Genomic DNA, 60,948 nt, shown 5'->3' with positions numbered 1-60,948 from the left:
ACTTTTCTAAAAATTTTATTTTTTAATAAATATATTTTTATTTTCTTCTCTTTCTTATTAAAGCCACTTAAATAAATACATTTTTATTTTTTTCTCTTTCTTATTAAAATTTCTCTCCACCATCTTAATAATAATTTAATTTAATTTAAAATTTAAATATTATTTAATATAATTTTATATTTTAATAATTATTAAAATATGATTTATATCATAATAATAGTTATATTAAATATATAAAAATCAAATAACTAAAATAAAAGTAATAATGATAAAAATAAAATAATAATAACAATAATATAAAATTTACTTTAATATATTCAAATATACTAAATTATATAATAAATTAAAGAGTTATTAAATTTTAAATAAAAACAAAATTTTTAAAAACTTATTTATTGGATACCGTAAAATATGTTAATAGTTTTTTATTTAAAATTTAATAAATATTTAATTTAATTGAAAATTACAATATATTTATTATATTTTTATATTTTAATAATTATTAAAATATAATATATATTTTTATAATAATTTTATTAAAATTACTAATAATAATAATAATAATAAAAATAATATTTAAAATCACATTTAATATATTTAAATATGTTAAATTATATTAAATTAAATTAAATAATTATTAAAATTAAATAAAAAATAAAATTTTGAAAAATTCTTAATCGGATACCCATATCCGATTCATACATTATCGAATTTCTATATCCGATTAACAAATTTTAAATTTATTTTTCATTTAAACTTTAATAATTATTTAATTAAATTAACATTTTAATATAATATAATATATTTAAATATCTTTTATGTGATTTTCAATACTATTTTTATTTTCATTATTATTAATTTATTTTAGTTATTTTATTTTACTTTTTTAATAAAATTATTATAAAATATAAATAATATTTTAATAATTATTAAATTAAAAAAATATAATAAATAATATTATTATTTTTAATTAAATTAAATATTTATTAAATTAAAAAAAACTATTAACATATTTTACGGTATCCAATAAATAAGTTTTTAAAAATTTTGTTTTTATTTAAAATTTAATAATTGTTTAATTTATTGTAATATTTTAATATAATTTAATATATTTGAATATATTAAAGCAAATTTTATATTATTGTTATTATTATTTTATTTTTTATTTTTATCATTATTACTTTTATTTTAGTTATTTGATTTCTATATATTTAATATAAATATTATTATGATATAAATCATATTTTAATAATTATTAAAATATAAAATTATATTAAATAACATTTAAATTTTAAATTAAATTAGATTATTATTAAAATGGTGCAGAGAAACTTTAATAAGAAAGAGAAAAAAATAAAAATGTATTCATTAAAGTGTCTTTAATAAGAGAGAGAAGAAAATAAAAATATATTTATTAAAAAATAAAATTTTTAGAAAAGTTGGAGGTACATATGTCAGAAGGTTAAAAATGGAATTTTTGGAGGTGCAGGATGAGATGTTGGAGGTGTAGGATGAAACACTCTTCCAACAAAAACAAATTAATTTCGAGTTTTTAAGAATCAAATACTTTTTCATTTTAATTTTTTACTTTATTTCTTATGAAAATAAATTTCTAAAAATTTAAAAAGATATTAATTATTGCTTAATATTTGCTTTTATCTGACTTTCACACTTCGGTAAAGTTTGTTTTGATAAAAGTATATTGCTTGGATACTAGTACTAGTAAATAGTTTAAAGTTCTCATGATCACGCATAACATTATTAAATGAATATTTGTCAGAGTATACATTAAGATTGACTTGACTATTTTAATGGTTAAAATGTTTTATTTGAAGTGAAATGGTATATAGTTTATTGAGTTGAAATACATGTGTAAAACATCAATATCTTTGCATAAACATGCCATTTCCTACTACAAATACAATTTTCGAAGGAAGGAGATTTTGAACTTAGAAGACCAATATCAAAGAAAGCCAGCAAGTTGTAACTCACAGCAAAAATAAATAGATAGAGAAACAAGGTCATCATAACAATGAATCATAGCAAAAAGATATCAAAGAGATCTTTAAGAAGAAAAATATCTAACACATAAAAGATATAAAAACACAAAAAGATAAACAACTGAAAAGACAGACTTTAAATAAAACAACATTAAAATAACATAAATCAGATTCAATGTTTTTCCACCAATAACATTTACATGTATATAAACAAAATATATTATATAATTTAACAATCAGGAAAATTTACAAAGGTAAAAAATGTCCTATTAATTAAATAATTAATGAAAATAATCAATAACAAAAAACAATTATATTATATCAAAATAAAACAAAAAAAATATTATTAAGTTACACACTCATCATTATTTCTTTCTTTTATTTAATTTTATTATTATCAGTATAATTTTTATTATCAATGATTTCATATTATTAATTATATTTTTTATAATTCAAAATATTTATACATAATTTAACGCTTGAACATAATTACATCAAAACATTATCTATTTAAACATAATTACTAATATTTTCATTTTATTATTAAAAAAACACGACCGTGCCACACAATTTTTTTTTCCTCGTCATATTTGGCAAAGAAAAATAATTTGGGTGTTGCTCCCTCCACCACCACACCTTTCTCCCTCCATCTCCCCAATTTTTTTTAATTCCAATTATATCCTCAAATTAAAATTTTTTATTTTTATTATTTTAATTTATTCCAAACCTAGTTCTCCTACTTTACTCCCTGCACTCAATCTTTCCATCTCTCAATTTCGTTTAACAATTTGTCTTCTGTTTTACTTTACAACTCTATTTGTCTTCTCCGTTTCACTTCTCCTCATACGATTCTTTCTTCTTCATTTTCCTTACATTATTAAAATACATTAAAAATATATTAAAAAATAATAAATCAAAACATTTAAATTAAATTATTAAAATATTTCCAAAATAAAGAATAAACTAATAAAATAAATCCTAAAATTAAAAACGTAACTCGGAGTCCGTTTAAGGAAAGAACTGATGTCAACATCCGTTTATGGAAAGAACGGATGTCAACATCCGTTTAAGGAAAGAACGGATGTCAACATCCGTTTAAGGAAAAAAACGGATGTCAACATCCGTTTAAGGAAAAAGCGGATGTCGACATCCGTTTTTTCCTTAAACGGATGTTGACATTCGTTTTTTTCCTTAAACGGATGTTGACATCCGTTCTTTCCTTAAACGGATGTTGACATCCGTTGAAGGATGTCACCGTTTAAAAGTTACGTTTTTTATTTTAGGGTTTTATTCGAAGATTTATTCGAAAACACACCTTAAGGAAGCAACACACGCACTGCACCACTCCACACACTGCACCACTCCACACACTGCACCACTCCACACACTGCACCACGAGAGCGACACTGCATCACGAGAGCGACACTGCACCACGAGAGGAAGACTACTTGATAATTCTTTCCACTACCACCAACCTTTACAACTTGTAGTATCTCACCGCGACAAAAGAAAGAGATGAAGAAAAATAATGTTAAAATAAAAGAAAAATATTTTACTCATGTAGGAGGAACTAAAATAGGTTATTAGTGGAATAGGTTGTGAATGGGTAAAATTAAAAAAATTAACCCTAAAAGTAAAATTTTATTTAAGGGCAAAATAGTAAAGGGGAGGTGGAGGAAGAAAGGTGTGGTGGTGGAGGGAGCAACACCCAAATAATTTTTATTTGGTTTGGGCTTTCACAGAAATGAAATGAGCATGGAATGCGTTTGCCCCACGTTGGGCTTGGGCTTAGCAAGCAGTACCAATGACGGGCTTCCAGTGACGTTATTAGATTTAATTTGTTTTTGTTTTTCGGCGTGTACACGAATTAGGCTTCAGAACAAGAAAAAAAAATTACCTCACTATGAAAAAATCAAATCCAATTACTGGGCAAGAGTGGTGTTTATTTTTTTAATTAAAAACTTTATGTTAAACTTAAAGTATTACCATGTTGAAGTTAAGTTAACTAGTTATTAAAATTTAAAATTGAAGTGAACCAATTAATTAATAATATTTCTGTGCTTATTAACAAATTCAATCATCCAAATATGGAAATATGATAAAAGAAGGATGTCTCATGTGACAGTGGAGGAGGGTCCATTTTGGTGTAAAATTCAGATATGTCTCAAGTCAGGCACCTAACAAATATATGAACAGGATATGTCTGAGCAAATTTGAAACACTAATTGATCACGTCACATGTTGTTTCATTGATTTCAAAAGACACTCACATGCAGCACTACCACAGTCCGACACGCGTTCCTTCAAGATTCGGTTCTCTGACCCAACCTTTTTCATCCACTTCACACCTCATCCAAAATTGTAAGAACTACCCACTTATTAACAATTTGTTTTATTCAATAAAGTTGTCCTAGTGTCGAAATTTTGTTACAACTTATAAATAAATATTTATGATTTTTTTTCCTTACAGACGGTTGCTAACACAACAAAAAATTTTATCCATGTTGTTTTAAATTTTTTTATATATGTTATGTGTCATACCTAATTAAATTATGTATGTTGTATTTATAATATATTTAAATTTATGTTCATTATAAAAGTAATAGAGTAAATATATTTTTTTCATACTAATTTCTTTTTATATTTTCTTCTTCTCTCTCTTTGTATTCTTTTATTTTTCTCGTTCTTCTTTTGTTTTTCTTCTTCTTTATTCTAAAACTACACGAACATAACATTAATATAAATTAGAACTTTTAAAATATATATTTAAGACGAATAAGAAAGACATTCGTACAAAATAATTATGGAATTCTCTTAAAAACAGTCACATTCTTACATGGGATAGAGAATGTAAAATTAGTCTCAATGGAGAGAAAATACTTTGAAAAAGAAATCAAACTTTTGGTAGTAAAATGGAGAAAACTTTTGATAACTAAATGCACAAAAACTAATTTGCTTCACCTCCGTTGTTGTTGGGTGGAAATAGTGGTTTACATCGTCTCTACTACTATTTGGTGGGAACAATATTGTGGTTCTCGTTGTTATTATTGGAAGTCCCGACTAGAGATAAGGTCAATTTATAATATATAGCTGGTGGAATAGAAGAATATAATGACCACATAGAACTCACTAGGATAAGCTCTAGCCATGATTCTGATACCATATTAAAAAGTGAGTTTTAAGCATAATTCAACCCTACAAAACCGGCTTATAAAGTGAATTTTATGGACACTAACGTGAGGAGTGGAACATTGTTTTTAAGATTTAGGAAACTCAATATTTATATTTATTATCCTAATAATAAACATAACTATTGAATAATTAATTATAAGGATGTCGTCGATTATTTTTTATGTTTGTTTTATGTGGATCAACCCTAAATAGATAAATATAATAGATCAGTGTGTTTGTGTTTGTGAAACTTAATATTGGTTAAAAAATACTATAGTTTATTTTAATATTTCTATTTCAAACATATATAAAATTATATATATATATATATATATTTATTTATTTTTCTATATTGCTATATATATATATAATGTTTTTTTATTCTATTGAAATTTAATCCGTTTAAACGGTTTTAGATAATATTTTTATAGTGCTAAGAGATTATATTTCAGAGAAGCTTTCTGATAACAGGTGAATCATAATTTAAGTTACAATAGGATCAATTTTATATCATTTTTTTAAGTTAATTTTTAAGAGGAGATGTTATTGGTGTATTAAAATTAGAAGAACAGAATTTTGATGGTTGTTAAATGTGTGAGAATTGTACCATAACATATAAATAATGTTAATAAAGTTAAAAATATATACTTTTTTGACTTATGATAATTGTATAATTACAATGAAGGTTGTATTTGAAGCATGATAATGGTATTTCGATGTAATGAAAGTTTTGGAAGCTGATGAAAAATATGAAAATTTTATAAATATAGTATAATTGGATTAAATTTCGTTATATCTCAATAATTATATGATATTTGGTTGAGAATAATGTAACAGGAAAAGTAATCTCTTCGTCTACAAAATAATCAACAAATTTTTTTTATTACACAACAAATCATTCTGATGTAATTTTTCTGAAAAAATTACAAAGTTTTTATTGACATAACTACTAAGTTTCCTATATATTTAAAAGACTTATTGAGTTATAATGACAATTTAAAATTTATTTATTTATTTTTGCGATGTTTTTGTTATTATTTCCTTGTTTATATTATTTTATATGATTTTTTTGTAAATATTTATTTTAGAACCAATCCATTTAAATAATATTTAACTGTTTTATTTATGTTTATTAACACTGTGACGGTAAATAATAAAATATGTCATATAAATATTAAAATAAGTTAAACGAGAAAGAAAATAAAATAATTTTCTTTATTATAGAAAAATGTTGTTCAAATGTCATGTTAAAAAAAGGTTGAGATGGTAGTTTAGGACACTATATAACTTAAATGAAAGCTTATCACTCACTCAAACATAAATTATTATCTATGTTTCTAGAACTTGTTAGAAAAGTTTAACATGTGTACCTTTGCTCAAATACATCATGACATTCAAGTGGTATGTGACAGTATCAATTTTTGATAGGAAATAGTGTGTATGTGTTTTAGATGCTTAAAACACTTATTAAAGATTTATTTATAATTTTTCTAAGACACAAAATCTGAAAAAGAAGCTAAAAATCATTATAATACCTTATTATTCTTATCTTTTATATATTTCTAAAATTATATATTGTTACCTTTCTGTTAAATAGATATTTATATTATCAAGTACCAGTGGAATAAAGTAAGTATATTTCATTATTTTCATTATTCAAAATGAAAATGAAACTCAATGCCATTTTCATTTTTAAATTATAAACATTAATAAAAGCAATCTTATGTATTTAAATCATTTAGATAATCAAAATAATATATCGTTGCTTTATTCTTATCTCTTTCTTTTTCTTATTCAGCAAATCATAGTCTACAAGAATACGCCTTTTTGTGCTGCGACTGAACTGGCTACAGATTCGAATTCGATTTCCAATTTACTTTATTCTTCTGTTCCGAACACTCACCTGTTGAGGGAGACTGATTCACCTGTTGAGGGAGACTGATTCAGTAAATTTTTTTGATAAATTTTTGTTATTGTTTATTTGAGGAAATTTAGAAGTAAGTAACAGTGGATTTGGAAGTAATATTTGTAAAAATTAATGTAAGATTTGATTGATCTGACAAATTAAAAAAATTTATTTTCAAATTCATTCTTATTTACTTCAAATTCACTTAAATAAACAACAATAAAATTTATTTTCAAATCCTCTAAAATTTATTCAATCACTCTCTTCCAAATTTATTCAAGTGAACAAAACTTCAAACATGTGATATCTGAAGCCACACTGAATATTAGGTTTTAGTGAAAAAATAATAATAAAACATAATCGTAACTGTATTTAACATAATTGAAATGACATGTGTCTTTTTTTTGTCATTAACAAAATTTAATTACGTGGAAATGAAGCAGAAATAAGAAAAAAAGGACACTTATGTTCTTTTAATTAGTTTGTCGCCACACTGCACATGGTTACTCACAGTGTTCCTAGCTATGATCAATATAGAAATAATTTGGACGTTAATTCTTTCACCAATTTACTCCAACAAACGGTAAATTGATATGATTTCACGAATCACCAAACATTTATATGGAACTTTTAAATTTAATTAATTTTATTTACATATATTTAATTTTTACCCTCCTCCTCTGAAATTTTTAAAATAAAAAATTATGATATATATGTATGTTATTTCTTAGTCTTTAATTTTTTTTTCATTAGATATTTCATCTCTTTTTCTTTAAATTATTTTATTTGTTTTATATAAAAAAATTCACTCAATGTTTTAAAATATTTTTTCTCCTCTTATAATTTTGATTACACATTTATTAGTAATAATTTCAATGAATCAAATAATTTTTAAATTTTATATTTAAATACTTTTTGTCATACCCCATTAAAACACACTCAAAAATCCCAAGTAGTGGGATCCATGTGCCAAGAAGTGAGTGAGCGTCTCACTTAGTGGAGAACAGGTGGCTGCAAAGGAGTGACCGTTCGTTTTGGGCGACGACAGTATTTAAGGCAAAATTTCAAATGTCGTGTCACTTCTCTGCATGCCTTTCTTTTTTCCCACCCTGCTGAAAACCATTTTCTCCTTCTTCTCTCTAAGAAAATCTCACCATTTCTTCTTCCGATCACCTCTCAGGCACCGTCTGAACACTCCCGGCATCAAGGGCGTTCATTTGAACCGATCAGTTTTGGATTCTGGACTGGTAAGTTCATCTCTCTCAGCCAAGTGGTTTTTCTGTACATGCAAACTCAGTTTTCGGTTACCTGAGTTCCTTAACCCAATTCTGATCGCCTTCCTGGTCTTTCATTTTGTTAGTTTCGTAAATCGTGATCGTAGTCTTCTAAGAGATTGGTGGTGAGCTATTCTGTTCAAATTGTGAACTTTCGGTCACGCTTAGAGGTAAGGGAAACTTATATAATTTAATTTAGCTTGTTTTGTTGAATGTTTGTATGCTTGCATGATACGTGTGATTATTTGATGAGTATGAAATATGATTGTACTGCTGGTTTGGATGTGTGGACGGACGTATGATATACGCTGTGAACTGAGTTGGGATAGAGTTTAATCTTCGAACCGTAGTATTATGAGCAAAGGTGTTTAGCATGGTCGAGCGTCATTAGCGAGCGTTCGGTTCTTCTTGGGAGTGTATGGTCTTACTTGAATTATCATGAGTTAGGGATAGTGTTTAAGAGTCTTTCGGTAATATTATATAGGAATAGATAATCTGTGGTCGAGAGTTTGTATTCATCGTTCAGTTTTTGTTGAGTGTCCGTTCATGTTAAGTTCTTCTTTAGTCTTCCTAAACAGTTTAGTTAATGTGTTATATACTACCTAAAGTCGTAGACGTTATCGTTCTTTTCATTCAGAATAAGTGGTGGCCCAATGGTATATATATATATATATATATATATATATATATATATATATATATATATATATATATATATATATATATATATATATTCATTCTTTTTCTGTGAGTTTATAACCAATTGGTCTTGGACCAGCGCTCGTCCAATAGTGTTCGGTTTCTACAGGGTTCGGTCCTAAACCAAGTGTTGGGTCTTGTTTTCTGTAATATAGTATTAACGTGCTTAGAATCAGAGTCTTTATTCAAACTAGCTAGCGTTCGTTAATTCATAGTTTCTCATCAGTATTAGTATTTAGTGTAAATCAGTGTTGGTCTTTAAAAGGTGTTCGGCCTAGAGTCTTAGTACTCGGCCTAGGCTTCGTGGCGTCCGGTTGAACTCTTAGGAGTCTGTTTATTGTAGTAGATGAGTAGCGCTCAATCTCGTTAATTTCTAAGAAGCGTCATTCCAATCGTACTTAGGTTATGATAAGAGCGTATGATCTTATTTCCTTCGAATGTATGGATGATTAAGTATGAGGAAAATTGAGATGTGATGTGTATGAAATAGTTGATTATGAACGAGTATTCCAGGGAGGAATATCTTAGAAAGTGGTTATTGATTGGTAAAGTATGAATGTGGGCAAAGCTTAGCGGGCGTTCATCCTGATATTTCATGATTACTCGTTCTCATGTAGAGAGGAGTAAGTCACGTGTGGGAATGGCAGGAGGTCCTAGTCCATAAGGTTAACTTGGACGGAACGGATCAACCTCGGGTGGCAGCTGTTGAGGGTATCCCAGTTACTACATCACCCGGGTGCACGAATGTCGTAGCTACACATGATTCATACAGTCCGGACAGTCAGAGTCATGTGGTCGTTATTTGCATGCATGGATGTATGAATTATGATGTGGTCGTTGTTGGTTCTGTTATGAATGTTGTATGTTGTGATTGAATAAATTAAATTACATAAGCTTACCTTGTTTATCATTTTTGTCTGTGTTGTGCGTCTGGTCGTTGTCCTGTTGCAATGATCATCTGTGTGGATGTGAGCAGAAGGAGAAGAGCTGCTTGAATAAGTATTGGAAGATGCAACAGAAGTGAAGGCCGAACCTTGAGAGCGTTTGGTCTGGTGTTAGCTTTACCTTTTGTAAGACTGTTCGGTATAATTTATTTTGTACATCGTTTGGTCTAGTAGTAGCTAGAGCATTGGTTTTAAATTCCCTGTTATTGTATAAGGCCGTTCAGTCATAATCGTATCTCGTTCAGCGCATAATTGATCTATAGTATTGTTAACATGTGATTATTCTCTATATGGTTTTACACTGTATTTTTGGAATGTTACACTTTTACTCTTTCTTAATTTTGTATTTATTATATACTTTTACATAAAAATATTTAATTTTCAATTCCAAGAACTCAATCACTAAATCAATTTTTACTATTTTTTAATTGTTTGATATCTAATTTATTTATCAAATCTTTAAAATACTTCTATGTTACTTCCATATCATACTATAATATATATATATATATATATATATATATATATATATATATATATATATATATATATATATAATTTGTCGAATTTCATTAATAGTTTGTCAACTGTTTTTAGAATATACATTTGAGAATCTTGACCTTTTTAATACTTTTATTTGTTGTTTTATGTAGAAAAATATTTTGATGACTTTTTTATATAATTTTTTAATTTTAGTCCATTCTTATAAATATTTGTCGCCGCAGTTGTATAAAAATGTTACATTTATTATAAATGTCATGAATTTTATTTTTCATTATCTAATGTACACTAAAATTCAAAAGATTAAATTATTATTAATTCAATCTCTTTACCTGTACAATTTTGTTTAAGTAATATATTATAATTAGTATTAGTATAAAGAGATTTTAGAAAAAATAAACTAAAGATTCGTTTGAAACATTTTCAAATTTGAGTATTTGTTTTCTTGTTGTAATTTTGTTTCAAATATTGTTTATGTTTATAGACTTTATTTTATTAACATTTAAAGGATTGAGAGATGGTTTGATTGTGATAAAACTTTATTTTATTTATATGTAATTGTATAATAATTTATATAATGTTCTTATTTTTCTAATTGTTATTTGGAAGTTTGATTTAAAATTTATACAATTATAATTTCTTTATATAAGTATTTTATATTAAAAAAATAAAATTCATAATTTTAATGTATAAATATTTGATAATATTATGTATTATTTATTATAATTTTTTTTATAAAATAAATTAATTAATGTTAAAACATGTAAAAAACGAGTATGAACATGAACATGTGAATGAAGATGAGACAACAATTTTATACATGTTTAATATGAAAAAATGAATTTTTTTTTTCAAATACAAGATAAGATAATTAAATTGTTTCACCTTACTTAATTGTCATTTTTAATATGTTTAATAACTAAATTTCAAAACATGATTACAATGTGTTATTGTATGTGAGAAGATAAAAAAAATTAAACAAATGAGTAAAAAAAATATATACATCTTTTAAATTTGTCTTAAAAAATAAAAATAAAAGTGATTTATATGAGATAACGTGTTAATGTTTTATTAATTTAAGTTCAAACATTTAAAAAATAAAAAATTGAGCATCCAAACTTCATTTCATAAAAAATATTATCTTTTTATTAATTATCTTTTTATTAATTTTTTAAATAGTTGTATGTTGTTACAAGGATGGTTTAATGGACAAATATAAACCTTTATTAATAGAGTCAATGTTAATACATTTGATTTGATGAATATGATATTTTGTCAGCATATTTTAGCTTTTTATCTTAAACTTTTTTAGAGTAACTAAATTTTTAGATAATAGAAACTTATCAAATAATAAATATTATTTATTTTGCTTCATGAGTAAATAATATCTGTTGTCTATGGTTTTGAGTGTCAAAAAAGATAATAGCAGTGTAAAACTTTTAGTGTTCAAATTCAATGCATATGTAATAATGAAATATGAGTGTTAAATTAACTCAATAAGTTAGGGATTGGTTAATGTGTATGTCAAGAGAATGCTTCAAAGATTTGAAAGATTTAAAATAAATTTTAAAATGAAACCTTTTTATTATAATTTTATATTTTTTTAGAGTCTAAAATAATTAGTATTAAAAAGAGTAATTTAAGACATTTCTTTAAAAATCTAAAACAATTAATATTATATTTTTTTGTTCAGATTTTTTTATAGATTAACTTGCTTGGATCTTGAACATGCATGTGGATATTACAAGTTAATGTAAAATATATAATTTGTTTGATTGGAAGGATATTAAAAGAAAACTAATTTATTATTATACCCGATGATAATTACTTGAACATTTGCAGAGTATATAAAAAAGCACAATTTTAATTTTTAAAACAATTAAACGTGATCCCAGTTTTCCTTCTTTATGTTTTTTTATTAATCTCATCAGCAGGTAAATTTGTGATTGTGTTTGGTCTAATGAGTTTCCTGAAAAAATAAATTACCTCTAAAATAGGGTTTTAACCCATTTAATCAATTCATAAATACCATTTAGTTTTAATGTGATAAGTTGATTAATATATGAAGTGATACTTATTAGTATTGTATGAATTGAAAGAAGTGATTTGTTTTACAAATTACTCCTTTTCTGAATTATATTTGTTATACAAAAAACTCTTTCAATTTTTCTTTCAGATTATCCTTCAAACATCTAGAAGAAAGAATCCATTAACCTAACATACAGAAGAAAAAAAAGAATATTTGGTAATATTGTATCAAATGTAGCATATTGATTAGATAAGTTGATCAATTATTGTTTAATTTAATGAAGTTGTATTCTAATAATTGAGATCATAAACCAAAATCCGTGAAGTGTACGTCCAAACCATTTATACCGTTCAATGCAAGGATGTTTTAGTATTTTCGCAAATAACGATTTAGTTTCAATTTAGGATATCATTACAGACTTTGTGGCGAAAACGACAAGAAACTTTTGCACTAATATTGTTGTGGTCATAGCTTTTCATATATTTAATTAATAAAAACTCAACATTATAATGGTATTAGAAGAAAATATTAATTATTAACTCTAAGATATTAGGTAAACAGTATTTAATATTTAATTTAAATATTTTAATTACTTTTATAAAAAATACCGTTAACAGTCGAAGATTAACTTCTTATAGTTTTTTTTGCGCAACATATTTTATTTAATTTAAAAACTTAAAAACTCAACCTTTTAAACACTGTACCTTCTATTTAGAATTAATTTTTATAATTATAATAAACGTAAATATTAATTGGCTGACTTTTTAATAATAAATATTAACAGTTTGAGTGTGTCGCGTTTCAAAAATTATTTGCACCTAAAGTATTCAAGGTGTCTTCTGTTCTTGTTTGGAATTTTAATTATTGAATAAGTAACTTAATAATAATCACATTACCAGGAGCATTCACAGGGTGACACGTGTCACTATTATTTTTTATATATTATTAAATTATATAAAATGATATTCTAGTCGTATTAATAATTATAATATAATCACCGAAACATTCAACTTTTGGTAGAGCCGGGTATCATATTGAAAACGACAATCTGAATGAAAAAAAATAAAAAATCAATTGAACTGTATTATTTTCAAACCTTTAATTCTCACATAGAAATTCTCGAGAGGCTCTGCTCCCTTCTCCTTCTCGAGAGACTACTGTGCCAAATTACTATTGAGAGTGGTGTGGGCCTGATAGGTTAATATTGGGCGGTGCTTTTGTTTTTAATTGATTAAGTGGCTCATTGGTGTGACATTTATATCTATTGACTTTTAGTTAAGAATAAAATTACCGAGGCAGAGATGGTTTTAAGTGGTATATGCTAGATAACATGTTTGGTTCATTTTATTTCAACTTATCATTTTTTAAAATTAAAATAAAGACTATAATTTAAAGTATTATATTTTTATAATATTGTTTTTATTTGCAAAAAATTAAGAATATTAAAAATACTATAATTATAAAAAGTTGTTTTTATTTGAGAAAGATTATAAATATATAAATATTAAATGAATGAATAATATTTCCTGGTTGATTATTAAGTATGTGTGATAAGATATAACCGGTTAATTAATTATATATATATATATATTTATTTATTTATTTTGACTTAAAAAAATATTTTAAAAATAATAATTATTTAAAAAGTATGAGACTCAATTGTTTTAATATTAAAAAAATTTAATATAATAAAATTGTTATTAATGACATTAAAAGATGAAAAAAGTTTTTTTAACAATTTTTTTTGACAACTTTTTCACAATTGTCTATGTGGTAATTTGTGATTGGTCTGTTTCAAATATACAGACCAGTAAAATAGCGACACGCAGTCTATTATAAAAAAAATTGTTAAAAAAAATTGTTAACATATCATAGTCATTGAAAGATACAATATCAATGAGACTTTAGTTTAATTACATAAATGATTGACATATTCTTTATTCAAAACCTTAAGACAATGAATTATGTTTGGTGAGAAGGTTCACTAGAAAACATAACATGAGTGAAACTTGAGTCAAACCCCGTAAGAAATTAAAACTACTCTCTATCCAAAACATCAAGACAATGGATCAATATATCTTCAACCTTATGGTGCTTTAATGTGATACTTAGACTCGCATGTTCTAACATTTGTCTGACTAAAGAATTGAAACAGTAAAATTAATCCTTGTGACAAACTTTTCAATTCGGACCAATCAATTTATCTGTTTTTATATTCAATTTGGACCAATCAATTTGAACCTTGTAAATATCATCATTATTTATTCTTTAATTATATATATATATATATATATATAATTAAAACATAAAATAATCATTTGTATATTATTATATTAATTAATATCGATACTAATATAATAATTCTATAACTAAGCAAACATCAAAGTATATTTATAATAATGTAATATGTATAACATCCCAAAATTTCACACTTGATAATTCATAATTTATATATTGTAGCATTACATTTAAACTAACATCCCATAATCTCACACTTGACAATTTATAGTTGATATATATCTATATGTTTTAAACTCAGATTTCAACTACAAATTCATAAATATAACTCGAATTCTTCTACTTTATTCTTCTATCTCTCCCTTCCTTGGCACTGAATCAGTGGTCACGGGAGGTTATGCACTTGTGATGCCTTCTACTTCCTCTTACAAATACACTTCCAAAATACTCCATATCATCCACAAGGTTAGTCCTCAACACTATGTCCAAAATCGGCACATAGACTAGGACCTCCTGCCCCTCTCACCACATAATTCATCCTTCTCTACTTGAGACTGAATGATTATTAGAGCATAAGGATAACCTCCAACTTCAGGACCCTCAACATCAACATATACACACATACCATGGCATTACAGAATCTCTCTGCGAGACTCATACCATGCTCACATTCCTCAAGTCATATTATACCCTTACGAAATCTCTGCATACTACTTATATCATGTTCAGATGCATAAATTCAAATCCAATATAATAAATTACAATCATCACATAAATCATACAAAATGAATATATAACAAAATAAATTAATAATACCAAAATATCACCATAAATGGTCATCGGAGAAGAATCAAACTCACCATAAACGCCAGTACATATGACTGGTCACAACTTACTGGATTTGACCAGGGCTGCTCTATGATGAGGGATGTACCAACTCCGGTTTTAACAATACATAATCTGTTCAACAAGGTTTAAGTTAAAAACTTGTCGAGTTGACTTCTAGGAAAGAGAGGTGCGTCACAATGGACAACTTAAGTACCAAGTCTTTCCTTAGCCAAAGTGTTTCTCAACTAGTTTTAACAAATTTCTTATTTATAGATTCAAAACAACAACATATAATATTAACACAAAGATTCAATATAGATAAATATATAATAAGCATTAATAGTATTCACACAAAATTTCAAAACATGAATAGTAATAAAACAATACTAAATCATAATATAAAAGCTTAGAAAAGTTAGCTCCCCTACCTCTATTCCAGACTTAATCTCTTGCTTATAATTTGTTTTCCCGAAAACCCTCCAGAGCCTCTACTCTTCTTGCAACTAAAAATTTCATCCTAACTCTTTCTTATCTATTTCTCAAGGTTTCTCACTTGATTCTTCCTCTTTTTGTGCAAAATAGCCTCCCCTCTCATGGCTATTTATAGTTCAAAAATTTTAATATTCAACAATTTTTTAATATTATTTATTATTTTAATATTATTTTATTATATTAATATCTTAATCATCACTTACCTAATGAATTCCTCAATAATGCCTTAAAACATGAAGTGCTTTATCCACTATCAATATTTTTTTTAACAAAAAGGTAGAGAAGAGTTTGAATCATGTTCTTGAAATCACTATAATTTTCTATCAATTAAGCTATCAAAATTTCTTATCTAACTTTTCACATTTTCTTTTTACATAAACTTATCATATTTTCCATTAACAAAAAAATTTATTATTAATAATAATAAAATTATTACTATTAAAGTAAATATTTTTCATGAGTCTTATGCAAATGTATAAAACTATTCATATGTAAATGGTAAAAGATAAAATACATACATATTTTATAAATATAGGTGCACGAGAGTAAAAACATCAGAAAATATAACATGCAAAACTTTTGTACGAATATTACAATTTATTTTACAATAATTACTTTGTATATAATTTTCTAAATATATCTAAAATCTCATTTCTTTTTCATCTCACTTGTAAAAATAACAACTAATTATCATTTTATCAGAGATTTTTCAAAACTCTATAATCATAAAGACATAAAAAAACACATTTAATAGATTTAACAATTATCATAAGACATATATTGACTACGTAACACTTGACTCGTGATTAGAAACGATTAAGCGGGTGAGGACTGGTCGTCAATTCGTCAAAAATATTCTTATATTTATAAAAACTAAAAATGATTAAGAAAGATAGAGTTAAAAAAAGTAAAAAAGTAAAATAAAAATACGTATACCGAAAGGAACAGTTTAAAAAACCAATATAATTATTAATAATTACTCAAAGAAATTGTTCTATTAATGAAAAATGTTGGTTAGACATAGACGAGTAAAAGAAAATGATTTTAAATATAAGCTGTGTAGGCATTATAAAAAAAGTATTTATTATAAGTAAAATGAGCGTGAATGAATAGGTTTGGAATAAATTGTTTGATTGACGTATTGAAATTGTGTAAGGGGGTGGTACGTGAGAAATAGAGAGAGGGATGGTGCGAGAAAGTAAGAAAGTACTGCTCTGACAATTGCCGAGGATTGCTCTCAGCAGGTCCCATCCGATCCCATCCATCCATACATCCAGGGGCGGATGGCAGGACTCGTTAGGACCGAATGAAAAAAAAGAAAGAAAAAGAAAAAGAAAAGAAAAAGATTTAACCGCTTAAAGGACGTTCCCGCAACACACTTCCCCGTCTCTCTCGGTCTATTTCCAGACTCCTCCCTCCCGGGAATATTCTTTCTTTTTATTTTTCTTGGATTGCTGCTCACCTCACACATCTTCTCCTTCTTTTTGATTCGTGAGTGCTCACTTTAAAAGCAGCAGGAGCAACAAGAAGTGGAAGCAGGGAGTGTGGGGATAAATCACAAATGGCAGGGAACGATTGGCTCAACAGCTACCTGGAAGCGATTCTGGACGTAGGGCCTGGCCTCGACGATTCCAAGTCCTCTCTGCTTCTCAGAGAGAGAGGCAGGTTCAGTCCTACTCGCTACTTCGTCGAAGAGGTCATCGGCTTTGATGAGACCGATCTCTACCGCTCATGGGTTCGGGTATGCTCTCTCGCTCTCCCTCTCTTTCTGATTCCGCTCATTCACTTCTTTCCGATGATCTTCTCCTTTTCGTTTTATAGGCTTCATCCACCAGGAGTCCTCAGGAGAGGAACACCAGGTTGGAGAACATGTGCTGGCGGATTTGGAACCTCGCTCGCCAGAAGAAGCAGGTTCGATCATCGACTCTCAATTCTCGATTCTTGATTCTCGATTCTCGATTCTCAATCCCGTCGATTATAATTATTATCAATTATGTGTTGTGATTTTTCTGCTTGATGATGTCTATTGATCGTGCTGTGTGTGTTGTGATGGATTTGAGTAGCTGGAGAGTGAGGCGGCGCAGAGAGTGAACAAGCGCCGCCTCGAGCGCGAGCGAGGGCGGAGGGAAGCCACCGCGGATATGTCGGAGGACTTGTCGGAAGGAGAGAAGGGAGATCCGGTCAGTGACGCGTCAGCTCACGGCGATGCCAACAGAGCCAGGCTTCCCAGAATCAGTTCTGCAGATGCCATGGAGACTTGGGCCAACAGTCAGAAAGGGAAGAAGCTCTACATTGTACTCGTCAGGTTGGTGTCCTTCTCCTCTGTTTTTTTCTTTTTGTTTTTATTGTAATGAATGTGTAATTGAATCGAGCTCTGATGATAAGTAGATTGATATTGAAGTTAGACTGTTTGTTTCTTTATTCTGCTGTGCAGAGTGTAATTTGTGTATTCGCTGATTAGATTAAGCTATGATTGGTTTGATTTCGTTATTTGATTTTAACAAGAAGGGACATATGTGTGCAGCATTCATGGCCTAATACGAGGTGAGAATATGGAGCTAGGACGTGATTCTGATACCGGTGGTCAGGTAGCGCTTTCATTTTTATTTGTTTTTTAATTTCTTCGAAATGCTGATTTTAATTTATATATAAAATAGAATTATTTAAAACAACTCGTTTCAGCTTTTGACAGAAAGTTTATTCCAACTTTTTTTAGTTTTCTTTTTCTGCCAGTGTTCAGGGAAAAACTTATCCAAAAAGGATCTTTGTCTTCCTTTTGTTTTTTCACACTGCCAGTATGTGCAAACTAAAATCTTTCCATCTGTCTTTGTTTCTGCTGAATAGGTTAAGTATGTGGTGGAACTAGCGAGGGCATTGGGGTCTATGCCAGGAGTTTATCGGGTTGATTTGCTAACTAGACAAGTGGCGGCTCCGGATGTAGACTGGAGTTATGCGGAGCCAACAGAAATGTTGACACCAAGAGACGCGGATGATTATGGAGATGACATGGGAGAGAGTAGTGGTTCTTATATTGTTCGTATTCCATTTGGTCCGAGAGATAAATATATTCCGAAAGAACTTCTCTGGCCATACATTCCTGAATTTGTTGACGGAGCACTTAACCACATTATACAGATGTCCAAATCTCTTGGGGAACAGATTGGCAGCGGGCATGCTATCTGGCCAGTCGCCATCCATGGACATTATGCAGATGCAGGTGACTCTGCTGCTCTTTTAGCTGGCGCCTTAAATGTTCCTATGCTTTTTACTGGGCACTCGCTTGGCCGTGATAAGTTGGAACAACTTCTGAAGCAAGGTCGACTATCGAGAGATGAAATAAATGCAACTTACAAGATCATGCGTAGGATAGAAGCTGAGGAATTAGCCCTTGATGGGTCTGAAATAGTCATTACAAGCACTAGACAGGAAATAGAAGAACAATGGCGCTTGTATGATGGTTTTGATCCAGTATTAGAGCGTAAAATACGAGCAAGGATAAGGCGAAATGTGAGCTGTTATGGGAGATTCATGCCTCGCATGGCTGTAAGTACCAGATCAAAATAAAAATTTCTAGCTACATGTTAATGATCTTTCTTGTGGACCATGATTTAGAGTTATAGCTTTCTGGTGGCTAGAGTTAAAATTTCAAGTTTATAAACCTTTTCATTGAAATATTGTAAGTTCGTTTTTCTATTTTGGTTGATTTGAGCCTTTTCTTTTAACCTGACTCCTAAAGCAAAATGTCTCACTGTTTGGTTATATTGTATTAGACAAGTCCATTTATGAACATAATCTGTCTTTTTTTTTTTCATTTGGTTTCTTATTTTAAATTGGGTTGAGACATAAAGTTTTGTTTTCCATCTTTATACTCATAAAGAAGTACCTTGCTTTGTATATGGCAACAAACTCCAGCATGGAGTATCATGCTTTCTTGTGAATGCATCATTTTAAACAGACTATAGGCTTACCTTTTAGTTTGCGTAGTACCCTCTTGATAACAGCAGTTATTGTGGAGTCTTGTTCCAGAAGCAAGATTACATTTTCTTACGTGTTGCAAGGGGTATGCCATGCAAGATTAAATGTTAGAATCTCATTGTACCTTGCAGACAATTCCACCCGGTATGGAGTTCCATCATATTGTTCCACAAGATGGTGATATAGAAGGCGAACCAGAAGGGAATTTGGATCATCCTGCCCCTCAAGATCCACCTATTTGGTCTGAGGTTATAAATATGCTCACCATTACTTTTAGTGTTTCCTAAATAATTATACAATTTATTGCTTTTGTTTTACAGTAATGGATTATGTTAGATACATATTTGCAAGCAAGTTCTGCCTTTAATTCTATACAAAAAGTGGAATTTAATGGCAATTTAAACTTTGTGATTGCTAGATAATGCGCTTCTTTACCAACCCTCGTAAGCCTATGATACTTGCCCTTGCCAGACCGGACCCTAAAAAGAACATCACAACTTTGGTAAAAGCATTTGGGGAATGTCGTCCTCTTCGAGAGCTTGCCAACCTTGTATGAAACTATGAATGACCAGTGTGAACTTTTTTAGTATCATTTGTTCCTGATTTTCGGGACGTCTGAATTGTTTTGCTTGACTGATCAATTATTTGTCCTTCACCTCCTTTGGCTTTTCAGACATTAATTATGGGTAACCGAGATGGAATTGATGAGATGTCTAGCACAAATGCTTCTGTTCTTCTCTCTGTACTTAAGCTGATTGATAAGTATGATCTGTATGGGCAAGTGGCGTATCCTAAACATCATAGACAATCTGAGGTTCCTGACATATATCGTCTAGCAGCAAAGACAAAGGTAACTTCGCCTATTTAATTGGAATAGAGTATAATAGATGAAGTGCATATGCGAGTGGGTGAATGTGAGAAGCCTGTGTTTGAAATAGAATAAGTGCATGATTTGAGGTCCATGTGTTAGAATAGTGAAAATGAAGCAATGAACCTAGCAGACAGGACGCTATCAGCAATGCTCCCAGTTCCTTTTCATTCAAGACTGTAAGCATCTTAGACTTCACAATTTCTCTGATGAGATCTGGTAAAAGAAAAGAAAAAACAGAAGAAAAGAAATTGATGCATCATTTGATTGTATGATTTGTATCAATGATTTGGAATTGCACTATTTCATGTACATTGCATAACTCAAAAATCATCTGTGATGTATAGTAACATAACATGCAATCGGTTGGCTTGCCAATCATATTAGACCTACCATTTGAATTGATATGTATATCTATGGAGGTATAATGTTGTTTGGTGTAAATACACTTATATAGTTGTGAAATTAGGTGATCCAATTGTGTATTAACATCCTTTCTTGGCCAATTCTTTCCTCTGCAAACTATGCTGTCATCTTACATTTAATTCAGATTCAATATCTATGCAGGGTGTTTTCATTAATCCAGCTTTCATTGAGCCATTTGGTCTTACCTTAATTGAGGTGATATTCTCAATCCTGAATTATTTATTATTGCTTACTTTCTTTTGGGAGCTGTAAACATTAACTTGTGTGTTGGTTGAACAGGCAGCTGCTCATGGTTTACCAACTGTTGCTACTAAAAATGGAGGTCCTGTTGATATTCATAGGGTATGGTTTCTGTTTGGTGGTTATGTATGGATTTGAAAAGGTTCCCTTCGAAATTTCCGTGCCTGATTGATTGCTAATACAGGTACTTGATAATGGTCTGCTCATAGATCCCCATGATCAGCAGTCTATTGCAGATGCTCTTTTGAAGCTTGTTAGCAACAAGCAACTTTGGGCAAAATGTAGACAGAACGGTTTGAAGAATATTCATTTATTTTCATGGCCTGAGCACTGTAAAACTTACCTATCTAAAATAGCCACTTGCAAACCAAGGCATCCACAATGGCAGCGAAGTGAGGATGGAGGTGAAAGTTCGGAATCAGAATCACCAGGTGATTCCTTGAGAGATATACAAGACTTATCTCTAAACATGAAGTTTTCGTTGGATGGTGAGAAGAGTGGGGGTAGTGGAAATGACAATTCATTGGATTCTGATGGAAATGTTGTTGATAGAAAGACAAAACTAGAGAATGCTCTTTTGTCATGGTCAAAGGGAATATCTAAGGACATGCGCAGGGGTGGGGCTACAGAAAAATCAGATCAAAATCCAAATGCTGGTAAATTTCCTCCATTAAGGAGAAGAAAGCATCTATTTGTCATTGCTGTGGATTGTGATACCACTTCAGGTCTCCTTGAAACCATTAAAGTCATCTTTGAGTCTGCTGGAAAGGATAGGGCTGAAGGTTCTATAGGGTTTATATTGTCAACATCATTAACAATATCCGAGATACAGTCATTCCTAATCTCAGGTGGCTTGAGTCCCAGCGATTTTGATGCTTATATTTGCAACAGTGGCAGTGATCTCTATTATCCATCCCTCAATCCTGAAGATCGCCCATTTGTGGTTGACTTGTATTACCACTCACACATTGAATACCGTTGGGGCGGAGAAGGGTTGAGGAAAACTTTATTGCGTTGGGCTGATTCAATCACTGATAAGAAGGGAGGGAATGATGAACAAATTGTGAGTCCTGCTGAACAGCTTTCTACTGACTACTGTTATGCTTTCAAAGTGCGAAAGCCAGGAATGGTAATTTTTCATTCTATTTCTGTTCTATGATTATGTATTTAGAACCATTTTGTAGTTATTAAGATTCTACGTGGAATTTTCTGTGCAGTTTTTTTTTCTCCAGATTCACTTATTTTGCTCTTTTACTTTTGCAGGCTCCCCCCGTGAAAGAACTTCGTAAGTTATTAAGGATCCAAGCTCTGCGTTGCCATCCGATATATTGCCAAAATGGGACAAGACTGAACGTAATTCCAGTGCTGGCATCTCGTTCCCAAGCTCTGAGGTATTGTTGAATCATCATTCCAAAAATTCCTCTCATGCCTAAAGTTAGTGTTCCTGTATAGTCCGTATATATTGTCGTCTACTTTTCTTCCCTCTCTGAGAGGGGTAAGCAGTTACTGCTTTTCTTTCTGACATTATGGCATGAAATTATGCAATGTCTCTGCAAATGTGCTATAGGACAAAAGCAAGTTATGAGCTATACTCTTGTACATCTACAGGAACTGTTTTTGTTTTCTCTGCGTTATTTCCTCTAATGCGCTGCTGGGAGTCTTGCATCTAATAAGTTTGTGGTTTTCCTTCAGATACCTGTATGTTCGATGGGGTTTTGAACTGTCAAAGATGGTAGTGTTCGCTGGAGAATGCGGTGAAACGGATTACGAAGGACTTCTGGGCGGCCTACACAAAAGTGTCATACTGAAGGGAGTGGGAAGCAGTGCGATCAGTCAACTCCATAATAACAGAAACTACCCTCTTTCAGATGTGATGCCATTAGACAGCCCCAACATCGTGGAGGCAACTGAGGGTAGCAGCGGTGCTGATATCCAAGCTTTGATTGAAAAAGTGGGATATCTCTCTGGATGAAAAAAATAAATGATAATCGCTTTAGTTTTACGCCTCCTCGTGTGTGTGTGTGTCTGCTGTGAAACCTACTTCTGAGCGAACAGATAATCTGATGATATACAAATGTTCATAAAGCATTTTCCCTCCTCTCTCCTCTGTAACTTGTATATCATTCTCTCCGTCACAATTTCCCCGTGAAACGTATTTCCTCTTACCTCCGTGTTAGTTCTGTATCTCCATATCACATCTTTAATAAAGGACACTTGTCATTTCTCGTGCCCTGTTTCTTTTGTCCATTTTATACCGGCCTCTTGTGTCTCGTGATCACAACCTCCCTCTAAGACAAATATCCTCATTCTTCCCGTACTCAACAGAATCTTCATTTCCCTTTCCCTTTTGGCGTACACAAATCTATAAAAAACAATTCCTCATTCTATAAAAATCAATACGATTCAAGAACCAGGAATATATCTCAGTAAAGATCTTGGTGCAGACTTCTTTGTGGTTTCCACAGCTGTAGTGCCTAGGGTGTCAAGGACACTTTGCTTTTTTCATGGGGCATAAGCAATTTGGTTCCCAAGGTAATGGCCCATTCATTTGTATTCAGTTGTATTTTCTTTATTTGTTTTAAAGTTTTATGACGTTTGATGAAGCTCCAATAACGCCCAATTTCGTCTGAAAACAAAAACCTCACTTCTTGATTTGTAGAACTAACTAAATAATATTTCCAAATCATAAATATGATATGCTTCACCCATTTAGTCCCCTGTTTTCGTACATGTTTACTTTTTAAAAGAGCAAGATTTTACGAATTTACTTTTGGACAAAATAGTTAATTTAATCTGGCCTTTGTAAATGTTAATTGAAATATATATGTAATTTGTAATTTCAAAGGTATTGTTTTGTGCCCTTGTTTAAGAATAAAAAAATTATATATATATTTAAGAATAAAAAATTAATTATATATATATATATATTTCAGAGGTATTAATTATATATAACATTTGTGCCCTGTTTAATTAATTATATATAATATTTTTTTAAAAGATCAAATAACAATACAAAAATTTAATTTCATAAATTTTAACATTAAGTATGTTAATGTTCAAAAATATTTATTTATCATTCAAATTATCTATATCATCTGTTGGAACTCCCATATCAATTAGAGATAAGACCAAATTATAATGTATAAGTGGGGTGTAAACCTCATTTTATAAGCCGGTTTTATGGGGTTGAGTTATGCTTAAAATAACTTTCTAATATGGTATCAGAATAATGGTTGAACATTTCCTAACAAGATCTATGTGAGCATTCTATTACACCCGTTGCCGGGAGTACAAATCTTACTTTACAAATTGGTTTTGTAAAGTTGAGTTAAGCTTAAAATTACTTTTTAATATCATTTATATATAAATTTTAAAATGAATTGTAATTTGTGAATCAGTTTGATTACTTACAAGTTTAAAAAGTTAAATTAAAAAGCTACATAATACTTTTTTTTATTATAAATCGAAATCAACTCGATTAGTGACTCAAAAGAAATAGGCTCAAATGATTATAAAATTGATACATTTTCTTATAAGAGAAAATACAAATGGAATATATAACCTTCATTATCTATTTATCTATCAAAATATTCAGCGTTTATATTAATCTCGTTGCTTGAAAATGAAACATGTATTTTTTGCAATAATAAAATTAAATTGATTGCAATGCAATATTTTTGGATGAACTTTAATTCACTTTTATTGTCATCCACATCTACTTCACTTAGTAATATTAGAAAAATACTTTAGTTGCACAACCATGAAGAATTTTATGTTATTTTGTATTTGTTTCATTTAACAAGTTTAAGCTTGTGAAATTAGTAATAAGCAGAAATAGGGAGGACAATGAAATAAGATATATGTATATTTTATTTAGGCTTAATTAAATAAAATACCACAGTGAATTTTATTTTAATTACTTTATTTTTTTAAAAATACATAAATAAAATTTACTGAAAAATATTATTTGAATATTATTTATTGTGATTTTATATAAAAATATTGATATATTTAAATTTGATGTTTAATAATGAAAGATGTGGATGTAAATTTGTAATGAAGGAATGATAGACTTAGATTACATAAATAAGGTTTGGGCCTGAAAGGGACATGGAATTTGATATCAAACATTGCTGCTAATTAATTTAAAAACAAGGACACTATAACATATTTTTACATTCATTTTGAGAAAGATTATAAAAGTAAAATAGTTATAAAAGTATAAATTTTTATTTATTATTTTAAAGAAAAAAATAATAAAAAATAAGTAAATATAATGTCAAATAAAAGTAAATTATCAAGTGTGTCAAATAATCTTTACTGTTAATTTATTTAATGTAATGCAATTTAGGGTGGCGTGCGCATTTTGTAACAGGTAAGAGTGAGCCAACTGTCGCCTAATCATAATAATTCTATTAAGCCTTTCATTATTCAGTCAGTTAATGCCACCAACTAACCTCGATCTACTTCTCTTCAATTACACCCTCATTTCCCCATCCATATTCTATCTAACTTATATTCTCCAATACCTTTTTTTTTATTAATACAAACTCATTTTCTAATTTCTATATATATTTTTCTTATAACTCATATCCAATATTTTCTTATAATACATATTTATATCGTAAGTATTTTATTTATCTATATATTTAATAAGTCAATTACGGTTCAAATATTTAAATACGGTTTTAAATATATCGAGATAAGTTAGGGTTAATTTCAAATCTCAAACTTTTTTCATAGTTTTCTTCTTAAAAACGTTTCAGATGATTTAAAAAAGTATATGTAAATTATTTTTTACCTCAATTTTTAAAGGTATGAGATTAGAAATAAATACTGAAACAATATTAAAAGAGTAATTATACTAATAACTAATCTAAATCTAGAAATAAATAAAAAATATTTTTATATAAGAATAATGTCTAAATATTAAATTAAATAAAGACGATAATAAAAAAAAGTTAAGTATGATTTTAATTATTAAATCTTTATATGAAATTAGAATTAGTTTTTTTTTTTCTTTTAATATACTTTGATCCCAAAAACTTAAAAAGAGAATGAATATAATCATCTTCACTCAACATCATAAAATTTTTACAAGTTAAACGATGTTCTATATATACATTTGAGAGTTATAATGTGTCAAATTATTTAAACTATTTAAATATCATCTAAAATGATACTTGACACAATTTTGTTTTTTATGAAATTGGATTGAAAAAAAACTGTATCTCTTTATTTTTAAAATTTGAAAACTAAATTATATTAAAATTTAGAATATGGACAAATTCAAATTTTACATTAAAATTTAGAACTAAAAATATATTTAATATAAAAAAATCACTCAATGAATACTCTAAGTTAAAATTTCATACTTCTTAGCTAAAATATTTATATTTATTAAAGAGGATTAGTTTTAGCAGAAATTGGGGCAATAGAAGGGTATTTTTGAATTCCATGTAAGTTGAGAATTGTGTGGCTTCTCCTTTAATTTGTAGGTCAATTACGGTTGAGCTAAGAATCTAAGAAAACCGACAAATTCAATAATAATATGAATTTCATAAAGTGTCCTTATCAGAACATGTGTTTCTATAATGTCGTCTCCCTTACCTCACTGCTGCAACTACCGACTTTGCTTCCCTTTTAGAGGAGAACCAGTTTAGTTTAAATTCTCCTTCTTCTTATATTCTGAATACTAAACATTCAAAATCTATTTTTATTTTCATATTTGCTCCATATAAAACTTTTATATTAACTTCGATAATTCATACATATCTTAATTGGATTCTTCCATGCTTACAAATATTGATTAAACATTTTTTTACAAAAGGGTCACATAAAATAAAATGTCTTATAAAATAATCATTACATATAATTAAAATTTTATAAAAATTATAATATTTATTATTTGCAAAAATGTTAAGATGGAAAATATATTAAATATTTGAGTAAATTTAATAGATACAGAATGATTTTACCATTAAAAGAGAAAATTATGTATATTGCGTGATGAAATAAGAGTTTTTTAATTAAAAAATATAAGAATAAAAAATGAATATAATATTAGGATAGAGACTAAAATACATATAATTAGATACTGTTCATACTCATACCTAATTCAGTTCTTTGAACTAAATCTAAACAGGTTTGACCAACTTATGCAAAATGAATTTATTAGTCATATCTAATTACAATTAGATACTTAGCATTTAGTGATCAACTAATTAGGATGTGTAGTTTTAAATTATTTTCAATAAATTTCTTTTATTTTACTTATTGTTTTAAGTTTTTAAAAAATATTTCCTAACCTAGTATATTTGATAAGTTTCACATCATTAATTTGTCAAGTTGACAATGGACCTCAGGGTCATATGAACGTCTAATACAAGTCCTTGGTCTCAAAAATACCAAAGTCGACATTTGTATGATACCTATTACTTCCTCATGATATAACTTCTTTCACCCAAATAATAGTTCATCCTAAAAAAATGTAACTTATAATACGACCCTATATATACAAATCTAATTTAGGTAGTGCTTCCAAAATAGGTTGGAATACGTGAATCAATTCGGCTCATTACAGTTTCAGGTTGGATTGAAAAAAAAATTAAAATTTTGATACGGATTAATTTGGAGTCTGACCTACTAAGAACTCGACTCACTCGAATTGAAACCATGGTGAGCTAGGTTGACTCACCAACCTACTTAATTTTATTTTTTGTGTTTATTTTTTATTATATTTAGAATTTAAGATGGCTTTGGATTGTATTTTTTATTTATTTTGAATTATCTTCAAAATTTAACATCATTTTGGATTGAAATTTATTTAAATTTGAATTACAAAAAAGATTGTTAATTTTTTTTTTGAAATTGAAAGAAAAAACTTGTCATTAAGTGAGTCAATGAATCAATCCATTTAACTTACTAACCCATGATGAGTGAGGTCAGATTTGAATTTTTTTGACTCACTAATAAGTGAGCTGGGTTAGATTAATTTACTAAGTAACCAACCCGTAGTAGACCGGATCGAATTGAGCCAAACGATCCATTTTGACTATAGTAAATTTAATATGCAAACTTAGATACACAATACAAAGTAATACCATTAAAATAAAAAAAAAATAATGTTAAATGATTTTAGTAAGGATGAATTATGATGATAACTGAATATTTATTAATGATTGTAAAAAAAAATTAGTTACAAAATATTTTCTAACACTTAAGTCAATAAAAATTTATAAAAATATAATATATGATAATATAATATGAATTAAATGTATAATTCTTGTAAGAATATATTGTATTTTTTAGTCCATTGATATATATGTGTAACTTATCTTAAATAAATTATGTTACTCAAAATGTTTTTGAAGATAATAAAATATCATATAGAGAATTTATAAAAATTTAATCAGTTCCAAATATTTTGGATCCATTTTCAGTAAATTGAAATCCAAATATCTTAAACCTAGTAGATATATGAAGATAAACTACTTCCTTGTCTTATACATAGCCAAAAAATGAGCATTTGAAGGAAACTAAAAAAGATAGGCATTAGTAAGTGGAGAGAGCATAAGGCAACATGTATTAAAAGGTTTATGTTTCATGGTAGATGAAAAGGTACTCTCAGTACAATTCACACTAACACCCACTTAAACACCGTAATTAGTAGCTGGAATAATCATCTTTCTTCTCCCAACTCTCAACAATCAAGGAATTCCAAACATCAAACAACCTACCCAAATTAGTAACTTATATTTGCATATATTATCATGACTATAAAATTTGTCTAAAGGGTTTTTAATTTCAAATTACTATTTCTTGCGAGTAAAAAAATATATTTTACTTTTATATTCATCGTGGAAATATACACATCGTCGTATGCGTGTATGTATTTTTATTATATTATTTCGTTTTACTGAATCCAATTTTATTTTTCATATTAATTTAATTTTTATACATAGATAAAACAATTTTGTGTTTGAAAAAATTGAATTAAAAAAAAAACATCACATGATGAACATGAGAGTGAAAATAATTTATATAGACGGAAATTTGTACATTGTCACAGGTAACTATAGTAGAATACCCCCTCTTAAATTAAATATTTTTATTATGGACGTAATCCACTGATGTTTGAAGACTTCCCCTTAAACTAATACGATTAATTATTGAGATAAGGAAACTTTAACCATATATCATATTCTCTATATATTAAACTTGTTTCGGTGAAAAGTTTTGGGGACCGAGAGACTAACCTGCTGACGCGTCTGGGCCGCTCGCTCGCCTCCAAACTCCAGCTGTTGGCCGATCGGTGTTGACGCAAGCCGATCGGTCTCCTTTGGACGGGGGTGGATGTACCTGCAAAAGGTACTCCGACGCTCAAGTTAGGCGTGTGATTTTGAGGAGCCTCGGCTCTTAGTTGAATGTTTTGTGAATGATTTTCACTATTGAGTATTTGAGAGTAGCGTAGAGTGAATAATGCGTAAGTGGAACGTACCTGGCCTTTGGCCCTAGCTTTGTATTTATAATTTACCTCATGGATCCTAAGCTGATATAAGCCCAATAAAATATAAACAGAATAAGATATAAACAGATTACCTGAATATCTGGTTGGTTGTTTGTAACCGCTCGGTTAATATTTTATACCTATACATGCCCCCCAAGTCCGAGTTAAGCGGTCGGCTTTAGCCGTGGTTAACTATAGGACTGATGAGTTTGAGGGAGGCTGCGTTGGCGGAACTGAAAGCGTTTTACCGCTCGACCTTCAATAGTAACCGAGCGAAATTTACCGCTCGGTCTTCGACATTTGTCGAGAGGGTTTTACCTCTCGACCTTCGACAGTAACCGAGCGGGATTTACCGCTCGTCCTTCAACAGGAACCGAGAGGGATTTACCTCTCGGCCTTTGACATTAACCGAGCGGGATTTACCGCTCGTCCTTCAACATGAACCGAGAGGGATTTACCGCTCGGTCTTCGACCTAGGAGTGCTTCCCAGGGAATGGGCTTTACCGTTCGGCTTTGAGAGGGTTTTACCTCTGTTTTGAGCTAGGATTGTTTCCTAGTGAACGGGATTTACCGTTCGTCTTTGAGAGGGCTTTACCTCTCTCCCGAGGGGGATTTACCGCTCGGTCTTCGACCTAGGAGTGCTTCCTAGGGAACGGGCTTTACCGTTCGGCTTTGAGAGGGTTTTACCTCTGTTTTGAGCTAGGATTGTTTCCTAGTGAACGGGATTTACCGTTCGTATTTGAGAGGGCTTTACCTCTCTCCCGAGAGGGATTTACCGCTCGGTCTTCAACATGAACCGAGAGGGATTTACCTCTCGGCCTTCGACATTAACCGAGCGGGATTTACCGCTCGTCCTTCAACATGAACCGAGAGGGATTTACCTCTCGGCCTTTGACATTAACCGAGCGGGATTTACCGCTCGTCCTTCAACATGAACCGAGAGGGATTTACCGCTCGGTCTTCGACCTAGGAGTGCTTCCCAGGGAACGGGCTTTACCGTTCGGCTTTGAGAGGGTTTTACCTCTGTTTTGAGCTAGGATTGTTTCCTAGTGAACGGGATTTACCGTTCGTCTTTGAGAGGGCTTTACCTCTCTCCCGAGGGGGATTTACCGCTCGGTCTTCGACGTAGGAGTGCTTCCTAGGGAACGGGCTTTACCGTTCGGCTTTGAGAGGGTTTTACCTCTATCCCGAGGGGGATTTACCGCTCGGTCTTCGACCTAGGAGTGCTTCCTAGGGAACGGGCTTTACCGTTCGGCTTTGAGAGGGTTTTACCTCTGTTTTGAGCTAGGATTGTTTCCTAGTGAACGGGATTTACCGTTCGTCTTTGAGAGGGCTTTACCTCTCTCCCGAGAGGGATTTACCGCTCGGTCTTGGACTTGATCGTTAATTATGAACTTTGCTGACAAAATTGGCAATCAGTGTTTGCAATAGGAGACTTCCCCTTCGTTAATAGAATTCCATGATACTTTAAGCATGAAGTTCGTTTATGACTAGATCTTAGTCTGCACTTGCATAGTTGATGGCGTGGATTTCGATATATATTTGTTCAAGATGTTCATTGCTGAAATCCTCATGATGATATATATTATGGTATATAACCGTATAATAAATGATTCGGTTACCAGATATTATGAATTGCACCGAATAAATAACATAGATAATAAACAAGGTATCAAAACCGTTTCGAGATTTTATAATATTGTTGTTGATAGTTATCTCTAACACAATAATTTATTTGACTATTTGAATCATGCCAGAAAATGTTTCGGTTATAATAATTAGATAACTATATTTATAGTTATGTACTATATTATATATCATATATCATATAATATATTATGGATTATACTATATATTTAACATAAAAATAGTTGTTATAATATCTATTATCAATTAGATATTTTATGAAATATTCATATTTCAAAAAATACTTATCTTGTGGATGACGTCTCACGTAGAGATGATGATTCACGTAGAGTGCTTCTTAGGGAACGGGCTTTACCGTTCAGCTTTGTTGTTCCTCCATGCTCCTCGTGGTCACCGTTGGGTTTGCCGCTCGGCCCCACGGTGGGCGCCAAAATGTTTCGGTGGAAAGTTTTGGGGACCGAGAGACTAACCTGCTGACGCGTCTGGGCCGCTCGCTCGCCTCCAAACTCCAGCTGTTGGCCGATCGGTGTTGACGCAAGCCGATCGGTCTCCTTTGGACGGGGGTGGATGTACCTGCAAAAGGTACTCCGACGCTCAAGTTAGGCGTGTGATTTTGAGGAGCCTCGGCTCTTAGTTGAATGTTTTGTGAATGATTTTCACTATTGAGTATTTGAGAGTAGCGTAGAGTGAATAATGCGTAAGTGGAACGTACCTGGCCTTTGGCCCTGGCTTTGTATTTATAATTTACCTCATGGATCCTAAGCTGATATAAGCCCAATAAAATATAAACAGAATAAGATATAAACAGATTACCTGAATATCTGGTTGGTTGTTTGTAACCGCTCGGTTAATATTTTATACCTATACAAAACTCAATACAGTTTCTAAACTGTTTTAACTTATATTCCTTATATTAACTATTTGTGTTCAATTTCTTTATTTTCTATTTTCTTTTTATTAGATTTAGACATTAGAGCGTGACGGCAGTAACTACTCAACTATTTCAAATTACATATTTTATATAAAATTAACTAATTAATTAATTAAATTGTATCTCTAGTAATCCACCTTTATTTATAACATCTAAATGAATTATTACCGAAATTTTGAAATAATAATAATATTAATAATTTAACATAACCTTAAATTGTTCATTAAAATTCTACACTACAGTTTATGATTAAAAAAATATATCTTTATTGTAAATGTTAGCTATATATAAAATAAATATTTATCACATGCAATACACTTACTAAAACACTAAGGATAAAAGCTTACGTTTTTCAATTGCTTGTGAAATTCACATTTGAAACCTGTTCTCTATTCTAACATATGATGACTTCCATGATTTTGACAGAGAATAATTTAATGACCGAGTAAGGTTTAAAATTATGTTTCAAAATAAAAATACAACACTTTAGAATAATATTAACTCAAATTCGAAAATAAATAACGGAAAAACTTATTTTTAAAATATGAAAAATTAAAATTAATTTTATTAAGAAGATATAGAGTAAAAAGTATACTGCTATTTCATTTTATTTTTTCATACTTTTTTAAAATTTTTAATATCGTTAAAACTTTTTTTTAACCATTTTTAGGATTGAATTCTTAGAAATAATCTTCTAGAAAACTTGTAACATATATTTAATCATCATTTAATTTCAGTCAAAACAACACATTTGCAGCCAAGTATGTAATACAAAGTTCAATTAAGTATAATAAATCAAGTATTACAAAATAAATTAAAGCTATATGAAATTAACATTATTGTTATAACAAAATAAATCCATATACATTCATTATAAAAATATATTCATAAGATTTTGTTCAGATAGAATTAGGTTCATGAACTCATTAATTTTGAAAAGGATGAAAGTTATAGTAAATATTTAAGAAAAATGAGAAAGAAAGAAACTTAAATAGAAATGTTTTAACTTGCAAAAAAAGGATATGAGTTTTACAACTATTAATATTAAGTATAAAAAGTAAGTAACTACATATATATATATATATATATATATATATATATATATATATATATATATATATATATATATATATATATATATATATATATATATATATATAAAGTATAGACCCTCGAAGTAAACCTAATTTAATTTCTTACAGTTTACCATATCTTATTCCTAATTTCTAACTCAACTATTCATTTTCTCAATAGATACTAAATCACTAAAAGATATAATTATTATAGAAAAAAATTTCAGTCGTATTACATGAAATGTGTTACTAAGACAAAATTTTAACATTGGTAAAATGTTTGTAATGAAAAAGCGATTTCGACCAAATTACATTCATAACAATACAATATTACGAATCATCAGCCTATACTAACGTAGGTAGAATGTCTGTCACACGCACACGTATTTGAATATTAAGAATATTACGGATGTATTTGACATGTAGGAAAAAAAACTAAATAATTGATTTTTTATAACATACTTATTAATATAAGACGAAAAAGCAGAAAGAACGTATCAACATTTCTTAATCAGTTCTTAAATAAAATAACATTAAACACCTTTATTCTCCATGTACGAATAATTTGGACATTTAAGCTATAAACCGTACTTAATTAGAGTTTATTGATTGCTTATTTTCTTTCTTTCTGTGGTTCTTTCGTGTGAACTAGCCGAAGTTTCATTTCAAAGTTAAGAGAATTCCTTAGAAATAAAATTAAGTAAACATTTAAGAATCAAATAATTTTTATTTTTTAATTCATATTCACTGCATATTTAGATTAAGTTAAAAGTACTAACATTTTCACCTTTTTATTTTAAAATTTATTCCTTTTATTTTAAACCACACTGATGCATTTCACATTAAATAAAAAATTAAACTGGATATAAAAATAGAAATACATAAAGATAATTGCACGCAATTGTTGTCATTGCTTAGTATCAACTATAAACTACTAAATCTAGAACTTATTACAACATTTTAGACATAAAGCAAAATACCATAAACAATAAAATCGGACTATCCAATTAAGGATAATTCAAAAGCATAAAATTTAAGAATTACAACAGTAGAAGTAAAAGAACTCTTGTAAGAAAGGTGGTCTCTCTTAGTTTTCTAACAAGCATAATGAAATTTGTTTCTATTTTGTGACATCACCTTTAACAACAAATCATGTGAAACGAATATCGGTAGTACAGTTTGGGAAAATTTGATTTACGATTTATTGGTATGGTTAAATTAAAAGAAACGATAGGTGTAGCCCATACTCCACCACAAGATGAAAGTTGGTAGATGATTTATCAGTGACCTAAGTTTCCGGATTTAGATATTGACTTGAGAAATGAAATTCATAAACAATAATAATGCAGGGTATTGTTCCAGCTATATATGAGAATGAAATCGATTATATATATATATATATATAATAAGTGTGTGTGCATGGCTTTTAAGTTTTAAAACCCCACATAATAGTGCCAAAGCTTACGGAGAGGCTCCTTAAATGCTGCAGTTGGTGCAGTTGTGCAGCCTCCATTACTGCATCAACGTTTGGCCACGCAACCACCATTTACATTCTCATCCATCGTTACCTTTCATCTCATCTCATCTCATCAGACTAGTCTTCAACAACCATTCCACACCGCACATCACCGTATCATATCATACCTCAACCTTCCTTCCAGAGGCAGATGAACAGTACTCAGACCAAATGCGTCGTCAAGCGCAAACCCAAAGAAACTGATGAAACCTTCTCTTTTACACAGTCCAAACAGACCATGAAGAAGAACCTCTGCGACCGTCACAGACCAAAACGCTACCCTCTCCTGTCGTTTTGGGAGCTGCCGGACTACATGAAGGACAACGAATACATTCTGCGTTATTACAGGGCCAATTGGCCCTTCAAACAAGCTCTCTTCAGCCTCTTTCGCTGGCACAACGAGACCATAAATGTTTGGACGTAATCGACAAAATCCCTTCTTTTTCTCTTTTTTCTTTCTTTTTTTATTTTATGATGTCTAACTAACGTTCTTGTTTGTGGGGTTCTTCTGTTTCAGCCATTTTTTTGGGTTTTTACTGTTTCTTGGGTTGACTCTCGCCAATTTGATGAAGCCTCGTGTGGTGGATCTCTTGCAACTCCTAACCAGGTTATTCTACAACCGTTTTTTGTTTTTTTCTTCCTTGGGCTGTGGTTTGTGTTTTGACGGCAACAGCCTAAGTTTCTGTCATGTAACATAAAACATGAAATCTAGTTGCCCATTGTCGGTTGTGATTCAGCAATTCCTTTCTCATGTAAAAGAAAACACATGTCAGCATGTTGCCAGCACCTGCTGCTGATTGAAATTTTGAATAAACAAACTAAATCTGGGATTCTAGTTGCTTTAATTATGCAAGAGAATTTACTTTAAATATTGGAACAGAGTTTTTGTATCAGTTGTCTCACACTCAAACCTGGGACAGTGAAGGAATTGTTTCTTGAACACACGTTTGATTATCAAATACACTTTTTATAATCACAACTTTATAACATGTAAGACTTTCTTCAGGAAAAGTTTTAGTAGAGTTCATACCTTTGTATTTTTGAACGAGTAAATATATACTTTTTCTTTTTTATTTATCATTTTTTGTATACTTCAAACCAGTCCCGTGAAGTTAAATGCTTTTTCTTAAATTTAAGCCCAGGAAATCGTGCGGTTGATTTACACTTTGAGAGGTAGTTTAACTAGAATGAGGATACTAAGGAAATTGCCTTTGTCCATCATTCAATTTATAAGTTAGAATAAACTTCTAACTTCTTTTTGTCGTTTCATATTAGCCATCGTGCTTAGGAATTTATATTAGGTGAACTACCTAGCTACTACTAGATGATAGATTTTACCAAAACCCAACTAATTTCTCGTGTTCATCTTTTGCAGGTCTTTTTCTTCAAGTGCGGAAAAAAATGTCTCTCATAACATCAAAGATTTGTTTCTGGTACGTGAGCTATGACCACATTAGAAACAGATAACACACCCTGCGTCCACTAGCAGTGAAAATTAACAAAATTGATTTCGAATATATAAATGTTTTCTTTCTGAAAACAAGTTAACAATAAAATTCACTGTTAATTATCCAACGTTGAAGTTATCTAAAACCGTTTCCGCTGTACATGATCAAAATCATCCATAGTATTGAATAACCAAACAATATATTTAGCTAATATCATGAAAACTGACATTGTACGATGAAACTGCAGGGAACAACGATACTGTTTGATTTAAATAATGAAATCCCTTTGACAATCGAACTTCAATCGACAGCATTGGTTATAGCAAGGTGGCCATTCTTTGTTTTCCTAGGTGGTTCGATGTTCTGCCTCTTCTCTAGCAGCATGTGCCACCTCTTCTGTTGCCACTCACACAACTTGAACACGTTCCTGTGGCGACTGGACTATGTAGGAATAGTTGTGATGATCATCACCTCCTTTTTTCCTCAAATTTACTACGTTTTCCTCTGTGAGCCTCACTGGCAAATCATGTATCTTGCTGGGATCACAGCCATGGGAGTGTTCACCATCGCAACAATGCTCTCTCCAACACTTTCCACCAGCAAATACCGTTCATTTCGTGCCATGTTGTTCTGCTCAATGGGACTTTTCGGCATTGTGCCTGCAATCCATGCATGTTTTGTGAATTGGACCAATCCCAGACGCAATATTACCTTAGCATATGAAATTGCCATGGCATTATCTTACTTGACAGGGACCTTATTCTATGTGACAAGAATACCCGAAAGGTGGAAGCCAGGGTGGTTCGATTTGGCAGGTCACAGCCACCAAATTTTTCATGCTCTTGTGGTGGTCGGAGCATTGTCACATTATGCAGCCACTCTTCAAATGCTGGAGTGGCGTGACTCTTTTGGGTGCGACACGCTTTCATGATTATATCGTCTTAATCTTAATCTTTCATAACAGATACATATGCAGCATTATATGGATTCCCTGGTGTATTAATTGTATAAGGGGCGCAAGCATTTGTGTAGTGATAAGGAGCATTGTTTCATTGTTAGGTTCGTTTCAAGTCTCTCATTGTTACAACGAGTCCCCAAGAGACAGGGATTTTAGAAATTATTCTTCAGAATATATTTGATTCGCTCCCTTTTCTTTTTTAATTTTTTGTTCAATATCTTTAAGGTTGTATCTAGAAAATCTATATAACAGGCTTCTTCCTTTTCTTTATTAATTGTTATATGTGGCTGTTAAGACTAATATTGCAACTTCTGACTGAAACAGTCAAATTACAGTGCCAAACTCGTCTATAATAATGTTTAAAAGTGCTTTGTATCAATAGTGGTTGGCTTAACAGGCGAGGCTCAAAAGTCAAACGAACCAAATCTTGTCTGCAACTTTTTGTTGGGAAAAGAAACATACTGGCTCAAGCTATCCAGGGTTCGTTGACTTACTCAAAAACAAAAGTGATAACAGAAATATAGAAAATAAAAAATAACTGTATTGACGTGTTTTTATAATAATAACAACAGCAAACAATAAGAAAAAAACCAAACTTTCTGTTTAACGTTAGAATAAGTATAAAATACTGTAATTTTTTCTGTTCAAATATTTCTATGGTGATAAATAACGGTGTTTAAATACTTGTATTTGTTCTTTAATGGTATATGTCAGAGAGCTTTTATTTGACAGCAGTGTTCTTGGGAGGTTTCAGGTTCATAATTACATAAAATAATATAAAAAAAGTAGTTCTTAATGGAAGAATGCATGGCTATGATGTTTTGGAGTGGACTTTAATTTCTTGAACTGCAATCCTCACGTAGCAATAACTGTGATTTTATGGAGATTTGAACTTGTGTAGTATTTTCAAGCTTTTTAAGAAGGTTCACTGTTCACCTTTATTTAATTATTCTTTTCGAGAAAGGAGAACATTCTGCACCTACCTACTTATTAGCCACGTATTAATTACTGGACTAGTTTCTGCTATGACTTCACTTCATTTTTCACCATTATTTTAACATTATAAAATTTACCACTTTACTTTTTTATTAATGACATTTTAGCGTTTTATCGCATTATTAACCATCCAACAATGAATTGATAAAGAAAAAAAAAAAAAAGGTTAGCAAAAGAACACAGAAAAAGCAGCGGAACAGAGCAAACCTTTATTTATCTATCATCACAGAATGCATGGTCATGATACGCGGTGACTAACAACACATCACAAAACAGCCACGCGGCAAACTTCCATGGATGAGAAAAGAAGAAACGTACAGATAGAAGAAACCAGAAACACACAAGTAAGAAAAAAAAAACAATAATATTTTAACAATTTTTTTTAACAAATTTTTATAACAAATTATTGGTCTATATACAAGTTATCACATAAATTAATGTAAAAAAGTTATTAAAAAAACATTTTCCAAAATATAATATCGCTTTTTTTTTTTTACAACTTTAAAATCCATAGAGAATCTGTGAACAATAATAGATACATCTATCACTATATCACAAAATTACACAAAAGGTGTAAGTTTTAAAGAAATTATAAAAGAAAAATGAGTAATTTGTACAAATTTGATTCGACTGAAAATGTTATGATACTTTGACACCACTATCACTCATTATAGAATTTGCTTCACCTTAACACAACTTTAATTAAAATAAAAAATATATATAATGTAATGAAAATATATCAAATTGACAAAACTTTAATTAAAATTTTTAAAAAATTATAAAATTTATTAAGGTTGTCTTAAACTAACACACTTCACTTTAATAAGTCAAAAATTGTACCAAACTGATATAATTTCTTCACAATGAAATTATACTAAACTAATTTTTTTGTAATTTTTTAAAATTTACACCATTTTCATAATTTTGAAAAAGCTAAATTACATCATTTGGATGCTTTTTTTTCCACATTAATTTACTTTCATTATTAAAAAATTGACAAAATTGGGATGATAAAGATTTGGATAAAATACGTGTATGTTTATATGCTACTTCGTCCTAAAAAATCTTATTTGCTTATTATTTTATATCTAAGAAAACTTATGGATACTTGTTGATATTTTTATATATTTTTTTATAAATTTTAAGTAAAATTAACGAAAAAATCTTTAAAATATAAATTTAGATAATAAATTATTTTTTATGGACAATTTAAATCAAAACAATTAATAAAATATTAATGTAAAAAAATTGATTTTTTTAAGAATTATTTTTTGCATAATAACTTGAATTTAAGTTTATGTTTAAATAAATAAATAAATATATAGTCAAAATTTAAAAGATTCTTTAATGATTAATATTCTTTTGTTAATAATTTAATTCTGATCACTTAAATTTTAAAAATAAAAACTTAAATAAAATTTACTAATAATAATAGTGAATAGTGTCTAGGTTTATATCATGTACTCACTACTCACTTTACCAGCAAACAAGTTTTTCGGAGACAAATTTACATTTAATCTATAGTTTTTAAAAGTAAAGTTGTGTTTAAAATTTATTTTTATAGGAATTATATTTAGAAGTAAAATTTTAATTTATCTAATATTTCTTTTAAAATTGTGCTTCTAAATAGGAAAGACAACTGGTTGGATATAGATAGTGCCTACACGCATCCCAACCCGCAAAGTAAAATCCGACCCGCAACTTGTCCATTACCTATGTCGGTACCTGCTTAGAAAATACCTACAGGTATTTCAAAACCCACATATATCTGTAAAAAAAATATTTTATACAATTTTAAAATAAAATTATAAAATATATATATACTATAAATTAAATTAAATTAGATATAAATTAAAATTTAATTTTAATTAAATTTAACCTAATAAAATATAATTTTATTTTATTTTTAATTAAATTTAATTAAAAATATATAAAAATTTATTTATTATTATTATTTTTTGTGAGTAGTGGGTACTAGCAGGTCGGATAGTATACTACCTATATCCGACCCGTTTAGAAGCGGTATTAAAATATTTACTATCCATTATTCATGGATAGCAAATATCTGCGAATAGTAACTATCCGTCGCAGATTTTACTTGCGGATACGTGTATCTATAGATTTTGTTATCATCTCTACTTCTAAACATATTTTAGAAGTAAATTACAAATTTCATTTTCTATCACTTTTCACGAGAATTTCGATGAAGTTCAATAATTATTAAAATTTCTAAACAATGATGAAGTTAACTAATAGATGAAATTGCATGAGAATATGCCTCATCATTAGATGTATCATTAGTGGGGACGATAATGTTGACGAAAATGAAACTAATATTGTTCTAGACTTTCAATGCATTGAATATTAAATTTGTCCAATTACATTGCCCGTGTAATAGGACTGTGGTGAGAATGACACCAGGGTAACTAGATGGATGAAGAAAAAAGGATTTTGGATTTGTAATTCTGAGACACAAATGTGCGGAAGACATGATAAAAAAATTGACATGATTGTCTGATACCTTAAACGAAGTTTGAAACTTATTATTCACATATCACATATCGGTCATGGTATAGATCTTCGAAATAAGGATAATACATAAAACAACATCCTTAAAAATACAAATACTAAAATACAAAAACAACGTTTATAAAAATAATTGATATGCTCAATCAAATTATTGGTTTCATTTATGAGCGATTAATTAACTTTCTCCTAAATACAGTCACACATGAAGAGTTAAATTATATTTTTAAAGCAATACTCTTGTTAGTTTTTACAATCCACCCTGATCTTTGGGATAATAGTTACTAGACAAAATTCCCTCTGAAGTAACAATCTCAAAGCTGAGGTTTTAAACCAAAGTGCTCAGTTCTGACTTCATTATGGTCATTCCAATAAACCTAAGATTTTCTGTTTATCCATGGATTATCTGCGTTTTCTTTACTTTCGGCGAGAGTGAACATTGATTGACGTACACTTGGAATTTACATGCTTGAGCTCAAAATTTTGTCATCTCAGGCAAGTTGTCATTTCTTTGCACTGAAATAAATGCTATGGTGATCAACGTGCCAGTTTCTGAATACAAAGCCCTTCTTTTAAGGTCTACTCCACATGCCTTCAACCACAAACTAAACGCCCGATAATGCTTAAAACTTCGTGAAAAGATCATACAATAACTTAGGTCTGCTACTTCTTAGACATGTTCACATGACTTGAGATTACTATGTTGAAAATTGTTGATTATATAGCTACGGTTACATTTGATGAAGGCAAATGTTCATTCAATCCATGAACTACCATGGTGCCCCTTAGATGCTCCCCACCCTCTCTGTTATTCCCATTGTTTCTCCCCATTCTCCTCTTCATTTTCTTCACTCATCTAAAGGGAAATCACCTTTCCATCGATTTTCCATATTCCTCCCTTTCCACCATCAAAGCCATCACAACACAAGTACAATCCCATCTTCAGTTTCTAGCCAACTCTGCAAATAGAAGCCTTGGCCATAGCACTAAGGTGTGCAAAATTTAACCACAAAGTTTTAGAGTCAAACTTCCTAACACACACACTGAAACACATATATGTGTGTGTGTGTATATATATATATATATATATATATATATAATACACGACCCTGTTATCAGCACCTACTTATCTAAAGAAAGAAAACTTTTTTTTGTCGTTTTTTGCAGAAAAGGACTAGCTTTGATATAATTGAAGAAGGTTTAGCAAAGGCTCGAGCCTCTATCCAGGAAGCAATTCTCTCTAGGAAACACAACAATTCAGGAAAGCAAGAAGACTTTATACCAAAAGGGTCCATTTATAGAAACCCTCATGCTTTTCACCGGTTAAGTTCGAAATATTCCGAAATATCTTCACCATCTTTACCTGTAATCAAGGTTTTAAATTGTGGCCACAATTGTGATAAAAAATCCTTTAAAACCTTGCTTATAATAGCATACTCTATCTAGGGTACACACATGCACACAAAAAATAGGAACATTGCTGTTACTAACAAGTGATGTTTTTGAATAAAATGAAAAGCAGGAGCCACAAGGAGATGGTGAAGAGATTCAAAGTGTGGGTGTACGAGGAAGGAGAACAACCATTAGTGCATTATGGGCCAGTGAATGATATATACGCCATTGAGGGTCAGTTCATTGATGAATTGGACAACAGCAAGAGGAGTCCCTTCAAGGCTAGGACCCCTGATGTGGCACACGCCTTTTTCCTACCCTTTAGCGTGGTTAATGTGGTTCATTATGTTTATAAACCTTACATGTCCCTAAATGATTATCGCCGTGACCGCTTACAACGGTTGGTGGAGGATTACATTGGCGTGGTGGCAGAAAAGTATCCTTATTGGAACAGAAGCAGTGGTGCAGATCATTTTCTCCTCTCCTGTCACGATTGGGTACTCGTCTTAAAATTGTTCTTGTTATTTCATATATGTCACATGCCTTGTAACTTGAGTATTTTGCGATTGATAATTTTTCATAATTCTGCATGCATGTGATCCTTTTTTGGGGGCTTTGACCGAAAAGAAGTACCTTTATACTTTTATAATCATAAAATGTGTTTTTACTTTACTTGATGATTCAGGCACCAGAAATATCACATGCAAATCCTAAGCTCTTCAAGAACTTCATCAGAGTTTTATGCAATGCCAACACATCAGAAGGATTCCAGCCCAAGAGGGACGTGGCTATCCCTGAAGTGTACTTGCCTGTTGGAAAGCTGGGACCACCAAATTTGGGCCAGCACCCCATGAAGCGCACCATATTAGCATTTTTTTCTGGTGGAGCTCATGGTTACATCAGGAAGTTGCTTCTGAAGCACTGGAAGGACAAAGATAGCCAAGTTCAAGTTCATGAGTACCTTCAATGTGGCCAAAACTATACTGAGTTAATGGGACTGAGCAAGTTCTGCTTGTGCCCCAGTGGGTATGAAGTGGCTAGTCCTAGAATTGTAGAAGCAATTAATGCAGGCTGTGTTCCTGTGATCATTTCTGAGAACTATGCTTTGCCCTTCGGTGATGTGCTTAACTGGAATCGGTTTTCCGTACAAATCCCAGTTAAGAATATACCAAAGATCAAGACTATATTACAAAATGTATCGGAAGGGAAGTACATGAAATTGCACAGAAATGTGAGAAGAGTTCGGAGACACTTCGTGATGAATAGACCAGCTAAGCCATTTGATTTGATGCACATGATACTTCACTCAATTTGGCTTAGAAGACTTAATTTCAGGCTCACGGCTTCACAATAAGGAATGTTTCTTCATACATTCTTGATTTTCCAATCTTAAGCCCCTTTGGATAGAACTCGTAAGAGGTTATATAAACTATCTTTGGTTAAGTTGAGTCACTATTTCTGGTTTATCTGAGCTGTGTATGTTCTAAGCTAAAGGGAGATGTAGTTGTTCAAGATTTCCATTGTGACTAGGTCTTGTGAACATTACAGATTCAGTTTAAATCGGCATTTTAGATAGACAAATGGTGATTGAGTTGATAATTGTATGTTAAATCATGGCCCAAAGTTGCAATGTCAAGAAATAGTAATGCTCTTATCGTACCTCAGTTTTGATGAATTCAATTCTTATCCAAATAGTATGATGAGGACCCCCTTGGTACAGATTTTTCCGTGTAGATGTAAAATATTCTGATTACTCTTCACAACATTATGAACTTGCACCACTGTTCTGTTCTGCTTCCCCTGTTTAGTTGTGCATAGCTATTACTAATTTGAGTAAGAAATGAAGCGTTAAATGTATTTTTTTTTTGTATTTTTAAGACACTTTAATTTTCATTTTATAATATTTCTGTGCATTAAACACGGCTGCTCAGGCCAGAATTTATAATTTCAATAGTCCAAAAAGAAACGTAAGAACTCGACTTTACACGTCTTGAACGGAACATCTTTGTATTGTAGGTGGGTCATAGGTGATGGCAGCATTTATTGGTTACATTGTTGGCTAGCTATAAAGTTAAAAGTTAGATGAGAGCACCTCCCAGAGAATCTATTTTTAAAAAGAAGTAATTGAGACGGAGTGAGTTACTTAGTTAAAATCGTTACTTGTGTAGAAGAAAAGAATTACTACTTTTCAAGCATTTTTTCTATATCAAAAAATAAAACCCTTACTCGTTTGAAGTGTTTCTTCTTTGGATGGATGCTGTAATAGAGATACTTTAGAAAAGTTACTAAAGAATTTGTCATCAGTGAAAAAGAAGTATCGGGTTGCTCTGATATAAGTGGTTAAATCATCAATTATTGATGATCAATCTTATAAATGGTTGGTGAGAGAGAGGTTTTCCGGAGCAGATTTCCAAAGCTCTGAAAGAATTGATGAAAGTTTTCAAATCACCACTGTCTTCTTTAGTCTTTCTATTGTTTTTCCTCAATTTTTTACTAATTTTTTTCACTCCCTCCCATGATTATCAAGCTGTTCATGTCCACTCAGATTCTCCTTTCAGTCTTTCTAGTATCAGAGGCAGTACTTCTCCCCAAGAACTTCTATCCACCCCCAATGAAGCCTACAACAATACAGATCTTACACGGATCAAGGTATTCAACCTTCACGATCTTTTGAAATGTTGTTCTAATTGTTCATAGATTGATACCCCTTTGTCTTTAACTTTCAGTTTGGCCATGGCATGAAGAAGAATGTGACAAGTTTGGAGAGAATTGAAGAAGGTTTAGCTCGTTCGCGAGCATTTATCCAGAAAGCAATTCGGTACAAGAACCACACTTCCCTCCTCAAAGAAAATTTTGTCCCAAAAGCTTCCATTTACCGAAATCCACAAGCTTTCCACCAGTTAAGCATGACCCATTCTGAATCTGTCTTTTTTTGGTTTGATATCAAAAGTAACTCTTTTTTCAGAAGTAACTGTTCTACAATTTTTGTCACTGTAGTTCGTATTGTGCATAAATGTATTACAGAATTGTCTTTTTGCACAGATTAGATCATATCTTTCTTCTGTCTTTCTGCAACCCTCAAATTTGGGGTTAGGGTTTTATCAAGGATTTCAAATCATAAAATAATGCATACTTGAAGAATGTAATTCTTGAAGAAATTTGTTACTGTTTCAAGAAAAGGATCATAAATTGCTTAAATATATTTTTAGTTTCATTTTTGACATAAATTAGAATTCGTTCCTTTTTTTTTTTATGTGTCAATTCATATTACTATTTGGCACAGTTTGATTTCAATATTTGTTGAAAAATATTTAATATGTAAAATAATTAATACAATTAAATTAAAATAACAATATCATTTATTTAAAGTAAAAATTTGATATATAAAATAATTAACACAATTAGATTAAAAATAACTACGTTTATTTAAAATTTATTACAGAAACATATTTTAAATTTAATATGAAAAAAAACATTTAATATTTATTTTCGTTTTAGCCTAAATAATGAAGAGGTTCCGTGGGCTTAACTTAACCTTGTCTACAACGTGAAAAGAACAGGAGCCACGTGGAGATGATGAAGAGATTGAAGGTTTGGGTGTACGAGGAAGGAGAGCAGCCATTGGTGCATGATGGGCCTGTAAACAACAAATATTCCATTGAAGGCCAATTCATCGATGAAATGGACATGGCTAAGAAGAGCCCCTTCAAGGCCCATGATCCAGAACAGGCCCAACTCTTCTTACTTCCCTTCAGCGTATCCAAGGTCATTCGCTATGTTTACAAGCCCAGAAGGTCCAGATCCGACTATGATCCTCCACGCTTACAACGGTTGGTGGAGGATTACATCACCGTGGTTGCAAATAAATATCCTTATTGGAACAGAAGCAAAGGTGCAGACCATTTTTTTGTTTCATGCCATGATTGGGTGGGTACACATCACATACATAGCCTGTTTTTTTACGTTAAACATCTTAGGTTGATGTTTTTATAAGGTAAAAGTGAAATTTTGATTAAAAAATATAGTACCCAATTGCTTGTGATGATTCAGGGTCCAAAAGTGTCGTACGCGAATCCTGAACTCTTCAAATACTTCATCAGAGTACTTTGCAATGCGAACAGTTCGGAAGGGTTTCAACCGAACAGAGATGTCTCCATTCCGGAAGTGTATTTACCTGTTGGAAAGCTTGGTCCACCTAATATGGGGCAGCACCTGAGTAATCGTCCAATATTAGCCTTTTTTGCCGGTGGTGCCCATGGTAAGATTCGAAAAACACTGCTAAAGCGATGGAAGAACAAGGATAGAGAAGTTGAAGTTCACGAGTACCTTGAAAAGGGTGAAGATTATACCAAGTTGATGGGTCTGAGCAAGTTTTGCCTGTGCCCCAGTGGGCATGAAGTGGCAAGTCCTAGGGTGGTGGAAGCCATCTATGCAGGGTGTGTCCCTGTAATAATCTCTGATAATTACTCTTTACCTTTCAGTGATGTGCTTGATTGGAGTGAGTTCTCGTTAGAAATTGCAGTTGAGAGAATAGCAGAGATTAAGATTATTTTAGAAAATGTTTCGATAGATAAATATAGAAAGTTGTATTACAATGTGAGGAGCGTTGGAAGGCATTTTGTGATAAACAGGCCTGCAAAGCCCTTTGATTTGATACATATGATACTCCACTCACTTTGGCTCAGAAGGCTAAATTTCCAACTAACACCTTCATAATAAGATGAGATTCTCTTCTATTCCATTCCCATAACTACAAATGTCAGTTTTCTACTAATGTGAGCACTTTGTTCTTTCATATGTCACTACTCTCACAACATTTTTTTTGACATTATTTACGTATTATTCTGTAATTGGTCCAAAATTACAATCAATAATAATAATCATAAACACTAACATAGACTAATCACGTAATGACACGTAAATGATATTAAAATATTATCAAGAAAATATTGTCAAAGTAGCATTATTCTTCTGTAAGAGTCCATATATAAAGGTTGAGTTTAACAATTATTTTCAAAGACCAAAAGTATGGTATGCCAATGCATACTTGAGTTCTGAGTTTTTTTATAGAGAAATCATAAGAAAGAATACATAAGTTAAAAGTTAGGCTGAGTAACATAAGCATCTTTGAAAGGGTGAAAAGTAGACATAAGCATCTTTTAATGGAATGAGCACAAAGTACAGAAAGTAAATGGGACAAAAGAAGTTTTGTTTGCGCTGAAGTGGGCACCAAGTTGCCGTCATAATTTGTGATAATAATTCTCTGCCATTTTGTGATGTGCTCCATTGATGATAACCTTAAAGATCAGTCACTTTAAGGTTCACACATTACATGAATTATGAGTGATTTTTTTTAATTGTGATAAATTCATAATATAAAAGAATGTCTCTGTTCTTCGATTGTATATAATGAAGCTTGAGTGTATTCCGTATTAAAAATAATTTAAACGCATGAATTCTTTTATAAAATTAAAATTATTTAACCATATTCTTATACATCACTCACATGAGTATTTTAAAGTTTATATAAAATAACTGGAAAGCTTGTTATGTATTCTACTGCCTCGTATTTTATCTATAAATTTATATATTAAATATATGAAGTAAAGGAAAATTATTAATATTTTACACTAACAATACATAAAAATCGATGTAATTAAGCATGATCGAAATTTTATTACTTATATCTACTCATATTTAGTCTAAGGTAGTTAGAGTGAATATGAAAATATTTTTTCAGTTTTTTCAAAAATATAAACTTTTATTTATGTTGAATTTATGATAACTATTTATCTTTTGTAGATATTTTGAAAGAGGATTTTTGAAGACTTTAGTAGAAAAGTGATTATACTTTAGTTTGTTATAATTTTTTTAAATTAATTAAAGGTTTTTTAAAGTTTTAGAAGACGACAATGGTAGTGTTTATATTGTTTTAAACATATAAAGTTTCAAATTTTTCGTGTTTTTGTGATAAAGTTATTGTGCTAAGTTAGTTAATTTAATTTTTATTAATAAATAATATTTTTGTTGTAAAACAAATAAAATTAACATTATAAATGATTTAATGTTTTAGTCTTATGTATTTATTTATATTATTTTTATAATAGGGATAATTTTTTTTTGTGTGTTTGTATTATATATTTCTTTAATATATTTTTATATAATAACGAAGGTTAAAACTCGTATGTAGTGATACGCCGCATGAGTTTTATGATGCATAATCGACTAATTAGAAACAATGAATCAAATAAAAGAATATTGGTAATTTTCTTTCATTTCCAAAGAAATACTGATGCTATTAAAACTGTACGGTAATACTGTTATTTTGTTGTTCGATTGAAAAGGATAGGTGATCCATGGCTAAGATAAGGATAATAACTCTGGCTGTGACGGACCGTGACAGTAATTATGGGCCACAATGATGAAGTTCGGCCCAATAATGACTCACAAATAACATATTAATTAATGTCTAAAATTGCAAATACCTTATTTGTAAAATATTTATAAAATATATAGTTTTATTTTATGATGTAAGTATTTATGATTGTAACGAATAGTTTACAAGTTTTAAAAAAAAATTGTAAAATAAAATAAGTTAGAAAAAAAACTCTAATTTAAATCAAATTGGATTAATTTTGATTTGATTCATTTAAAATTTATGTATGTGGATCTGATACGTTAATGAATATTTTATTTTTAAAATATTAATTATATTTAAAAAAAATTAAAAGTGATATTGTTTTATTAAATTATAAAAAGATATCAAAAAACTTTATCTAAAAGCAAGTAGTTTCATTAAATTAATATTGATTTGAATTTGGTATTTTCGTGAGTGTGATGTCACTTTCGGAATTGTGATGATAACATTGTCCATTGTCAGCTAAGCCAATAGGCAAAGTGACTCTGTTCTGTTCCTCACGATAAGGCGATGGAACATGCAACCTTTGAAATCTGAGAAATAATAGCGAGTGAGAGCAAAATCATTACAGACTGTACTGTTGTTCGCAAGTGGAAGCAACACTTATTAAATTTCATCAATATATGCTCGCAAGTGAATAGACTAATGCAGAATAATTTATGTTTCATTTCTATTTGACTTTTATTACATAAACACGTTATTAAAATGGTGAAGCAATAAATATGATTAATTTTATACAAGAGGAAAAGAAATGAAATATGATATATATATTTTATAGTTTGGATTCCGTGTTCATGAGAGTGACCTTTCTTATATGTGATTTCTGAAGTTGGACCATCTTTTACCTCAACATGTTCGTTGCAACCTGCAATTCCAATCATGTTCAAACTTTGATATGAAGGTTGACAAAATCAGTCTGAGAAAGCTGGCTCGAATTAAACTACCGGTGCTTGCTTTGATTTATTAATAATTATATTGAAAATAAATAAACCATCATTTTAAGGGATCTAAAAATGGTGTCCCCTTATTCGTGTACCTTTGTGCCCTTCTATGCTCTCATTTCTCGCTCCCACGCATTTGATTCGGATTCGTCTGCACAATAAAGCTAGCTAGCATCCCCAGGCTTTATGGTACCAAGGGAAGTTTCTACAGCCCACATCGTCCAATTAATCTTTTAATTTATGCAAATGAAAAACTTTAATTTATATTATATGATAAAAGACCATTCATAAAGTAAAAATTAAAAGTTTTTAATATTTTTATAAACCATTAAAGCTTGACACGAGGAAAACATGAAGTTTAACTGTTTCGAAAGAGGCACCTCCACCCATTTATTTATAATCCATCGCACGGACAACCTATGTGAACAGTACTTTCTCCTTAGGTTATGCTGCCAAACCGAGACAACTAAAACGTATAAATTCAGTTTACGTCGGTTAGGATGTGTTTGGCAAGGTGAAAAATTAAGCTTTGGATTCTTGAGAAAGTCACCGACCTTATTATGCAGTAAAAATATCTTTCACGTGCCGAATACAAACTTAAAACGAATGAAATGACTGACCGTTTTCCATTTATTGCAGAAGGACAAAAGTGTGTTTCATTGCATCAATTTTACATTTATGCTTATAATAATTGAACAGTATTTGATATAAATAAGTGGTGTGCATAACAAGGCAAAGGGTGTGTGTGAGTGAAGTTGCTAACGCAATGGAATGGTTGAGATGCCCCATTTCTGCATTCTTATTCCCCGTCTTTTGCTTTGTTGCCTTCTTCCTCTTCTTTCCCTTCAAGCTACAAAATAATGTCACCCACTTTCTCTTTTCTCCTCCTTTGCTTCCTTCCACTGTCAAACACCTACAAAACCACACAAATATTATCTCTTCTTCTTCTTATCCTTCTCCTTCACCCTCTCCTTCGCCTTCTCCCTCACCTTCATCGCTTTATCTTCTTTCCAACTTCACACCTGCAAATCAAACCACCAATAACAGCACTGTGTTAAGCAGCTCTACTAAGGTAAGCAACCTTAAACGTATATATAGAACATGTTTTTTTTTTTATCTTTTTGCTTTTGTTTCGTATATGTTACCGTATATATATTGTCTACCCTTTTATTAATTTTGTGTTTCGTTTATGATAGAAATTTGCTGGTTTGGAGAAAATAGAAGAAGGATTGGCACGAGCTCGAGCCGCAATTCAGGAATCTATCCGCTCAAGGAACTATACTTCAGACACCAGACAAACTTTTGTTCCTAAAGGATCTATTTACTGGAATCCACACGCTTTTTATCAGTTAAGCTCTGAATTCTCAAGCTCATCAACTAGTTAGATACACACCACCTATTTCAAACTTCTTTTTTAAGAAAATTAAGTGTATTGAATAAAATTTATTATATCTGTGATTTTTTTCTTTTTGTTGTGTGAATTTTACTTGTAATTGGTAATCGATTTTATAATCCATGCTAAAATTATATTGAAAAATAGAGGATTTTTGTTATATCGTTCTATATGTTGTTATCTGGGTAGAGCACACATTTTTTGTGGTTTTAATTATGTTCACATATTGGTTGAAGTTGACATTTTTTTTGTCTGTATTTGGTCTTCAAATTATATAATTATTGTTGAATTATTTATGCGTGTCAATTCCTTTAACCACTTTTTTAAGTATGGTTGACTTAATGTTAAGAAAACAAAACTATGCTATCAAGTACAATAAATTTCATAATATTACATGAATATCCCAAATATTAAAATGTAATTTATAATGCATGACTAGATTCAAAGTAGGAAACTCCACATAATTCCGTACAAGAAATATGTTTAATTTAGCTCTGGATAAAAGTAATAATTTATGGAAAAAATATATAAGTTAACAAAATAATTATCTTTAAATCATTTCATAATTAATACCGGCATTAAAATCCTTTCTCATTACCGATATCATGTAAATTTTATCATAATAGATATACGGAAGTTCATATATTAAAAGCCATGCATTAATGACACCGTGTGGATCTAAGCTTTGTTTTACGGAACGTCTCGATCAAAAAGGTTTTGAAGTGCGGTCGAAGAAGAAACCGCTACGCAGTTGCAGTGCGTTTCCCCAGAAATTAATTTCTAAAACACAACGTGATTGATGCAGGAGCCACACGGAGATGGTGAAGAGATTCAAAGTGTGGGTGTACGAGGAAGGAGAACAGCCATTGGTGCACGATGGACCAGTAAATGATATATACGCCATTGAAGGGCAATTTATGGATGAAATAGACAATTATGATAAGTGGAGCCATTTCAGGACAAGAAATCCTGAGGAAGCTCACGTTTTTTACATTCCTTTCAGCATAGCTAATATTGTTCACTATGTCTACAAGCCTATCATGAAGCATTCAGATTACGAACCTATTCGCCTGCAGCGGTTGGTGGAAGATTATATCGGTGTCGTTGCAGATAAGTATCCTTATTGGAATAGAAGTGAAGGTGCTGACCATTTTTTACTGTCATGTCATGATTGGGTAAGATCTTATTTTTTGTTTATAAAAAATCAGAATCATTATAGTAAAACAAGTATATAATTATGTGTGTTTGATGACTTAGGGTCCGAAAGTGTCATTCGGGAAGCCTAAATTGTTCAAGAGTTTCATCAGGGTACTTTGCAATGCCAACACCTCAGAAGGATTCATACCTAACAAAGATGTGTCAATCCCAGAAGTGAAATTGCCAAAGGGAAAGCTAGGTTCACCCAATCTAGGGCAACGCCCAGACGATCGCAGCATTTTAGCTTTTTTTGCCGGAAAAGAACATGGTAACATTCGAACAATCTTGCTGAATTATTGGAAGGGAAAAGATAATGAAGTCCAAGTTTATGAATCTCTTCCAAAGGGCGTAGACTACTTTAAATTAATGGGAGAAAGCAAGTTTTGCTTGTGTCCCAGTGGTTTTGAAGTAGCAAGTCCTAGAGTGGTGGAAGCACTTACTGCGGGGTGTGTGCCTGTGTTAATCAGTAGTAATTACTCTCCACCCTTTTCTGATGTGTTGAATTGGAGTCAGTTTTCGTTGGAGATTCCAGTGGAGAAAATACCAGAAATCAAAACTATTCTGCAAAGAGTTTCAAGGAATAGGTATTTGAAATTGCATATGAACGTGATGAGAGTTCGAAGGCATTTTATGATTTATCGACCGGCAAAGCCATTCGATATGATGCATATGATACTTCATTCGATTTGGCTCAGAAGATTGAATCTTAGATTAATTGCTTCGGCAAGCTCCTAGTTTTGTCTGTCATAGTATACACCACCGAATGTACTTACAAATGTATATTCATGTTTTATTTCATTTAATAACTACAATGTTTATTTCAATATTTTTTAATTTATTTATCTTTTAAAATTTCATCATCTATTTTTTTATACTTCGTTCAAGGGAGAAGGGATAGATAAATCATGTTACATAAAAGAATAATTTGAACAATGATTATTTTAGGAAAAGATTAATACTGTACTTGGCTCAATATATATTTCATATTTTCATTGCTATTCTAAAATAACATCATGTTTTGAAATTGATTTAACCAATGAAAAATAGAAAATCTTTTGTATTCCAAATTTTGGGACAAGTGCCTTTAATGGGACTAACTTATGAAATTTCATTCTATTCAAATGAATAAATAAATATCCAGAATATATATTTGTTTTAAAATATTTGGTTGAAAAATTTTTCGACTCTCTTTCATGATGTGATCGTCCAATCCTTTTTTAGAACACACTTCACATTGGCTGTTGATCTCTAGGAGACACTCTTACACTCAAGTCACATATGTTTCTCAAGAGATCTCTACTTGATTAGAATGAAAAAAAAAATTGTATTTACCAATATATTAATTGTATATTTATAGGGCTTATAACAATAGGGCTCATTAATTAACCATTAATACCCTATATTCATATTTGATATGATCAAATCATTAATATCATATATTCATATTTGATGTGACAATCATATCTATTAATTAACCATTAATATTTGTTAATATACTTGTCAACTACCTATAAATGATCGTTGCACTCTTAATTAGTCTTTAATCACTTAAAGCAGCCGCCTCAACTGATCGGTTAACTCTATCAGTAAGTTGATTCTCATTGTAACGCAATCAATATATTTCATATAATACAATATTTAATTGAACAAATTAAATTTTTCTTTATTCATTAACCTTATGATTTTTTTTAATGAAGAAATTATGAAAAAAAATTATACTTTAAATAAGATAATACATTAGATATGATGATTGAATTTACTCATGATTGTCTCTCTTAATTTTGATGGAACAGAGTAGTGTTTTGAAACGGATCTTTATAATTTTTTTTATTAATAATACAAAATTTGGTTTTCAAACACGATTTCTACTTTAAGATTATTATGTATCTATTTTTATTCATATGTAGGTTCAAATTATCTACTTAAAGAAAAAGTTTTATATTCACATTATCCTTTTTATTTCATTGTTTTCTATTTATTTACTTCTATAATTTCTTTATTTCTATTTTGTTACAACTTAAAAAATAGTATATATTATTTTTTAATTATATGATTGTTTGTATTTATATTTTTTATTAAAAATTTAAAAGTGATTTTGCTTTTTCCTCTTCTTCACTATATTTATATAAATTTGAACTCCTACCGACATAAAACTATAAATATGTGTTGCTAGTAAATTTTATAATGTTTGTTTCTCTATTTTCACTATAAGATCTATTTGTTGTTAATAATATAATGGTGCATTTAGAGATAGAATTTTTATAAAGATTTTTTATTTTGTATATACTTTTAATAATTTTTAGAAAAACATCAACGGCTACTTTTTGTGTAAGTATTAAATTTTTTAGACTTATTATACTTATTTTTTTTTTAAGAAGATAAGAAAATTAAGTACTAAGTAAACTAAGAAACATCATAATAAATAGACATGCACAAATTTCATTATCTCATAACCATTTTCAAAGAAGAAAAAAAAGTCATTTTTATCTCCATTTTTATATTCAACCAATATAACATTTTTATTTCATCGTCATATTTTATGGAGATGAGTTTGAGTGGAGTAAGTGAAATCAATTCCTATAATGTCACACCATACCATTTTTAACCCTTTTTTTCATTCTTAAGTGTCTCCAACTCTCAAAGTCCAACATTTATTCTTTATCAATTTATTTATTGCACATAATCTTTTATTTGTGAATTATTCATTAATCTATATGAGTTATTAATTGTATGATTATTTAGTAGTACACAAGTATCTTAAAAAACAATATTAAGTTTTACCATTTTATATTACTTCAACAATAACAATTTGGCACATTTGCTAATAAGTTAACAATTACACTATAAACACAAATGAGCCCAATTGAAAATCGTCTAACCTCTGACAACATCCACAATCACTAAAAAAAGTATTAAAGACGGTCAAAATCCATAAAAAATGTTAACAACTTGATGGTAACGACTTTTTATCGACATATTTTCAATATGTCAAAATTCGTCAGTAAAAATGCAATCGATAATATTTATTGATAGAAATTTATATTCGTCAATAATTATCAAAGAGAAATTTCATCAATAAAATTTGTCAATAATTATCGGAAAAAAAATTCGTCAGTAATTACCAATAGAAAAATCTGTTAATAGTTAACGTAGAAAAATTTGTTAATAAATTTTGTCCATGAATATCGCAATCTTGTTCACTTTCTCTCTCCTCTCTTTGACTTATTCTTTCTTTAGTTTTTTCATTTTTTTTGTGTTCTCCATCACATTCACAATTTATTTTCTTCTTACGATCACAACCCAACAACCATCATAATTCAAATTGTTTCAAAATAGAAATAATTTATGAAAAGTGATGGAGTAATAGAGTTTAATTATAATAAAAAAAATATTCTCGTATCTTTCAACACCAACAACGTTGAAATGTCCTTGGTCACAAATGATGGCGGAGCTGGTGGTGCCAAGCAAGACTTAGCTAATGATGGAAGGAGGACAAAACCCTTGAGGAAAATGGCACCAATGAAGGCTTTGACAATCCTCTGTGGTTGCAACAACATCAACGTTTATGGTGGTGGTGAGTGTCAATGTTAGTATTAATCCACTCTAATGGATAAGCAAGATGCGACGGCCTTGCAAAAAATGACATCGTAATTTATTCAGGAGACAATCTCACGTGAGTAAAATTTTCACTAAAAAAATAAGTTACGTGATTATCAACGAATAATTTTATTGTAGTATATATCTCATTTTTTGATGAATTTTATCGATAAAAATTCTACCAATAAGTAAAATATATTTTACTTTTGAATTTTTTTATCAATAATAAATTAGTGAATAAAATTCATCCGTAATTAAAATTTTAAAATCCATTAATAAAATTAATTGATAATTTAAATTTGGTAACAAATTTATTTTCATCAAAAATTTCAAAATATTTGTAGTCAATGAAAATTGTACACCCTTCACGACTTTCAATTTAAATAAAATTTTGTGCCGTCATCCCACAACTTCTAAATGGAAATTGTTATGTTCTTTGAATTAGAACAGTTACTATAACTTAGCAAAAGTTATTTGGGAAGGACTAACTTTTTCATATTATGTGGTCAGTCCTTGGACAATTTCCCAATTTTTTTTAAGAGTGTTATTCCCTCCACCACCCCATCTTTTTTCTCTACCTTTCCATTTTTTTTTAAATTCCAATCTTACTCTTTTTACTTTTACATTTATCTATTTTATTTTTTATTTTTTAAAGCTCTAATCCCTTTTCACTTTTTCTCCCAGAAGCAAGCTCTCATCCCTCACCCCCACTTTCACTTTCTCTCTTTTTTTTCTTCAATTTCCACGTCGGTTAACACCTAATTTAATTAATTCCTACCATTTTCTTTGCCAACACTGTTACGAGTTCCCTTCACCTTCTCTACGTCACCACCATTTATCACACCCTGTGACTTTGAATATTAGAACTATTTTATTAAACCTACACCACATTGAAAAATCCTCACATCCACATATGTTGATGAGCTACCACATGAAATTTATTGTTCAAACTGTCAATTTCTTTCCATTACTTTTTAAAAAATATGACAAAAGTGATCAAACTATATACAATATAGTGTAACTAAGCTTTCGAGAATAAAGAATGAAGAAAAGGTGAAAACGGAGAATGGTATTAACAGATGTGGAAATTGAAAATAAAGAGAGAAATTGAAAATAGGGGTGGGGGCTTGCCTCTAAGAGAAAGAGTGAAAGTGAAAGGGGATTAAGGTTTTAAAAAGTAAAAAGTAAAATAAATAAAGGTAAAAGTAAAAAGGATAAAATTAAAATTTAGAAAAAGTTGGGGAGGTGAAAGAAGAAGACTGGTGGTGGTGGAGGGAGTAACACTCTTTTTTTAAAACTTGCTTATTTCCGTAATTTGGGCTTTAAATATTGCTACAATAAGAAAACCATTTGGCAGTTGCTCCCTCCACCACCACCGAATGCTCCCTGCACCACCTCATACCAATTTTGTCCTTCTTTAAAACGGATGTCAACATCCGTTTCACCTTCAACGGATGTGGCAACATCCGGATTGCCACATCCGTTTTAATATAATTCTTAAAACTATTTTGATTAATATTTAAATAATAATATATAAATTAAATTAATAATAATTATTTTATTAAATAAAATAAATTTATAATTAATCAAATAATAATTTTAAAAAAATTAAATAATATTTATATATTAATTTAAAATATAATAAAATAAAAAAATAAAAACTTTAAAAAGAAAAAAACTTCACGGATGTGAACATCCGTATCCATTTTAATAAATTTTTAAAAATTATTTTAATTATTATTTAAAATAATAATACATAAATTAAATTATAATAATTATTTTATTAAATAAAATAAAATTAACTTTTAAATAATTAAGTAATAATTTTTAAAAAAAATAAATAATATTTATATATTAATTTAAAAACTTAAAAAAAAAACTAAACGGACATCCGTTAAAGAATTTTTTCTTCTAATGGATGTCGACATCCGTTCAAGAGAAAAGGAGGAGGTGTAGGATATTTTAAAATATAAAGGATAATTTTGAAATTTAAAAAAAGTGTGGTGGTGCAGGGAGCGGTGTGTGGTGGTGTAGGGAGTAACCCTGAAACCATTTTACGTATTTTTTTCTACAAAAGGATAAGAGAAAATGTTGTAGAATCAAAACCGTGGGCCCAATTTACCATTAACAAAGTTTTCGTACATTCTAAACTGTTATTTCCTTGTTTCCTGAGTTTATATATATTCAGTTGGACGATGTTCAGCTCTTGAAAAGCTACTGCAACATATGCCACAGGGGAACGTATCTATTTGGTATAATCTGATTGTCCTAAAGCCTTCTTTCTTTTTGCTTACTATAATGGTTTTCTTCAATATGATTTTAAGCCTTCTTTTGAATGTTCCTTCTTGTGGTCAATGTCAATTCCTTAAAATTTCTTCATTTCTATTTATTGAATGGAGAAAGCAAAAATTGGAAATGGAACTTGCTTTACCTTGGCAGAAAAAAAATCCGATTTTAGGTAACTCATGTGTAATTTTGATAATTATTTCAATCGTTAAATTTTTTATTTATAATAGTTTTTAACTGCTAAAATTTATAAATATTATGTTTTTCTTCAGTAAATTGTATATTGAATTTATTTTCCATCTTTCTTATTTCTAATCTGTCACTATCAAAATTTATAAGGCATTATAAAAATAATTATGAGGAAATGACTCCTAAATTTTCTTCCACCATCAAAATTGGGTTATCCAGTGATGGTGTTAATATTTTCAGCAACAGGAGCATTTGAAAATTATTAATTACTAGTTCATATTGTGTTTACCTACTTTCCTTTGTCTTCTTCATTGTAGTCTCTGAAACACTGATAGAAAAGTCGCTATCGTTGTTCATTAAGGCCAAAGTGGATGCAATCATACAGGATTGACTGCTAGAGAAATGGATCACCGCATTATTTAACAATGGACATCTTTACATAATGGAAAATAAGTTAGCATCGCGATTCGTTTAGCTTAAGATAATATTCATTTTATTTTTTACTTTATTCTTTTTAATTTTATCCTTTATAATTTTTTATACTCTTTCGAACCCAAATATAAATAAAATATATATAGATTGAAATACAAACTTTCACCATATGTAATGTTATTATTTTAAAATTATTTTCGAGTTTATATATTCATAACAAAATATATGTGTCGAAAACTTACATGATATATATATATATATATATATATATATATATATATATATATATATATATTCATAAAACAATTATATGCTTTTATATATTAACATATAATCGTAACAAAATCAGATAAAACAATAGAATAAATTAATATTTTTGTGAAACATGTAATATACACATAAAACATTAATATTGTTTATTAAACATCTAATATACACAAATTATTTACATCAATTTTGAGTGGATGGTGGAGAAAACATCAGAAGTCAATATTGTCATGCAAAGTGATTCTCGGAATAGGAATTTAAAAAATAAGGCATTTTATAATCAACCAGCCCAACCATTAATGCATATGATATATACCTCATTCCATATCTGCCATAGAAGGCTAAACTTAAATCTTTAAGAATGGATGACAAGTTTGTAATTTAGAAGAAATTCTAATCTAATAAACTTAAATTGAGTTTGTTTAAAATTTTTAATATAAGTCAATTTAAATTATATATATACACACACACACTTTTGGTTAACTTACACTATTTTTTTCACTTGATACATTTTAGCAATGCACGTGTATCGGATTTTAGTAGATAAAAATACCCTTATATAATATAGATTCTAAGTTTTAAAGTAAAAAATATTTGAATAATTTTCATTCTCAAAATTAAAAGAAAAAACAAGAAACCCTCAAACTCCTCTTTTGTTCCTTTCAATCATTTCTCTTTGATCTCTCTCACTCCAACCTTTTCTATGTCATTCTTACTGTAGCTCCAACTAAAAAAATCAGAAACGCTCGTCTAACCTTAATCCATCTTCCTTACTCAGAGCAACTGAAAAATCAATTGAAAATATTTTGTTATTAAAGTAAAAAACAAATGAATGAACAGAGCAAGAACAACAAATTGTGGTGTCGTGGATTGTTGTGTGTGATTGAGAGAATGGAGATGAGAGATAAACAAATTTGATAAGTGAGGAGGGTGGATTAAGGTTAGGCGAGTGTTTCTGGTTTTTTTCCAGTTGAGACTACAAACAGAAAAAAGGTTGAAGTGAGATAGATGAAAAAAAAATGGTTGAAAGGAATGAGGGAGGTCGGTAAGGGTTTGAAGTTTCTTGTTTTTTTAGTTTTGAAAATGAAAATTATTCAAATACCCTTATCCTTAAAACTTATAATCTACATCCAATACACATTACTAAAATATATCAACGAAAAAAAAAAAAACATACGCATGTTAGTAAACTCATATATATATATATATATATATATATATATATATATTTCGAGTTTTATAGTTAATTTAATTTAATTATTTTATAAATTAAAAAATTATATAAATTAATTATTTTAAAAAAATTATAGTTTAATAAATTTTTAATAGAATAAAAAAAGTGGACATTAGTTTATATAAAGTAATTTAATTATTAATAAATGCAAAAGAAAATACTTAGATATAAACATATAGTAATAATTCAAAATATTAATATTGATATTTTTTTTTGTGAATGTTAACTAAATTTTTCACTTCAAGTTTATCAAGATTTTTCAAATGATATTGTGAAGTACGTATCTTCTCAATTGGATGTTGTTTTTACTTTATATTGATTATAATTATTTAGGTTCACATTAATTGAGATTATTTTAACTACCTTGTTGGTTGAGACATTTAGCAAGTTAAAAGTTTGCTTACTGG

At 29.9% G+C, this 60,948-nt stretch overlaps 5 protein-coding genes across 6 annotated transcripts; all 5 read left to right on the top strand.

Annotated features, from left to right (window-relative positions):
* Positions 1 to 17,235: 17,235 nt before the first annotated feature.
* SPS1F (sucrose phosphate synthase 1F) lies at positions 17,236 to 24,194 on the top strand. Its single transcript, XM_047312990.2, has 13 exons — positions 17,236 to 17,823; positions 17,904 to 17,993; positions 18,146 to 18,387; positions 18,607 to 18,670; positions 18,927 to 19,625; positions 20,189 to 20,305; positions 20,476 to 20,607; positions 20,731 to 20,907; positions 21,493 to 21,546; positions 21,631 to 21,693; positions 21,776 to 22,720; positions 22,855 to 22,982; positions 23,284 to 24,194. Exons 1-13 carry the CDS (start codon positions 17,644 to 17,646, stop codon positions 23,561 to 23,563), a joined length of 3,171 nt encoding a protein of 1,056 aa, XP_047168946.2. The 5' UTR covers positions 17,236 to 17,643; the 3' UTR covers positions 23,564 to 24,194.
* Positions 24,195 to 35,178: 10,984 nt separating this feature from the next.
* HHP1 (heptahelical transmembrane protein1) lies at positions 35,179 to 37,947 on the top strand. Its single transcript, XM_047313010.2, has 4 exons — positions 35,179 to 35,687; positions 35,785 to 35,874; positions 36,643 to 36,700; positions 36,963 to 37,947. Exons 1-4 carry the CDS (start codon positions 35,419 to 35,421, stop codon positions 37,644 to 37,646), a joined length of 1,101 nt encoding a protein of 366 aa, XP_047168966.1. The 5' UTR covers positions 35,179 to 35,418; the 3' UTR covers positions 37,647 to 37,947.
* A 3,984-nt stretch (positions 37,948 to 41,931) lies between these two features.
* On the top strand, positions 41,932 to 44,372 carry LOC124837585 (putative glycosyltransferase At5g20260). The gene is made up of 4 exons (XM_047312996.2): positions 41,932 to 42,186; positions 42,363 to 42,517; positions 42,718 to 43,084; positions 43,273 to 44,372. The coding sequence occupies exons 1-4, from the start codon at positions 41,971 to 41,973 to the stop codon at positions 43,939 to 43,941; spliced, it is 1,407 nt and encodes a 468-aa protein (XP_047168952.1). The 5' UTR covers positions 41,932 to 41,970; the 3' UTR covers positions 43,942 to 44,372.
* A 352-nt stretch (positions 44,373 to 44,724) lies between these two features.
* On the top strand, positions 44,725 to 47,328 carry LOC124837594 (xylogalacturonan beta-1,3-xylosyltransferase-like). Of its 2 annotated transcripts, XM_047313008.2 has the most exons (4): positions 44,725 to 45,236; positions 45,314 to 45,486; positions 46,148 to 46,514; positions 46,638 to 47,328. In XM_047313008.2, exons 1-4 carry the CDS (start codon positions 45,018 to 45,020, stop codon positions 47,301 to 47,303), a joined length of 1,425 nt encoding a protein of 474 aa, XP_047168964.1. In that variant the 5' UTR covers positions 44,725 to 45,017; the 3' UTR covers positions 47,304 to 47,328. The 2 variants fall into 2 exon arrangements, with proteins under 2 accessions (XP_047168964.1, XP_087961330.1); XM_088105204.1 differs by lacking the exon at positions 44,725 to 45,236 and having other exon boundaries at positions 45,345 to 45,486; positions 46,143 to 46,514.
* Positions 47,329 to 50,535: 3,207 nt separating this feature from the next.
* Positions 50,536 to 53,360, top strand: LOC124837598 (putative glycosyltransferase At3g42180). Its single transcript, XM_047313013.2, has 4 exons — positions 50,536 to 51,018; positions 51,143 to 51,294; positions 52,145 to 52,514; positions 52,597 to 53,360. Exons 1-4 carry the CDS (start codon positions 50,713 to 50,715, stop codon positions 53,269 to 53,271), a joined length of 1,503 nt encoding a protein of 500 aa, XP_047168969.1. The 5' UTR covers positions 50,536 to 50,712; the 3' UTR covers positions 53,272 to 53,360.
* The last annotated feature ends 7,588 nt before the right edge of the window (positions 53,361 to 60,948 follow it).

This window comes from Vigna umbellata, chromosome 1 (assembly GCF_029865625.1).
Source record: "Vigna umbellata cultivar VRB3 chromosome 1, Vumbellata_1.0, whole genome shotgun sequence".
In the NCBI taxonomy this organism is placed as follows: domain Eukaryota; kingdom Viridiplantae; phylum Streptophyta; class Magnoliopsida; order Fabales; family Fabaceae; genus Vigna; species Vigna umbellata.
The sequence above is the reverse complement of the archived record's forward strand: the minus strand, read 5'-3'. Positions and strand labels throughout refer to the sequence as shown.

Excerpts from the sequence above, each read along its gene's own strand:
- LOC124837598 (XM_047313013.2), top strand. The coding sequence starts at position 50,713 with ATGGAATGGTTGAGATGCCCCATTTCTGCATTCTTATTCCCCGTCTTT. Across the intron at positions 51,019-51,142 it reads TGTTAAGCAGCTCTACTAAG|AAATTTGCTGGTTTGGAGAA; the intron begins GTAAGCAACCTT and ends CGTTTATGATAG. Across the intron at positions 51,295-52,144 it reads AATCCACACGCTTTTTATCA|GAGCCACACGGAGATGGTGA; the intron begins GTTAAGCTCTGA and ends TGATTGATGCAG.
- LOC124837585 (XM_047312996.2), top strand. The coding sequence starts at position 41,971 with ATGGTGCCCCTTAGATGCTCCCCACCCTCTCTGTTATTCCCATTGTTT. Across the intron at positions 42,187-42,362 it reads GCCTTGGCCATAGCACTAAG|AAAAGGACTAGCTTTGATAT; the intron begins GTGTGCAAAATT and ends CGTTTTTTGCAG. Across the intron at positions 42,518-42,717 it reads AACCCTCATGCTTTTCACCG|GAGCCACAAGGAGATGGTGA; the intron begins GTTAAGTTCGAA and ends AATGAAAAGCAG.
- SPS1F (XM_047312990.2), top strand. The coding sequence starts at position 17,644 with ATGGCAGGGAACGATTGGCTCAACAGCTACCTGGAAGCGATTCTGGAC. Across the intron at positions 21,547-21,630 it reads TTGGTCTTACCTTAATTGAG|GCAGCTGCTCATGGTTTACC; the intron begins GTGATATTCTCA and ends TTGGTTGAACAG. Across the intron at positions 22,983-23,283 it reads TCTCGTTCCCAAGCTCTGAG|ATACCTGTATGTTCGATGGG; the intron begins GTATTGTTGAAT and ends GTTTTCCTTCAG.
- LOC124837594 (XM_047313008.2), top strand. The coding sequence starts at position 45,018 with ATGAAAGTTTTCAAATCACCACTGTCTTCTTTAGTCTTTCTATTGTTT. Across the intron at positions 45,487-46,147 it reads AATCCACAAGCTTTCCACCA|GAGCCACGTGGAGATGATGA; the intron begins GTTAAGCATGAC and ends TGAAAAGAACAG. Across the intron at positions 46,515-46,637 it reads TTGTTTCATGCCATGATTGG|GGTCCAAAAGTGTCGTACGC; the intron begins GTGGGTACACAT and ends GTGATGATTCAG.
- HHP1 (XM_047313010.2), top strand. The coding sequence starts at position 35,419 with ATGAACAGTACTCAGACCAAATGCGTCGTCAAGCGCAAACCCAAAGAA. Across the intron at positions 35,688-35,784 it reads GAGACCATAAATGTTTGGAC|CCATTTTTTTGGGTTTTTAC; the intron begins GTAATCGACAAA and ends CTTCTGTTTCAG. Across the intron at positions 36,701-36,962 it reads ACATCAAAGATTTGTTTCTG|GGAACAACGATACTGTTTGA; the intron begins GTACGTGAGCTA and ends ATGAAACTGCAG.